This window comes from Nycticebus coucang, chromosome 1 (assembly GCF_027406575.1).
Source record: "Nycticebus coucang isolate mNycCou1 chromosome 1, mNycCou1.pri, whole genome shotgun sequence".
Classification (NCBI taxonomy): domain Eukaryota; kingdom Metazoa; phylum Chordata; class Mammalia; order Primates; family Lorisidae; genus Nycticebus; species Nycticebus coucang.
In genome coordinates, this window is record NC_069780.1 from 172,760,157 (window position 1) to 172,832,245 (window position 72,089).

The following is a 72,089-nucleotide window of genomic DNA, read 5'->3' on the forward strand; positions in this document are numbered from 1 at the left end:
CAGTGAGCTTTTGCAATGTTTATCTTAACCATGCACACTAGTTATCACAGTTTCAATTAGTAAATAAGAATATAGAGAACAAAAGATTGTGTTTTGGCCAAAATTATAGGTCAAGAGAAATTAAATCCTGTATTCTATGACATTCCTATGGTTATTTTGAAGTAAAGGCTCATTTTGTAAATTTCTCTCCTTTTTTTTCATTTCCATGCAGTCCCCTCCTGCTGACTTCAGCATGCATACCTTTATCTCTTCATGTTGGGGACCTTCACCCAATTTGGTATCAAAATTCTGAAAGGCAAACATAAAATTTCATCAAATACGTTTGCTATCAGAATTTGTCACAATAATCAGCCCAGTGCTGAAGCAAGTGTTGATTAAGTAAACATTCCAACTATGAAAAAAATAAAGTCCAGACTCAATTTTTTCAAAGTATTAAATTTGGTTAGAATATATGTTTCATATGGACCCATTTACTTGTACATGTTACTTTCACGCACATCCACGTAAATCCATTTGAGATCATGCCCATTAGGTTATTCCTAAATAGCATGTACTTTACTTTCCTAATATTTTTTTATTATATAATGTCTCCACAGAGCTTGGAAACTCGGCTAATGTTAAAATTCTTACTGACCTATTGATTTTAATATGGAGTTCTTCTGGATGCAATTTGAATGATCAATAAGTATAGCAAGGCTTTTATTTTTCACTCAGTTCCATAGGTCTATTAAAGGTGAAAAAATGTAATGTGTATAATATATTTATACAGCTTTTTTGAATATAGAAAGTATAAAAGATAAATAACCAGGGCCTATGGTTTTGAGAGAGTATCTGCTGCTCTTAGGCGTCTTTATGAACAATCCAAGTAGAACCGCATTGCAAAATTAATGAGCCAACACAATGAGCCTTGGTTAGTTTTCCACTCCTTGACTTCTAGTATTACATTTGTTCCTACAGTTAACATTAAAAGCACTACATTAAATTTGTATGAAATATAGCTTTGCCTTTTGATCTATTTTAAGCCAGCTAATGATAATCTTACCTGCCTCCATGTACTTACTTATAGGAAAAAACAAAACAAACAAACAAAAAAAACAAGTTTTAAAAATAAATAATTCTGGAAACTACAAGTCACCAAAATGACACTGGAAATGAATGAGAGTAAAATCTTAACTTTTAAAATCAAGAAATCTATAATTTACAATGTTAATTCAGTACCTATATTATACCTTTTTTTTTTTTTTTTTGTCACCCTTGGTAGAGTGCCATGGCCTCATAGCTCACAGCAACCTCAAACTCTTGGGCTGGAGTGATTCTCTTGCCTCAGACTCCCAAGTAGCTGGGACTACAGAAGCCCACCACAACGCCTGGTTATTTTTTGAGACAGGGTCTCACTCTTGATCAGGCTGGTCGCCATCCCACGAGCTCACACAATACACGCACCTCAGTCCCCCGGAGTGCTAAGGATTACAGGCATGAGCCACAGCTCCTGGCCCTGTTATAGCTATTTTTGTAACTACAAATATGATATACAGTTCCTAACAGTAGTAGAAGTAAAATGTATAAAGATATTCTGGGTATTTTACGAGAATATTTATCTTGGAATTGACACTTAGATGCTTTGACCTGTTGGATATTCTGAACTGAAATAGACCCTACGGAAGCTTGCACTACACACCTCTGTCACTGCGTCTTTAATATTGGTGGAACACTAGCGAAACCAGGAGGAGGGGAAACCACTGACGGGGACAGCACAGATAAACCAGTATTGATGAAAACTGCCACTTGCCAGAGGAGAGAAGCTCTAAGACATTGGTTGTGAACACAGACTCCAATTTCTGTTCACAAAGAAGGGAAATATGAAGTTTTAAACAAATGTTTTGGAATTTATTGAAAAAGAATCGTAAAAATATGCATGCTTACGTGCATATATAAACACATATATGTCAGAATGTCTGCATGTAACCTACAGAAAAAGTACTGAAACCATATTTGTTTTTAATATTGAGAAATAAAATGAAACCACTTCAGCTAACTCATATCTGAATTATTCCCTAATTTGGGACAGTATATGCATCAGAGAAACTGGGGCAATAGACTTTAAAAAATGATATTAGCCTTGTCTAGAATCTTTCTTTTTATCCTCAGAAAACATATGGTCATTCTTACTACAGTCCATTTGCTCAGGATTCTCCTAGGCTAGGAACAAAAAAATAATAATAAATTATATTGGGAAAAGTTTTACTTCCTAAAATTACTGTAAACTATCATACTCCCCAGACAATATTTTAATAATAGGAATTACCATTACCTCATGTTAATAAGTTAAATTGGAGCTTTTAGTTAGCATTGGAAGGCTGCAAAGGACTGTATTTTCAAGTTAAGGGAATAAGTTTGCCCCTCTCAACCTCTATAAATACTTAAGCTCTGTGTGGGCACTCACACGACTCTCTTATTATTGAATATCCCAAATCACTCTCTAATTATCCAGCCTTGATATTCTTTAATGAATGAGGCTTCCCCTGATCATTTCACTAATTAATACTTAATAGCTAATAACTGAAGATATGATACTATAAACCATGCTTGATCAGAGATATTTTTAAGTGAATTCTTCACATTTGGTAACATTTATTCAGAAATAAATATTTGAATAATGTGGAATAGTGACTAAAAACATATTTTTTCATTTGAGGAAGACCTGTGTTTAAGGAAAGTTGTAAAAAATGAAGCTGATAACCTCCTTCCACATTACTTGAAACAAGTCACAGACACAGCCTAATTACTGGTATTCAGCAGATAGTTAATAATATGTTAATAATAAATGAGAAGAATAGCATAATGCTGATAGCATTTATTTTGAAATTCCAACCTTTCTCAGTTGAATATTGGCAGATAATAGGAAACTATTTCAGGCAATTCATCTCTGAATTATGCACTTCTTTCGGAGATATGGGGGAAGGGGAACTAACTCAGTTTTATCCTATTACTGCCTCGATTTTCCAAGGTGTATGTGAGATAGTTTGGGTAAAGTTTAGCTTTTAAACTTGTAAAAGGCTCCAACGAGTATCTTCGCTATTAGGAACACTGGGGAAAATTTAAATGAGATTTCCTTACTGGGTCTGGCATAATCATGTGTTTCAATTTTTATTCATCAATGTTACCTTCTTTTTATAAATCTCAGAACATATCTGATGCATTGGTTGAGATAATAAGACAAAGGAACAATGTTTTAATCAAATTAGAAGTGTAATTCCCTTATATTCACAGACTGAATATCAGCAGCCTGTGATTGACATCTCAAAGTCAGGTCCAGGGCTCTGTCTGTGTGATTGCATGTCAAATTGTGAGTTGGTTCTTGTGTTTGAAATTATCCTGAAGACGCCCACTCGGTGCACCTTCTATTCAGCATGACCTGGAAAGTGCACACATCACTTCTGCTCATCTTCCATTTGCAAGACCACACCCATCTATGGCGGAGCCTGGGGAAATTCTGTTTTGACGAGGTGGTCACATAGCCAATTAAAGTGTCCACTGCTATAGAAGAACCGGCTGGGTGTGGGAGAGACAACCAGCTGATTTGCCTCAGTAATTTTCTCTTCCGATTTTCCAGGTAAAGGTACAAATAGGTTTGTCTTCAGTTGTGTAATGATGCAGTCTGAAGACCTCATGAAAATGACTACTTATATTTCTAGTACGAAAGCTATAAGGTTCAACCAATGTGATTCTAACGACAAGTTGACTGATTCTACCCGAGAGCCTACACCAAACATCCTGAATTCCTGCCAGCCTGCACAGCCCTGAAAGTACTGGACTATCATTACTCTGCATTCAAGGATGTGATGCATATAAAAATACTTAATTTTATGACAATGCCTTAATTTCAATGAAACTTAAACCACTCCTTACACAGCCCGTGTCATCCCCAAGGGCATCCACTTCCTTCCATGTTGGTCATTTTTCACAATCTGAAAACATCTGAAACTAAAGAGCACATACAAATTTCTCTATTCTCTTTCTATCACTTGCTATGAATCTCAAAAACAAGCCACGTTTCCATGGTAGGCATTTATGTCTGAGTCCCTGTCCCCCAACTTTGACATCTTTGTCTCTGCTTTCAGTAACAGTAGTGTCAAAATAATATCTCAAACTGTCTTGAAGTTACACTTACATACTCAAATGGCTTCCCATCACCTATACAATGAAAATAAAAATCTCTAGCTTCTCAGTATGTCACAGAAGGGAGTCCTGTTTTTAATTTACCTGTCACTCCTGTCGTCTTCATCTCTCACTACCTGCAGTTTCCTCATCAGGCTGTGTTCTTTCCTGTCTCTGCTCCTTTGCATATGTCCCCTGGCAAAGTCCTGACAAAGTATCTGATACAGCAAGGTGATTCCTCTACAGAAGTCTGTTGGATACGTGCCCATACCTAAATCCTGCCCTGTTCAGCTATCTTCAAGCACAGCATCTGGTCTGTTCCTTTGAACACTGCAGAACTTAATCACATTTCATTGTAATGTTCCCCTCCAAACTCCCTTTCTTAGGGGAAAAAGTGATGTTATCTTACTGTTTGCAACAACCCTGTCTTGTCTCTGACACACAGTCTGTACTCAATATATTTGTTAGATAGTTTTATTCTGAATTGATTGTGATAAAAAATTGTTTTCATTGTCTTCTCCCATCTATAAAACATTTCCACCTACATCTTAAATGTATATTTAATCTATATTCTAAATATCTAAATGTATATTTAATCTATATTCTAAATATCACCTCAATGGTGACAATACTTTTAGTGCCAGTACTTTTAAATAGAGGGTTTATGATACAACTTTATCTTCTTGCTTTTATGAGCCATAGGAATACAGGAATTAAAACATAATTATAATTTTGGTTGGTTTAAAAATACACATTTTGAAGCATTGAATCTTGATAATTTGAAATTCAAGGTGATTCTAAAAGTTATTGAATTGTTCTTAGTGAGACTTTGTGCTTTTCGTGCGACTCTGGGGGCATTTACTCCTAAGTATTACTTTGCTTTCCATCAAGGAAATCTGAAGAATCTCACGGGTAGCAGGGACAGACTATGTTTCTCTAAACCAGGAAAATGAACAAATCAATTTGCATTTTGAAATCCACAGAGAGTGAAGACTGCTAGTTAGATTGTTATGAATTCCTGTAGGAGCAGCGGGTTGAAGTATTCCTTGCAATATCGCCTAGTGACATTTTTATTATCAGGAACTACTTTTGCATGTACAAATAAAAATGTGTTCTATGCTATTGCTTCTCATTGTGAACATACACTTAGAAGACTGATGCGTAGTGTTATCCTTGAATTTTTATTGCTTGCCACAGGCTGCTTGTCATGGGTGGGTTCTAAGTGCTGTTGCAACTTTTTTGCTACTTGTATACTACTACGATTACATCAGTGTATAAGGCCAATTAAGACAGTCTTTTATTTCATCACTTTTGGTTACTTTCATGGAAAAGTTTTCTTGGAGTTGGCAAGAGCACTATAGGTTAAACCTATACATCTATAGGTGTAATTTAAATTAAACATCTCAATTGAGAATTATTTTAATGTGATATAGTATGCTAACTATCAGTAAATTGGGCAAGTAACAATGAAAAAGCACTAAGCATTCTATGCAGATTTAACCTATTAACAACACATGCACCTTATTTCTTGTTTCCAAAGTCCTTTTTCAGAGAAATAATAACATCCACCATCTCTATAACATTTTCAGCTGATGAAACACCTTTATCCTCCCTATGGTATCACACCTAGTGCTATGTAGATGTGGCCTGTGTGTTTATCACCCACTTTTTTGCAGATGAAGAAGTAATCTCAAAACATTAAATGATTTGGCAAAGCGTACAAAGCTAAAATGATTTCTAAAAAGGCACAACTCTGGGAATATTGTTGCTAATCTAGTTTATTTGGGTTCTGCTTTTCTTTCCAATATCAACTGCCTACATTTAGTAATTACCACGTTAGCATGAGATCACATATTTCCCTTCCTATCCCTTTCTGTTATGTCTTCAGTTTTTCATTGTCCACATGTTTCTTTCCCTGGCAGTCATGATCAGCCATGCCTGCAGTGAAACTCTTTCCTCCACAGTGATTTTTAAAGTCAAATAATGACCTCAAAATTGCTACCAAATTTACAAAAGATAGAAAAAAAAAAATCACCAACACCTGCGGTGGTTCACTCCCCATTTCATTTCATAACCTGCTACTTTTTTTCTTCCTGCCAAACCAAACATCCTCAGGCCTCTCTGCATCAAGTTGAAGACTGGTCACTTTTACTCTCTGATAAATCTTTAAAAATTTCATCTGCAGGCTCAGCACCTGTAGCTCAAGTGGCTAAGGCACCAGCCACATACACCTGAACTGGAGGGTTCGAATCCAGACTGGGACTACCAAAAAACAATGATGGCTGCAACCAAAAAACAGCTGGGCATTCTGGCAGGCGCCTGTAATCCCACCTACTTGGGAGGCGGAGGCAGGAGAATCACTTAAGCCCAGGAGTTGGAGGTTGCTGTGAGCTGTAATGCCACAGCACTCTATCCAGGGTGACAGCTTGAGGCTCTGTCTCAAAAAAACAAACAAACATTTTTTTTTCATCTGCTTTGGTTTCTGTGACACTGAAAAACATCACAGACAATTTGAATCTTCTGTGATTTGACTTTTCTCTCAACCTGGACGTTATTTGTACTTTTTGTCACATATTTAAATGTGATTTCCAAGAGTCTATTCTTTTTTTTTCCCCAAGGGTCTATTCTAATATGTCTTCTATTCCCTTGCTCTGTCTATATGCACTCGAAAAGCTCACCATCATTTCAATGGCAGTAAATCTTACAAGGGTACACGTGAAACTTAGTAAATGTAGAATGTAAATGTCTTAACACAGTAACTAAGAAAATGCCAGGAAGGCTATGTTAACCAGTGTGATGAAAATGTGTCAAACAGTCTATAAAACCAGTGTATGGTGCCCCATGATCTCATTAATGTACACAGCTACCATTTAATAAAATAAATAAATAAATGACTAAATAACAAATGGCAGTAAATCCTAAACTGATATCATTTGTGGACAGATATAAGTTTATAATCACCTAATTGTATGTAGCATTGCAGAATAATGTGTGCTGTCATCTCCATACATTTCTTTAAATAAAATCATAATTAAGGGGTACATTGAAGTAATTGGAGTAACTCCTCCTGTACCTTCATTCCTGTCCCCTCCGTTGCACTTCTTCAGTAGCACGACAGCTACCCAGTCACTCACAAATCAGTCCTGCTAATTCCTGCAACTTCTTACTCTCTGTCTTCTACTATTTGGTCAGCTTACCCATTTTTACCTCTCACATTTGACCCAGTCTTACTATTGACAACCACACTGAATTGTTTATCATCACCAGAATCTACCTTATGACTTGAATTTCTGTTATTAGATGATGCGTGAGTGACCTTAGTTGACCTTAAATCTCCTAATAGTGTTTATAGATATTTGTAGTACAAATCTACGTCTATATGCACTTTATATTTATGAATGAAATATTTTTGTAGTACATTTTGCTGCCATGTACTTTATTTTTTTGTCACTGATAAATTCAAGTCCATTGCATTAAAGCTTTTACCTTTTTAATTTAACAAACATAAAGTGTTTTTTGCCACAGCAAATTCGATAGCAGTTACTGAATAGTTGATGTGATACCACTTCTTACTGGTAACTTGTTTTCTTTTTGAAATGTTGGGATTTAGGTAACATAGTCTCCTATTCTGAACCCATTTTGCTTAACATACTTGCATTAGTTTGGCTTTTAAAACATTCAAACTGAGATTAAATCTAATTTCCATTTTCTAGTATTTCATTCACTTCACCTCTTGACATGTGAGAAATCTGCTTATCTCTTTAGTGAGAAAAGCTGATCATGTGTGTGTGTGTGTGTGTGTGTGTGTGTGTGTGTGTGTGCACATAAAACAAACAATTATCCAGAACGCAATCAAGGCCAGGAACTTTAATAATGAATGAATTATTAAATTCAAAAATTAATAGGCCAAATATTCAAGGCCAAATACTGATAAGCCAAAAAATAAAAAGCCAAAAATTAATCAGCTCTTTTTATTATTACTATTACTTTTTTGAGACAGTCTTAGTATGTCACCTTCGGAAGAGTGCCATGGCATCAGCTCACAGCAACCTCCAACTCTGGGGTTTAAGTGATTCTCTTGCCTCAGCCTCCCAAGTAGCTGGGACTACAGGCACCCCCACAATGCCTGGCTATTTTTTTGTTGCAGTTGTCATTGTTGTTTTAGCTGTCTTGGGCCTGGTTCAAACCTGTGAGCCTCGGTGTAAGTGGCTGGTGCTGTAACCACTGTGCTATGGACACTAAGCCTAAGCAGCTCTTTTTCAAGGAATTCTTAAAGGTGGAGAAAATTTTTCTTTTGTACAGAGTCATATATGACAAATATGAACTAATAAAACAGTGTTAAGCAAACGACTGTGACTTTTCAATTAACCAGTTGAAATGCCTCTGTGAAGTGGCATATGTCCTGTCTGGATAGTGAGGGTGCAAACTATTCACAGTACTACACAAAAGGTATAATAATTATTGGCTGAATTTCTGCTTTTGTAATTACTTTCTAATATGTGATCAGTTTTATCCTTTGAAAAATTGTATTAGGTATACACATTATTTTCTTTATTATTCAGATGATAAAAATATGCTGAAATATTTTATGAAGTTATCACGTATAAAAACATTTGCCAATGAACAAACCAGGACCAGGCTAGACTAGATGAGGACGACAGTCAGATTTCTAGGCTCGGAATCTAGGACACTTTCATTGGAATCAGGAGTAGAAAAAAAGATTTCTCTGTCTCCCAGGAACACGATTTCCCTTTTTTGACTACTTAACTCCAGAGTCTCTCCTTTCACACTCCACTATAATGGGTTTTTCCGATATTATTTTAGCATCTAAAATTATTAGGACCTTTTTTTTCTGTCTCCATTACATAGTCTGATAGAAGTTAATCTGGTACAAAAGCTCCAGCTTCATCCTCATGGGAAAAGAAAGGCAGGGGCATTAGGTGGATGTAACAAAAAGTCAATCTTATTTTGAAGAACAATGACTAAAGTCATTTTATTTAGAGCAATCAAAACATGAATGCAAATAAACTAAATTAAAAATAGCATTATGTCTGGCTAAAACTTTTCTCATATGTGTTCCTCTAACTCTCATACGCACTATAATGAAACAAACTGAGATTTCTTTTATGTTTATCAAGTAACAGCTACAGCTAATTATAAATTAGCTTTATTTTCATGTGGAATAATTAGATGATTAAAGTAAGTTTTTCAAGTTAAAAAATGAAGACATTTCAAAGATGAGCAACAGATCCTTTCCTAGGATCTCCCATGAAGTAAAGAACCAAAACAGAGTAAATTGCATTTAATTTAAAAGTTTTTATTGGCAATTACTCACAGTCAAGGCAGCACCTTTCCACCAAGTTGAAAAACACATTCAGTACAATTTCTATTCCAATGAAGACATCATTTCTTAAATTTGAAATATATTTACTGAAACACTCTATTTCATGAAAAGGAAAAATTTTAAAAGTAGAACAAGAAATGTAATTTTTTCTCACTGGATTAAAGATTTAAACTTCAGACATGAAACTATAAAAATACTAGACGAAAGTGCAGGGAAAACTCTTGAAGAAATCGGCCTGGGTGAATATTTCATGAGGAGGACCCCCGGGGCAATTGAAGCATCAAAAATATACTACTGGGACCTGATCAAACTAAAAAGCTTCTGCACAGCCAAGAACACAGTAAGTAAAGCAAGCAGACAGCCCTCAGAATGGGAGAAGATATTTGCAGGTTATGTCTCCAACAAAGGTTTAACAACCAGAATCCACAGAGAACTCAAACATATTAGCAAGAAAAGAACAAGTGGTCCCATCTCAGGGTGGGCAAGAGACTTCAAGAGAAACTTCTCTGAAGAAGACAGGCACACGGACTACAGACATTTGAAAAAATGCTCATTATCCTTAATCATCAGAGAAATGCAAATCAAAACTACTTTGAGATATCATCTAACTCCAGTAAGATTAGCTCATATCACAAAATCCCAAGACCAGAGATGTTGGCGTGGATGTGGAGAAAAGGGAACACTTCTACACTGCTGGTGGAACTGCAAACTAAAACGTTCCTTTTGGAAAGATGTTTGGAGAGCACTTAGAGATCTAAAATAGACCTGCCATTCGATCCTACAATTGCTCTTGTAGGTATATACCCAGAAGACCAAAAATCACATTATAACAAAGATATTTGTACCAGAATCTTTATTGCAGCTCAATTCGTAATTGCTAAGTCATGGAAAAAGCCCAAGTGCCCATTGATCCATTAATGGGTTAATGAATTGTGGTATATGTACACCATGGAATATTATGCAGCCTTAAAGAAAGATGAAGACTTTACCTCTTTCATGTTTACATGGATGGAGAGGGAACATATTCTTCTTAGTAAAGTATCTCAAGAATGGAATAAAAAGTATCCAATGTACTCAGCCCTACTATGAAACTAATTTATGGCTTTCACATGAAAGCTATAACCCAGTTATAACCTAAGAATAGGGGAAAGGGGAAAGGGAGGGGAGGGAGGGTGGAGGGTGGGTGGATGGAAGGCGATTGGTGGGATTACACCCGCGGTGCATCTTACAAGGGTACATGTGAAACTTACTAAATGTAGAATGTAAATGTCTCAACATAACTAAGAAAAGGTCAGGAAGGCTATGTTAACCAGTGTGATGTGAATATGTCAAACGGTCTATAAAACCAGTGTATGGTTCCCCATGATTGCATTAATGTACACAGCTATGCTTTAATAATAAATAAATAAATAGAAATAATAAATAAATAAATAAATAAAATAAAATAACCTCATATCTTGAATAGAGAGAACGGCTGGGTTTTGGTGGCACAATTATGAAGACTGTAAGATAGGGATTTTAGGAGATCATGTAGGGTGGTACCTGTGCCTCAGTGAGTAGGGTGCAGGCCCCATATTCTGAGGGTGGCGTGTTCGAACCCAGCTCCGGCCAAACTGCACCAAAAAAATAGCCGGTCATTGTGGCAGGCGTCTGTAGTCCCAGCTACTCAGGAGGCTGAGGCATGAGAATCACCTAAGCCCAAGAGCTGGAGGTTGCTGTGAGCTATGATCCCACAGCACTCTACCGAGGGTGACAAAGTGAAACTCTGTCTCTTAAAAAAAAAAAGAGAGAAAGATCATGTAAATAAAAATCATATATATAAAGTTATGGTTTGGGAAATACAAATAAGGGAGTATTTTTCTTCTCTTCCAAATAATAGCATAGGTTGTTCATGATTTCTGTACCAACTATTAAGTTATCATGAAGACAGAGATGGTAAGAAGTATCAATGTTCGAAAGCGTGTAAAGTGTATAATGCATGTCACATGGTATTGAATAAATGCTCTTTGTAAAACTGTTCATGTCCTTTGCTCATGTTTTCATCAGTTTTTATGCTATTGAGTTGTATAATTTTTTGATTTCTTTAGGTTGAGGATACAAAGAATTAAGTTACAATGTTTGCATTTGTTAGGTAGAGTCCCTCTTATAATTGTGTCCCGCCCCCAAGTGGTGTGCAATACACTGTGACATTACGTGCATTAAGTGGGGCACAGTCTTCCCCCCCTTCCCCTTCCCCTCTTCCTAATTCCCCCACCCCAGTACTTAAATTAATTTGAGTTTTTTTCTTATGTGGGTGCACATCAGATCATCTATTGGCTTCATATTAGAATTGGGTACACTGAATTCTTGCTTCTCCATTCTTGTGATGGTTTATTAAGAAGAATATGTTCCAACTGCATCCAGGGTAATACAAAAGCTGTAAATTCTCCATCTTTTTAATGGCTGAACAGTATTCCATGGTAGACATATACCACAGTTTGTTAATCCATCCCAGTGTTGGTGGGCATTTAGATTGTTTCCACATTTTGGCAATTGTAAATTGAGCTGAACTAAATAGTCTACTGCAAATGTATTTATGATAAAATTGACTTTTTTTCTTCTGGGTAGATTCCTAGTAATGGGATTGCAGGATCAAATGGGAGGTGTGATTTGAGCTCCTTGAGAATTCTCCATACTTCCTTCTAAAAAGGTTATATTAGTTTGCAATCCCACCAGCAGGGTAAAGGCGTTCCCTTCTCTCCACAATCCCTAATATATTTTAGATATCAGCCCCTTGTTAGATATATGGTTTGCAAATATTTTCTTCCATTCTGTATATCATCTTTTAATTTTATTATTTTGTTGTGCAGAAGCTTTTCAGTTTGTGCACTCCTACTAATTTATTTTTGCCTTCGTTTCTTGTGTTTTCAGTGTTATAGCCAAAAAAAAAAAAAAATTGTTAAAACCAAAGCAGAGGAGCATTTTCCTGATTTTTTATTTTACCAATTTTTTAGTTTCAGGCCTTCAATTTAAATCTTTAATCTCTTTTGTGGTGGGTGTGTATGTATACACACATACACACAAAGATGAGTTATGTACGCAAACTTGCATACGCACAGTATATTTTTATTTAGTCTTTAAGAGGAAAGGAAATCTTACCATTTGTGAGAATATGGATGAACCTGAAGGACATTATGCTAAGTGAAATAAGCCATAAGAGAAAACAAAAACTGCAAGTTTCAATTAGACTTAGAATTAAAAAAAAAAAATTGAACTAATAATAGCAGAGAGTAGAAAGCCAGGTGCTGAGGGGTCGATTGGGAGATGGTGGGCAAAGGTATAAACTTTCAATTGTAAGATTAATGATTCTGGGGAGCTAATGTACATTACGGTGATGATAGTTAATAACACTGTATCGTTTGCTTGAAATTACTCAGGGAGGAGATCTTCTGTATGCTCATAACATATACACAGTCAAAGCAACTTTGGGGTGATATGTTAATGATCTTGATTGTGGTAATCATTTCACACTGTATCTATATATTTAATCATCAGGTTGTGCACCTATTTACATAATTTTCAGTTGTCACCTATACCACAATAGAGCTGAAAAATTATAAAACTCCAAAAACACCATCCAAATCCCTAAATCAGACTTCTACAGAGATGTTTAAATGTCAATGTATATGATCTAAATATGCATAAAATAGATTATAAGATCCAACGTAAATCTATCATTTTGTAATCATATTGGCATAACTTTTATTCTTAAGTTAGTTTCTTGTCAGTAAAGTAATACCTGTTGTAAAGAAATCACATTAAAATATTTACAGATATACACATAAATGCAGGTATTTATAATCTTTTTCATAAAGTTTTGTAGTTTAGCAATAAACATGGCATAAAATTGTCACATTCTCTTAAAATACTGACATTAGGGTCATGACTTAAGGATTACTGGAATGTGGGCAATTAACACCATTCTCAGTTTTTATATTTTGTGGGAACTTGCTACTTTGCAAATACCTTAGGAAGCCTTGGTGTTAAATGACTTCTGATAGCGTCAGGCAAAATTCACACATGTTTTACTCACTGAGAAAGACTGAAAAAATATTATGTCTAAGAAAATTAAAATATTAATTCAAACCTTAAAAAGCAATATTCATTAAACATGTCACTAAAGAGGATATAACATAAATTTTCAGCCACTACTCAGAAATATACATGATAAAAACTAAAGGTTTTTAGAGAAACTCCAGGTAAAATACAGGTTACCTTTTCCCATAAAGCCAATTCTTATAAACACACAAAAATGTATATATTTTAGCTTGAAATATAAAGTGAATATAAAGTGTATTTCAGAATAAAAGATGAATACAATTCTATAAACTTAAATATATATGGAAAAAAATACATTTTAGAAGAACAGCAGTAACTAATAAGGATTTTCTTTGGATGGTATGTTTATATATAATTGATTTAAGATTTTTTCTTTATTTCTTCATGCTATTTTAGTAATTCTTTTGTTTTTTAAATAGAACAATGTTACAATACAAAATTTTACTTCGTTGAAGCAGAGAGTTTAGCTCTCAGTAATAATATTTATGAAATTTATGTAACTTATTTTGTATTTTAAAATGTGGCATGTTTAATATAATCACCAGTTGTGGAAAGACATCGCAAAGAATCTTCTAATTATGAAAAATTAACACAAAACCCCTTCACAAACTGTTACTCTGGAATGCGTTGTCAAGAGTTGACAATATGAGAAGTGGCTCCATTACAAGTCAGTACATGGATTCAGCACATCTACTTTTATAGAATTTAAATTGTAGCCTGTATGTCAAACTTTTCTTCAAATGCTCTATTTTGAAGAACATTTTAGGATTTGTGGAGTGTCATTTCTGTTGTTCTGATGCAGGACAAGGCAGCACCACGACCTGCTGCCTTAGCCCTGGAGGTGTTGATGGCTCCTGCGGATGGAGGAACCAGCTTGCTGGAAGGCCAGACACCTGCCGGAGATATGCTGGCGCCTTGCTGTCTCCTCCACATGGACTTCTGACTGGTCAGTTTACTGTGTGGGGCCTTGCTGTCTCCTCCACTTGCACTTCTGACTGGTGGATTTCCTGTCAGTTTCCAAGGCCTCAGAGTTCATTGGACAGCTGGCTGTAACTGACAGGACTCACTCCCTAGCAGAACAACCCCCCTGCCACTGTATAACCCCCTGAGCAGAGAGCCCAAGATCAGACCTTGAAGAGGGAGCAGGAGAGCTTGTTCCCCTCCTGGGTTCTCTCTGCCAGGAGGTTTGGTTTTTGTAGTGGTTGTAATTTTTGTTTCTGTAAATAAATCCTGACTTACCACTGATCCTGTGGTCCCTCGATTTATTCTTCAAATCGCCGAGACCAAGAACCTGAAATTCCTGTATCAGTTCTTTCGATCGTATTTTTTGGCTATCACATCAGTAGTCTCTGGACTATAATATCCTATGTCTTGGCAGTATTCCCCAGGATCCTGGGAATTCTATTTATTTATTATTTGTTATAAATACAAAATAATTGTACGTATTTATGGATCTATGTATATTTTGGTTATATGTATATAATCTGTAATGATAAAATCAGGATAATTGGGATATTCATTATTTCAAACATTTAATATCATTTTCTGTGTTGGGAACATTGTAAATCTTCTCTTCTACCTGTTTTGAAATATAAAAAAATTAGAGTCTTGGATAGCACAGTGGGGTGACTAAAAATTCTAATTTGTATATGTAATACTGTGACTGTTCTAGGTTAGGTTATCTCAATCTCTCTTTCCATTTTCAGCAAAAGTTGATCCCTTCATGTTGCAAAACACAGAAATATTAAATACAACAGAGTGACTCAAATTTGATTTACAAGAATAAGATGAACATTATAAAATCATTAAGATCACTTCTCTTGTTTTGATACAGATTTTCTAATATCTCACAATCAAACTCCCTGGACAATTCTCCCCCTTACCTACCCCCTTACCTGAACGGGGTAGAGATGGTGTGAGCAGCAGACCATCTCAGGAGACAGGCCCCTCAATAATTCATAATATAACTTTAGACAGGTTACTTATTTCTGTAAGCCTGTTTTATCTGTACACAAGGATAATCATGATAATTACTACATAAGAATGTAGGTAAAATAGAATGACTGAAATTTTAGAGAGCACTTCACTTAGAACTTAGTGTGCTATGCGCACTAAATCAATATTAATTAGCTATTTGTAGTAGTAATTTTAAAGTTCATATAATTGGGTTTCTTTTTCATGTTTCTAAGTGCTTAAAATTTTATCTTCTTCTGTAAGCACTTAAAGTCACATGAATCATAAAATCCATGTAATAAAATAGATACTAAAAATCAGTAAATATATCACTTACACAACCCACTGAAGGGAATAGCAGAGTCACACATATGCCTTCATGAGAATCTGAAATTGTTACAATATAAAACCTTGACTCAGTCTATATAAATGTGTATCAATGTTACATAATTACCTTTAAAGGTATTTTGGTAAATTAACTTGTGAACAGATGTCAGTTGATGTTACCTTAACCTTTGAAATTCTCATAAATTCAGTATAGTTACTAAGTTCTCTATTTCTAAAAGCATCCCTTGAATTTCTTGACCTATCTGACAGTATTTACCAACCCTCTTTCTTGGTGCTCCACTGAACCCTTGTCTCTTCACGTCTCATTCTCCATGGCTGCTCTCAGTTCAATTGTCCTCTGCAGCACAGTACTTAACGTTTTTATCCTTTTGGTTTTGTATTCAGTATACAGCCAGTCCCCAAATTACAAACGTCCAATTTATGTGCAACCCACACTTACAAACTGCGACTATTATGCTATGTCCCCAAGTTAAAAACATCGAACTGACATATGACTCACACTTACGATCAGAGGTTATGACAGGTAACAGGTAAATATACCTGTTCCAAGGTACATTCAAATTCAACTTAAGAACAAAACTACGGAACCTTTCTCTTTTGCATTAACATAATTCAGCAAGTGGCTTAAAAGGAAGGTTTTCTCTCGTTCACCAATTTATCCACAGGACTTGGAATAGTATTTGGTACACTGTCGGCAACCAGACAAAATGGGTTGAGTGCAAGGAGAAGAGGGATGTTCTCACGGTTTCTCCGGTTGTTTTACTTCATACTCATCCTGTTTCATGACCACAAAACTCTTCTGAAGCTGTATTCTAGTTAAAAGAAAAAAAAAATTGTCACACGTACTACCTCAAACTAACTCTCTCACTCTAAAATCTGAATGGATTTAACAATTGTTGCAAAAATAGAGGAGAAAGATCAAGAGTTTAATAGGTAAATGCATCACATTGTTACAAATATATTTATATAAGGATGGCAGGTCCCCTGTTTATTATGTTCTTTGGTATGTGAACTGATTCTTCTTCTTCTTCTTTTTTTTTTTTTTTTGTTGTTGAGAGAGAGAGAGAGAGTTTCACTATGTTGCCCTGGGTAGAGTGCTGTGGTTTCACAGCCCACAGCAACCTCCAACTCTTGGGCTTAAGCAATTCTCTTCCCTCAGCCTTGCAAGTAGCTGGGACTACAGACACCCGCCACAACACCTGGCTATTTTTCATTGCAGTTGTCATTGTTGTTTAGCTGGCCCAGGCCAGGCTCAACCCACCACCCTTGGTGCATTTGGCTGGCACTGTAACCACTGTGCTATGGGCGCCAAGCCTAAACTGATTATTCTAAGATGAAGAGTGAGATGGTGTTACTGAATTTAGATCATTTTTGCTTTCCCAGAATAACAGATACATGGAGTATTGCCCTTTTTGTTATCTACAGGTAGTGATATACTTAAAAAAAGTAAGTTTTGTCATCCAAACACTCATTAGAAAAAAAATGTTTTCTGGGGCTTTTTGTGTATTCATCTTAAATGTTCTTATTTCTATTCAAGTAATTTATATTTTTCCATCTGGCATGGAGCCCAGAGTTGTCATTCAGACTATCATCTGGATTGTTTATATGAATCCACAGTAGGAGATTGCCATCACTTGATCACACACACTTTTGTTAACACAAATAAATTTTCACAGGTAACTAAGTCATCCAGGTGAAAATTAAGCTGTCTTTCCAGGATAGAAATTGCAGAATAAGAAAACTACATGAAAATAAGGAAACAATAATATCTGGGAATAAAGAGAAAATGAGTCAATCAGAGAGTATCAGGAGTATGCCAAGGATGGAATATAAGTACAATGAATGTCTGAAGCATCATGAGCTACATTTATCTATTTTCTGTATCATAAATTCTCCATCTTTGGAGTGCTACAGGAAAATTTACCAGATATTTGGAACCAAAAGTAAAGGTCATCCTCTGGAACACATTAAATTATAAGTAACACTCTTTTTTAAGTTTCTTCTAAAGGGACGAGAAGTTATCACACCTGTGATGAGCTAAAATAAATATAAAACAAAATAAATATTAGTAAATGTTCTTAATCCTTCCAAATGACATGTATATCAACCTGTTTTCTTATAAGAGATATGTATCTATCACTTATTCAATTATATGATTAAAAATACACTGCATCAATTCAAATCAATAATGTGAAACTTTAGTTTTCACATAAGAGAATTCCCAAGGTTTGCCATCCAGGGCAGGCATCCTGGCTCTTCAAAGCCACCAAGAATCGTTGTTTTATCTAAGCTTCTTTACTACCTACCTCAGCAAAGGGCTGTTAGTTTCAAAGTTGTCCCTATAGGTATAGGTAACTATTGGAATTTGTATTATTACCTCGGCAGTTAAAGAAGCAGGGAAGAAGATGGTGGAAAAAGTAGGAGTAAGAGGCTTCTTTACTTATTAGGCTACTTATAAAAACCCCATTGCTGTGGTTTGAACGTGTCCCTTCTAAATGTTAGGTATTGCCAACGTAATGGCATTAAGAGGTGAGGCTGGGCGGTGCCTGTGGGAGTAGGGCTCTCAGAGGAGTAGGGCTCTGGCCCCATTTATCAGAGGTGGCAGGTTCAAACCTGGCCCCGGCCCCAAAAACTGCAAAAAAAAAAAAAAAAAAAAAGGGTGGCGCCTGTGGCTCAGTCGGTAAGGCGCCGGCCCCATATACCGAGGGTTGCGGGTTCAAACCTGGCCCCGGCCAAACTGCAACCAAAAAATAGCTGGGCATTGTGGCGGGCACCTGTAGTCCCAGCTACTCGGGAGGCTGAGGCAAGAGAATCGCTTAAGCCCAAGAGTTGGAGGTTGCTGTGAGCTGTGCGAGGCCACAGCACTCTACCGAGGGCCATAAAGTGAGACTCTGTCTCTACAAAAAAAAAAAAAAGAAAGAAAAGAAAAGAGGTGAGGCCTCTAAGAGGTCAGTAGGTCATGAGAACTTCTAATGTCCTTATGAAAATGGCTTCAAATAGCTATTGGGCAGCTTGCTAGATTACTCGTCTCCTTTTTTGTCATGGGAGGGAGGACCCAGAGTTCCCCTCTAAAGGGTACAGCAAGAAGATCTTAAACTTCTCAGCTTCAGTGCTGTGACCAATACATTTCTGTTCTTTAAAAATTAATCATTCTCAGGTATCTTTCTGTAGCAGTGCACACAGACTACGACACCCACTGGATAACTTCTGTGTTTGTCTCATTAGCCAAAGTCAGAATCAGTCAGAATGTCACATCTAATGAGGCGACTGAGAAGGGCAGTCTATTACTGGAACATTGTTACACCCTCTAGTCTAACGCTTATTGTTACTACAGTGGAAGGGAAAGGGGAGGGAACGAAGGTCTCTGCCAAGATGTTTAGTGATACATTTATATTTTCTAAGTATTTTTTTTCATATTTCTGTTGTCTGTTTTTTTGTTGCTGTTGTTCTTTCTTCATTTCTTAGCCAGCATTTCACCTACCCTAGGATTATTTTTCAAAACAATTATGCTTTGCCTCTTAATACATCATCCAATTTAAAAGAATCATCTGAGTTCCTATCTCTGCTGTGTCATAAATTCTTTATACAGTCTTGGAAGATTAAATCATAGCACTGAATTTAAAGTTCTTTATTCTGAAACATACAGAATTTTTCATTTCAATTAACTATAACATTTTTTCACCTTCTATTATATATTCATCTCCTTAAGACACACGTAAATAATTCTATGTTAATAAATGTGTTTCTGAAGCATAACATGGAATTCACTTAGACATTAATATTCAATATCAAATTAAACCCAATATTAAACTCTAAATTTAATTGTAATTTATCCTAAACAGATAATATTTTTTCTAATTTTTATTTTCATTGCCATGCTTTTATTCTGAAATCCAAAGAGAATCTCATTATTTTTCTGAATAAGTAATAAAATAAATCCATTCCGTATTTTATTTTATAAACAATTATTTAGCTCAGATGAGTGCTATCATTGAGTGTTTGTATTACATAGCAAGAAATTAGTAGATAGAACCATATTCGTTAGTAGATTAATGTCAAATAGGTAAACAATGGAAAGACATAAAAGACAAGGGACATAATTGTATGACAGCATAAAATTAAGAGAATATGCTCAGTAATCTAAGGGAGAGCTTCCTGAGGATTGAATGGTCTATAAGGAACCCACAATGTGGAAGGACCTTCAGATGCTGGAATCTGGAGTTCACAGGAGAGAGAGAAAGAACTTTGCAAATCATCTGCTTATTAATAACATTACAGGCCATGTAACTGGACAAAGTCACCTACGGATTTTCATACAGATTTTTTAAAATTCAGATTCATATGAAGGTACAAATGACTAAGTTACATTGTGTTTCTTAGGTAAAGTTCAAGTTGTAGTTGAGGCGGGGTGTGCTGTACACCTTTGAATGTGTCCATCAGATTTTTAGAAAAGAGTTCAAACCATCACAACGTTAACAATCACTCCAAAAGGAGAATTCAGTCCAAGACACTGAAAAGAAATGATGCAAAAGTTGGGAGAAAAACAAAGCAAGCTCCTGCCGTGGGAGCCAAGTGAGGGGAGATTTTCCAGCAGCAGGATGTGTGATCATCTCCATCAAACGCTGTTGCTGAGGAGTGAGATGAAGCCTGGGAAGGGCCACTGGGTTCAGCAATTATGGAAGCACGTGGGGCGTTGAGAGAGCAGTTGCAGGGAAATGGCAGGACAAAGCCTCTCCACTGAAATGGGTTCAAGAAGCATAAGAGGAAAGGAAGCCAGTTCTCCACAGTCAGCCCTCTCAAGGAATTTCACTATGAAGGATTGATGTGAGGCTCAGCACTAGGAATAATATCAAGGTTTGTTTTCTTGCTTAAAGTAGAAATATAAGATTACCTTCCATGCTGTTAATGATTGAAAGGAAAAAAAAAAAAGAAGAACTGAACCTAGCAAGAAAGGGGACCAATGCCAAATGCTGGATCAGTTGCCAAGTGCAGGCTAGAAGGAATTAGGCTTATGGTGTAAGGGGAAGAAATGGCTTTTGTTTGAATACATTTGTTATGACATAGATACTGGGATTAAGGGACTGGTGTCAAGAATGGCACATCACTGACTATGTAATAGGATTAAACTGTATCCTTTATCAGGATGTGAAACATGATCTAATTTTATTACCAATTCATTAAGTTCAATCTGCCTTTCAGAAATGGAAGTGGTGATCTCTAACAACTTTCATCAGACAACTTGATATTTAAATTTATTTTACGTTTAGTGTTATTACATTAACTTATGTAACTAAATGATCTTCCCAGAATGACATTGTACAGTTTTCTAACAAAAAATATTTCCTCAAAATCTTATGTGAGTAAATATCTCTGTATTTCTGTAATTTCTACCACGTCTGAAATAAATTATTTAAATTAACTCATTACAAAAATAAAGTATGTTGATGTGTTTACAATCCCCAATTCACTCTACAGATTTTTCTTTTCTGGTATCTTTATTCAGGGTCTCTTTATATTGTAAACAATATGTTTTATCAAACATGCACTTCCATTTTCCCCAAGGAATGTAATTATTTTAGTTTTGGCCACTCTTTCCTGCCTCAAATAGTCATATTATAGCTATGCTACATCACTTCAGTTATTGCTGCTGAAAAGCTTTGCCTTTTTATGTTAGTTTTGCAAGGTGGAATTTTTCAATACAGAGGTGAATACTGCCTTAATTTAGAGAACAAAACATTACCTAAATAGAGGAGAAAATGTTTTTGTAATAACATATCTTTTAATATTCTCCCATGTGTAATTTCCCCAAATTTCGCTGCCTTTGAAAACTTATAAAATAATTTTACTGAATAAAATAAAGCATGGAAGAATTTCCAAAAGATTTGTCCTTTGGCTGTAATATATAGTAATGCATTAGACCTTAGCAATAAGTCTTTTAAGAACATATTAGTTTGAAATTCTATTCCCTCTTTGAGAAATGCAATATATTAAAAATGTGTATCCTGAAATTGTTCTTTGATACAAGGCTTTTTATCCAGAGGAAATAATATTTGCAAGAACTTTCTACCTCATGTTGATATATACTGAATAAAAGTATTTTTGAAAAATGGTACTACGGGGTTCATCCCCTGTAGCTAAACAACTGGGCACCAGCCACATACACGGGAGCTGGTGGGTTTGAATCCAGCCCGGGCCTGCCAAACAACGACAACTACCATTAAAAAATAGCCAGGTGTTGTGGCAGGTGCCTTTGGCCCCAGCTTTTTGGGAGGCTGAGGCAAGAGAATCGCTTAAGCCCACGAGTTTGAGGTTGCTATGAGCTGTGACGCTATGGCACTCTACCCAGGGCAACATAGCGACTCTGTGCCAAAATAAATACATAAATAAAAATAAAAAGAAAGAAAAAGATAAATGGTACGAGGGAATTGGGGAGAACTCCAGACATACTGCTAACCAAGGATATGTTCAGATCTGGAATGTGCACTGAACGATGTGGGCTAATGCATGTATCTCAATATAGTATACATAGGTTAATATAAATTAAAATTTTAGAAATATCAAAAATACACTTTTTAGTAATATATTTGTTCATATGAGGCATGTTAATTATAGTAAGCATTACTTTTAACAAATACGTATTTTTTAAGTCATAAATATATCTGTGTATGTATGTACATATAGAGACAGAAGAGGAAGTGGAAAATAGCAAGAATATGCAAGCAAAATTGCTCACGCTTAAGTATCTCAGTGTAGCAACCTATGTAATAAAATATGTAGCAACCTGTGTAATGGGATATGTAGCAGCTTATGTAACAGGATATGTAGCAACCAGTGTAATAAGATGTGTAGCAAACTATGTAACAACCTATGTAGTGATCTATGTAACAACCTATGTAGCAACCTGTGCAGCACCATGTGTAGGAACCAGAACAGCAGGCTTGCGGAGACAAAGTGGCAGTTTTTTGAAACACACAAGCAGTCACTAGACCTTAAGGAACAGCCGTTGGCAGTTGGAAATTGATCAGCTGTGGAATTCGTGGTGGGGGGGGAGTCAGGTTGGGGGAGGGGAGCTTGTTCTCAATAAATAGCTCCTGCGGAGGTTGCTTGGGGCATTTAACCGGGGATCCTGGGGAGGCCTATCTCCTGAAATCTTCCAGCTTACAATCCATTGTCCAGCTGCTTCCTTGGACATCGACATCTCAGCATAATTTTCATAACTATCTTTAAGAGACAGGATAATGGTGAAAGATTTAGACACTAGAGTAATCAGTATCCTAGTTTAATATTTTAGTGGCTCTTTTCCTAAAAGTTGTGATAGTACATAATATGTCAAAATCTTAGTTCAGTTTGTATAAATTCTTATGGAGAAATATTAACCTCAAAGCTGTTTTTCAAAAAAACAGAGAGAAAAGATCAGTTTTATGAAATGGGTCATTTAAATAATTTTTTATTGCTGCATAAGACTCATAGGTTTGGACTATATCCCTTGAGGGAGAAAAATGTTACAATATTAAAATTAAGTGTGTGAGGGCAAAGGATCACTGCAATGCCAGAAAAATTGCTGATGTAGTCAAGGACCTTAAGAAAATTGTAATAAGCTATCTTCTCTTGCCCTTGGAAGCAGAGACAGAAAAAGTAGCAGTCAGTGGATCGTAGTCCCTACATCTTTATTTTTCTCTACAACATAATTGGACAGCTATTTTTATATGACTGCAGCATTTTGGTTAGAGAGAATTGGGCTGGCCAGGGCATTTGCTTTCATTAAAGGAATGTTGTTGTACATTTCTACCTGGAGGCTTTAAAACATATGGCAGACTGGGCATGATGACTCACACCTATAATCCTGGCTCCACAGGAGGCTGAGGCAGGAGTATTCCCTTGAGCTTACAAGTTCAAGACCCAATTGAGCAAAACCTACAAAAAATAAGTGAAGCTATAGTCCCAGATACTTGGGAGGCCAAGACAGAAGCATCCCTTATACCCCAGAGACTGAGGTTGCTGTGAGCTAGGCTGATGCCATGGCATTCTGGCTTGGGCAATAGATTGCGACTGTCTCAAAAACAATTAACTAATTAATTAAAATATATGGCAACTTTTTCCCTAGATATCTTGAGCTACCATAAGGTAGCTTGAAAACCACACTCTTTGAACTTTATCATGAATAAGAAACTGCACCATGGGGACATTTTCATTCAATCTGAGGGATGACATAAAGATGTGGAGCGAAATGGGACCCAGTCAGCCCGGAGTCCAGCCAGGCACAGCTGAAGCCCACCATGATCAGCTGAACTAGAGATACCTGGACTCATGAGACCAAATACAATATAAGCATAGTTTTAAGCTGCTAGGAATTTGGGAGTGTTTATCAAACAGAACTATTCAGGACACACACACACAAATGAATACTTTATCAGACTAAACTTTAGGCTTCAATGGGTGCAGTGGCTCAGACCTGTACTCCTAACATTTTGGGAGACCAAGGAAAGAGGATTTTTGAGACCAGGATCTTGAAAGCAGGAGTTCAAGACTAGCCTGGGCAACATAGAAAGACCTTGTATATAATGAATCCATGGTGAAATTGACAATTTATTTCTATGGAAATTATAAGCAAATATATACAATGAATATGATATTCTGATACAATAAAAGTATTATGCATGTTTTTAAATATCTTTCACTTAAGGAACAGTGAGATTTTTGCTCTGAGTATTATTGTTCTTTTCTTTTTAACTATCCAAAGATTTGTTTTTTATGAGTAACACTTTTTTTTTTCTGTACTTACAGAAAAAAAGACAAATGAGGTAGACACAACTCAATTCAGCTAACTCTTCCAGCACAAGCTGCTGAAAGTAGGGAAGGCAGTACTGAGGGCGGTGAAGAAATAGTGATTGATATCCTTTCTGAAAAGATAGATGAGATCAGTCTGACAGTTTCTGTCTAAAATTGAATTTCCTGCAGCTCAAGCAACTTAATTTTATTTATTTTATTTTTTTTTAACACAGAGGCATTACAGAAAATATTTCAAGGGGTAATTTTATCTTCGTAAGTTTGTAATTAAAGTATGGATGTTCCAAGATATTTTCCCTTTCTTAATTTTATGTTTTCTTTGGGCTTCCACTTGGAAGGAGGTATGCTTTAATACTCTTTGCTTGGTGTCAATATATCCAGTATATACATAGTATTGAAAACACAGCAAACGTGTATCTGTCTGTGGAGGAGTCATCTGTCTTTCTTGCCTGTATTTTCGCGACAAGTGTCTCCTGAAAGACTAAGTGACATAATAGCAGATCAGCAGGCAAGCTAAGCTTGATATTTTACGTGTTAATGGATCAAACACCCCAATGTTAAGATGAAGGATGACTTCCTGGTATGAGGATTAGAATTGTTTTCAAAAAGAAAGCATCCTTGTGTGAATTATGTTTCTTGCTTAGTGACCAAATGCAAAAATTAAATTGTATTGCTAATGTACTTTCCACAGGGATATAAAAAATATGCTTTCCATTTCATAATATATCATTGATAAATTCTTCTTTGTTTACTTTTTCCAGTCCTGTGAGATTCCGTAACTTAAAAATTACACCCTGATTATTGAAGGAAGCTAAATTAAAATTAAACAATGCTTTCAGAATCTACATAATTAAATAATCACATCCAATAATTAAAGATTAGTGGATACATTTGTACTATTGTATTTAACGATACAAAACCTAGTACAAAGAAGGTAAAGGTAAAACACATTTCTGCAGCTATTCACTTTAGATTGTTCACATAAATAGATGTTTTAATTGAGTGGCAACATGTTTAACTCTGATTATAGTGAGATATACAAATAGGAAAAATCATTAACTTCAAAAATCTCAAATAATATGAGACAGCAGAGTCGTATAGACTGTAAAACCTCAACAAAACATGAGCACAATCAAAGAAGGTTTAGCTGATAGAATGAGTATTAGGATTGAGGGGGAAAATACGACTTTTAGGTGTTTGCCTTGTGTATCTGCCAAAAGAGTATGTAATTTACTGAGATTAGGAAGACTTGAACAGAAAGCAAATTCAAAGGGTAGAAATAAAAATTCTCCTTTGGTTAGCCGGGCGTTGTGGCGGGCGCCTGTAGTCCCAGCTGCTCGGGAGGCTGAGGCAAGAGAATCGCGGAAGCCCAAGAGTTGGAGGTTGCTGTGAGCCGTGTGACACCAGGGCATTCTACCAAGGGCAGTAAAGTGAGACTGTCTGTACAAAAAAAAAAAAAAATTCTCCTTTGGGCACGTGAGTCTGCTAGACATCAAAGGTGAACCCCTGACCAAAAGGAGATTGGCATGGTCAGCCATGTAACCTTTCAAGGAAACACTTCCTACACTAGCCGGTTTATCAAAAATGGAAACTTTAAACTAATAGGATTTATTTCCTCAGGATAAATGCACTCATTCCCCAGCTGTCATGAATTTTACTGGTCTGCGTTTCACAGTCTCACATTTGTTCTCTTCTTTGGAAAATTACCCTTGTAAGCCTCCTTGGGAGGTTAGGACGCCAGGCTGCAAAGGTTCAAGGAGAGTAACTGTCAAAGGAGTGTGGGACAAGAGTCTGATTTCTATTTTATGCTGTAAATGGTACTCCACAGTAACATGTGGGACCAGGCTAACGCTTCTTTTCACCACAGGTCACATCCTTACCCGCTCTTCCTGCCCTTTCCTGCTTTCTTCAATCTCCTAAGAACATATTTTAAAATTTTTATTTTTTATTTATTTTTAGTTTACACATTAATTGTCATAGTAAGGGGTAGAGTGTGATGTTTTACTACATTTAAGCATCGTGTGATAATCCAACCAGGGTATTTGGCATATCCATCAGCTCTGATATTTATCATTTCTTTGTGGTAAGACCATTCAAAATCCTCTCTTCAAGCTAACTAGAAATACACAGTATAATATGTTAACCACAATTACCCTGCCATGCAATAAAACACCAGAACTTATTCCTCCAAACTGTAACTTTTACTGTTGACCAATCTCTCTACCCCCACTCCCTTGCCAGGAATGCAACTAGGAACTATAGAGTCTTCAATAAAAGGTGCTGGGATTAATGGAATCCACATGCAGATGAAAGCACTTATTTAAAATCTTCACAGAAAGCATCAGCTCAAGCATTTCTAAGAAAACTTAAGATACTAGTGTAACACTCAACTCCTGTTGTACAAACAACAAAATAATGTGCTGTAAGGATTGAGATATAACTTGAAATATAATTTAATTGACAAATAATGCTCTAGTTTCCAGGTGACCTGCTTAAGGAGCCAACTGTGTTCTCCTAAGACTTGGCTATATTTATACCATTGCTCTCTGTTTTAATTTCTTGCATTTTTGTTGGGAGCCGACCTCCTGGGAGGCAAGGACCCCCAGTTTTGAGGAACTGCATCTGAGTCAAGGACCAAATGCAACCTAGCCCCAGCCGTTTCCTGTTATGGCTGGTTCCTGAACCAAATTAGAATGGAGACATGCCCTTTTTGGTCATCTCAGATGGCTGAGAATGCTATTCTGCTCTTAGGTGTTTTTAATCAAATTATGCAATTATGACAATCATTACTTCAAGCTACTGTATATAAAAGCTGTGCAATAAAGCTGAGGTTGCCTTTTCCTATTGAGGAAAGGTCCTCCTGATCCCGCTATTTTCTGTGTCTCTTTTTTTCTATCCCGCACCAGTCTACTCCCGGGTTTTCCTAATAATATGACTAGGCTGGTTCCTGGCAGGTGGTGCCCCAAACAGGGACCCGAGGAGTACTGACCCCACAGGACACCCCAAAAGAATTGTTTTGCAGTGCTGTGGTTGACTCATAGGTTGAGTCCTTAACGTGAAGTAGGTCATATACTTCTGTAAATTTAGGTAATGGAGCATATATTGTCCATTGGGAGTAAAGCATGGGACAGTCTGGGTCAAAGGACAGTGATTTGTATGTGCGAGTGTTAGTCTGTGCTCACAACCTGCAGAGCCTGGGTGCGGACTCATCAATTGGTGTGTTTTTTGCAGTTTTTGCAGGAGGTATGCCCTTGATTCCCAGAGGAGGGAACTGTGAATCAATATTTGATTGGGTTAAAGTTGGCCCCTGGTTGAGAGCTTATTGCACTGGTTGAGGGCCTGATGGAATTTCCATCGAAACTTTTACCATCTATAATTTGGTCAAGAACTGCCTTCACCCAAAACCTGAGATTGAGTGCGTAAGTCCCCTCCAGCGCCCTCCCTCTGTGCCAGCTCTTGATGACCCAGATGCCTCTGATTTTTTACCTAAAGATCCGCTGTCTCCAGAGGAAACGCAACAGCTGGAGGAAGAGGCCGCTTCATATTAAGAGGAGGAACAAAAAGCCCCCTGGGGACAAAAATTATAATGATGATTTTGAGGGAGTGCCTATCAAGGATTTGATTAAACCTTTTTGCAGCCTTACAGACTATCTTTAAGAAAAAGGAGTGGGATGGTTCCATGTTCCCTCCCTCTACAGCTCCCGTTGTTCTGTCTGCTCCCTGGCTCCAGCACCTGCTGCCCCAGCTTCTGCAGCACCTGTTCCCTGGCTTCTGCAGGTTTTGCTCCCTCTGCTCCAGCTCCTTCCCCTCAAGCAACTCCCCCTGTGCCATGTACTGGGGACTCCCCATTGTCTTGGTGTCTTCCTGTCTGTTACTTCTTTGCAGCAAGCTTTGTGATTGGCTTGGGAAGCCAGACAAGACAGGATTGCAAGCCTTTCCTATTAACGTGGATCCAGCTTCTAATCAGCAATACCATGATCCCATTTCCTTTAAGACTTTGAAAGATACAAAGGCAGGGGTCTCTCAATACCAGCTACAGCCTCTTTTACCATGGCTATGATAGATACCCTGGGGGATGACACCTTGCCACCTAATGAGTGGAAAAGTATTGCCAAGGCGTGTCTTTATTATAGAAGGCTGAATATTTGGACAAAGCTGATGAAATGGTTCGACACAACTGCCAAACTAACAATGGACTGTCTTATGATATGCTAATAGGAATGGGAAATTATTCTGATACTGCAACCCAAGTTAATTAGCCTAAGTTTGTATACCATCAGGTTGCCACTATGGAACTCCCACCCTGGAGGAAACTACCCTCATAGCTCTGAACAGAGGAGCTGAGTAAAAATTGCCAGGGCCCTGATGAAAATTATCAAGATTTTGTTGCCCACTTCTTTGTGCACCAATTGTCAGCGAGGCTTTCATTGGGCTAATAAATGCCAATCCAAAACTGATTCTCAGGGCAGGCTCCTTAAGCCAACTTCAGGAAACTGGGTCTGGGCCTCACCCCAGGCCCACCAATCGGGGAGTTACCCACAACTAAGGGGAAACAGTCCTGTCTCAATAGTCCCCACTCCCTGAAAAGGCATAGAATCCCTTTTTAGAGCAAGTCCCGGCTCCACAGGACTGGACCTCAGTTCCACTGCTCACTGCATATTAACTCCAGAGCAAGGACCTCAGAGAATTCCCATAGGCATTTTTGGTCCCTTCCCTGAGCAAAGCAAGGCTGAGCTGGGACTCACCGAAACCCTAGTCCAGAGGCACAGCAACTTAAAGAGCAAGAGGAAGTGAAAGGAGAATTAAGGCAAGGAAACAGATAAAAGAAATCACTCATGAGGAAGAATCAGCAGAAAATTCCTGGTAACATGAAAAACCAGTCCAGAGCAACCCCCTAAAGGGACCATGAGGTAGCTACTGTAGAGGATTCCACCTATAAAGAAATATAAGAAATTACAGAAAGGGAATTTAAAATACAGATGATGAAAAAAATGAAGGAAATGATGGAAACAATGAAGGAAACTGCTGATAAATTGGAAAATAATCAAAAGGAAACCCAAAAACAGAATCAAATAAGAGATGAATGATATGAAGAATATAGAAAGGATATAGCAGAGCTGAAGGAACTGAAACAGTCAATTAGGGAACTTAAAGATGCAATAGAAAGTATCAACAGATTAGACCACGCAGAAGAAAGAATCTCAGAGGTAGAGGACAATGCTCTTGAGATAACTCAGATAGTTAAAGAGGCAGAAAATAAGAGAGAGAAAGCAGAATGTTCACTGTCAGAACTATGGGACTTTATGAAGTGTTCCAACATAAGAGTATAGGAATCCCAGAAGGGGAAGAAGAATGCCCCGGGGGAATGGAAGCCATACTAGAGAATGTTATAAATGAAAATTTCCCAAATATCCCAAAGATTCTGACACACTCCTTTCAGAGGGATATCAGACCCCAGGTCGCCTCAGCTCTAACCGAGCTTCTCCAAGACACATTGTGATGAACTTGTCCAAAGTCAAGACAAAAGAAAAGATTCTTCAAGCTGCCAGGAGCAAGCACCAGTTGACCTACGGGGCAAATCTATCAGAGTGACTGCAGACTTCTCTAATGAAACTTTCCAAGCAAGAAGACAATGGTCATCTACCTTTAATCTACTTAAACAAAACAATTTCCAGCCCAGAATTCTATATCATGCTAAGTTAAGCTTTAAAATTGACAGAGAAATCAAATCATTTATGGATATACAAACATTGAGGAAATTTGCCACAACAAGACCAGCTCTACAGGAAAAACTTCAACCTGTTCTACACAGTGACCATCACAGTGGATCAGCAGCAAACTAAGAACTCAGAAATTAAAGGACAGAACCTAACTCCCACATTGATGCAAGAGATAAACTAAGCAATGGACTCTCACAAAATAAGATGAATAGAATACTACCACCCTTATCAATTATCTCAAAAATGTTAATGGCTTGAATCCCCCACTGAAGACACATAGATTGGCTGACTGGATTATAAAACACAAGCCATCCATTTGCTGTCTGCAGGAAACACACCTGGCTTCAAAAGACAAATTAAAACTCTGAGTCAAGGGTTGGAAGACAATTTTTCAGGCAAATGGAATTCAGAAGAAAAGAGGAGTTGCACTCTTATTTTCAGATACATGCGGACTTAAAGCAAATAAAGTCAAAAAAGACAAAGATGGTCTCCTTATATTGGTCAAGGGAAAAATACAACAAGATGTTTCAATTCTAAATATTTATGCACCCAATTTAAATGCTCCCAGATTCTTGAAACGGACCTTACTCAGTCTGAGCAATATGATATCTGATATCTGACAGAGGACTTTAACACTCCTCTTACAGAGCTGGACGGATCCTCTAAACAGAAATTAAACAAAAATATAAGAGATTTAAATGAGACCCTAGAACAACTGTGCTTGATAGATGTATATAGAACACTCCATCCCAAAGATAAAGAATATACATTCTTCTCATTCTGTAAAACCGGCAAAAGCAAGTTGCCAGGCAGTATTAAACTGCCATAATTGACTCACTTGTGATGCAGTGTAAGGAACTATAATAAAATGAAGGTCAATCTCACACAGTTGTTGCACACATGTGCAGGCAGCTGTGATGAGTTCAGCTACTAATTCAAAATAAGGACACTTGTACTAGATTGTTTACTGCAGCTCAATTTACAATCGCCAAAATGTGGAAACAGCCTAAATGCCCACCAACCCAGGAATGGATTAACAAGCTCTGGTATATGTACACCCTGGAATACTATTCAGCCATTAAAAAAAAAAATGGAGACTTTACATCCTTTGTACTAACCTGGATGGAAGTGGAAGACATTATTCTTAGTAAAGCATCACAAGAACGGAGAAGATGGCAAATGCACCCATTCAATAGGAGCTTTCTGCCAAAAGCCACCAGTGGAAAACGAAAAAGTGTCCAAAACCATAAACGTTAAAGGAGAAGCATAATCCATTCAAGTAACAGGAGTCTGTTTTAGAGCCCACTCCACCAACGTTAGGACAGCACGCACTGCCTGGCAATTTGCTTTTGCCAGTTTTACAGGTCAGATTACTTATCATTACCCTGAATCTAAATTACTTTCATTTTTACGCCAGCACCCTTTGATTTTTCCTCACCTTCGTTCTGCTATCCCACTTCCACATGCAGATCTTGCCTTTACTGATGGTTTTTCTTTTGGCTATGCTGCGTTAGTTTTAAATGGTCAAACTTTTAAATGTCACACTTCTCTTTCTTCTGCCCAAAGAGTCAAACTATTTGCAGTGCACTTCGCCTTTCAAAAATCTTTCTGTCCTTTATACTGAAAGCAATTGTGTTTTTCACTCTTTGAAGGTTTTGGAGGAAGCCACCATTGGCCCTTCAGTGGATTCAGCTCCTCAAGCACTTTTGTTACAGGTTCAGCAGACTTTACGTGCCTGTCTGTCCCCTGTTCTGTGGTCACCTTCATGGTCATGCTGCTTTGCCTGGGTCTTTAGCTGAAGGCAATGCCTTAGCTGATTCTGTCGTGTGGGCTTGATTATGTTGTCTACGACTGATAAGGCCCAAGCTTCTCATGCCATTCATCATCAAAATGCACATACCCCAGATCTGCAGTTTGGTATTTCGTGAGAAGCAGCCCTATAGTTTGTGAAGCAATGTTCTTAATGCTTACCTCATATTCCAGCACCCAGTTATGGGGTTAATCCTCGATGCTCTTTGACTGGGCAGTTATGGCAAATGCATTTCACACATTTTTCTCCTTTTGGTAAACTTGCTTATGTGCATGGCTGTGTGGATACTTATTCTGGGTTTCTTGTGGCTTCCACCTGTTCAGGGGAAGCTATCAAGAATGTTAAACACACATTTTGCACTGTTTTTCTGTTCTTGGAGTTCCCAAAGTTATCAAAACAGACAACACCCCTGCCTATACATCAAAAGCCCTTGCTTCTTTTATGGCACAGTTTTCTACCCACAATTCTTTTGGCGTTCCTTACAATCCTCAGAGTCAAGGCATTGTGGAATGGGCTCATGCACACCTAAAGCTCCAATTGGAGAAAATAAAGCAGGGGGAGTTATTTCCTCTGACACCGCAGAATTCTCTCTCTCATGCCCTTTCTGTTCTTAATTTTCTTTCATTAGATCAGGAAGGCCAGTTGGTTGGAGATTGCTTTTGGCATCCCTGTCCTGGATCCTTCCCCTTGGTTAGGTGGAAGGACCCCCTCACAGGACAGTGGTTTGGCCCTGACCCAGTGCTCATTTGGGGACAAGGGCAGGTTTGTGAGACCTCAGATGGACCCCACTGGCTTCTGGACAGGCTCAGCAAGGCAGCAGATGTTCCCTTTCAGTGACCCCAGTCACCTGATTCCCTCTCTCAAGAAAATGAAGTTGGAGGATCCCACTGCCCCTCCCCCAGACCATGCAGCAAAGAGACCCTCCAGACTGTCTCAGAGAACCCGGTCATCCCTGCTACGGACCTGGGGACCAGTGAAGTCGCTGACTTCTCAGGCGGAGGACCTACTCTGGAGGCAGGGAACAGTGCCCACGCCTGATCACCGTTTTGTGGCTATGTTAGCACTGCTAATGTTGTAGTTTAGCTTGGTGGGAGGGGAACCCTACTGGGCTTATTTCCCTGATCCCCCTCTTCTTTACCTGGTTGCCTGGGGTGATCCTAACGTGCCAGTCTTTGTCAATAACAAGCCTTTGTTTGCACCCCCTGACAGGGAGCCCATTGTTACACAATGGACCCTCTGTAATTATACTGGATCCTCTGAGTGAATTCCTATGTGCATGACTCCTCAGGTGAATCACGCAGGCTGTTTACAGCTAGCCATGGAACTATGCGAGAGTTTAGGCCACCCCAACGGGCTCACTCCCTCCGGCTCCAATCCGATACTTCCTTTTTCTGAATGGAGCACAACTTTTTACGGGTTTCCCCAGCTGCAAGCCATCACAGTGGGGTATCCCCCCAGCCTCTTTACTTCTCTGCCCATTATTAGGGCATGAACATTCTTTTGATGACTTTCCCCCATGGAGAGCTTGTTCTTATACCCCTGGTATAGGCAGAAAGCCTATAAATAAGCCTTTAAATGGTTCAATTATGTGAAGGCAAGTTTGAAGTCTTTTGTGGGTTAGAAAGGAAAAAACCTGGGTAGAACTGCATATGTGGCTGAAGGCCTGGTCACATAGAAGTGGTTAAAGGCCTGGCTTCATGGGGGCAGGCTTGCAGGCAGGTACCTGTATATCTCAGGAATTTCCAGACTACTCCTTAAAGATGAATGACTGCCTCCAGAATGCAGAATGTCTGTTAAAGGTCAAACATTCAAACAGCTTATTCCCCCAGAACCTTGTTTTGTGGTTTTGTTTTTGATTACTTAGCATAAGAATAACTTTAGGTAATGCTAGTGAAGTGGTTATAGGTTAATCCATAGACCCACAGGTGCCAGGCAGTGAGAGACCTGGGGCTAAGGTTTAAGTCATATATTTATTGATTGTGTGTGCGTGTAGTATTGCCTATATAAGCTTTGGTGAGAGAAATAAAGTTGCTGCATGCCATGAGAGAACTACAGCCTTCCTTATTTGCCATACAATTTCACTGCAGGTCTTAATCTCTGCAGCACTGCACCATGCAACTTTCGCACAACACCCTGGAGCTATCCACAAAATTTTTGGCACTTCTTTTTCTGTGTACAATTGGTCCCATTGGTCCTGTCCCTTTTTGGCTGTTGTGAATAAAGCCAGGTTCCTTTCTTTGTTGTTCTCAGTGGTGGGGCAACTCTTCCAATCAGGAGGGGCCACTGGGGACTGGACTATGACAATTTTGTCTACCCTTGGAGGTCAGTTGCAAACAGGCCTTTGGCGAGCTGCTGTTGCCACTGGTCCAATAACCTTCACACATCCTACTATGGAGAAAAAGGCTAATAAGCAAACCTTGTATCTCCAGGCATGTGTAAAATACCTCTATTTTTTTTAACAGGTCCTTTAAACATTACCATGAAACCTCACATTTTTTCCAGAGAAAGGCTCTGTGGCTACAGAGTATGTTGTTACTTGCACTAATTATAACTGTCTTTCTAGCACCCAGCAGTACCAATATATTGTTTTAATGCAGCAACCCCCTTTTGTTATGATCCCAGTACATGTGAATGGCACTTGGTAAGCTGATCCTGGGTATCAAGTTTTGCAGTTATTAGTTGAGCAGCTTAGATGCCCTAAGTGTTTTTTGGGCATATTAGTTGCTGGAATTATTGCCCTTGTAACTTCTGTAGCTGCAGTTGCTACTGCTTCAGTAGCCCTTACTCAATCCATACAGACTGCTCATTATGTACATGCTCTTTCTAAAAATATTTCAACTTTGGGCATTCAAGGAAAGATCAACCATAAAACTGAAGAAAAACTTAATGCCCTTGAAGAGGTGGTGCTGCTTTTAGGACAACAAGTTGAAGCCCTTAAGGCCCGTCTTCCTCTACGCTGTCATGCAGAGTTTGAAGGGATTTGTGTGACTGCTTATAAGTATAACGCTACTGAGTGGAGTTGGGATCATGTCCAGCGCCACTTGCAGGGCATTAGGACTTCTAATGACTTTTCAGTAGATATTGCTGCTCTGCATTCACATATCCAGTCTGCTCAAAATGCCCATTTGCAGAAGTTGTCACCACAAGAGGTGGCCACAGCTATAAAGCAGTTTCTTACTAACTTTATACCATCAACATCTTTCACTTATGTGATATATGCCCTTATTGGATTGGAGATAATGGTTTTGATTTTGTTGTATTTCCTGTACCCCTCCAGAGAGCCTTCGGAGCAGTCCGAGAATTAAAGGCCAATCTTCACTGCATGTGCTTAGAAAGAAAAACAAGGGGAGCTGTTGGGAGCCGACCTCCTGGGAGGCGAGGACCCCCAGTTTGGAGGAACTGCATCTGAGTCAAGGACCAAATGCAACCTGGCCCCAGCCGTTCCTGTTATGGCTGGTTCCTGAACCAGATTAGAATGGAGACATGCCCTTTTGGCCATCTCAGACGGCTGAGAATGCTATTCTGCTCTTAGGCTGTTTTTAATCAAGTTATGCAATTATGACAAAATCATGCCTTCAAGTTACTATATATAAAAGCTGTGCAATAAAGCTGAGGTTGCCTTTTCTTACTGAGGAAAGGTCCTTCTGACCCCACTATTTTCTGTGTCTCTTTTTACCATCCCATGCCAGTCTACTCCCGAGTTTTCCTAATAACTTGGCTAGGCTGTTTCCTGGTACATTTTGAAAATGTATTATTATTATATAAAATACTCTTAATATATCAATGTCATTTGCACCATAACAGAAAGTGAGGAATGGAATATATGACTCAAAAAGACATCTTTGTAGTGGGTCCACACCTACGGTGCATCGTAGAAGGATATAGGTGAAATTTACTAAATGTAAATATAAAAGTCTGAACACAATAATTAAGAAAATGCCATGAAGGCTATGATAACCAATTCAATAAAAATATTTCAAACTGTATATAAAACCAGCACATTGTACCTCATGATTGCATTATTGTACACAGTATGATTTAATAATAAAAAAAGACATCTTCAGAAATGGTATCATTTCTTGTTCATGTAAATGCATTATAATTAAATAGGTAAAACTGTAATTTTTAGAATTTTATACTATAATTCAATGGAATATTTCTTCTTTAGTTTGTACTTGGAGAGGTGAACCAGAAAACTCAAGGTAGAAAAATCTTATGCATGCTCAGAATTGAATTTTAGACATTTCCTGGACCTTTGTTTACTATCTTAGTAGGTCCTCATAATTGTTAATATTTATTACAGAAAAAAATTGAGATTTTCCTTATTCCCTATTTTAGCTTGGATAACATCCTATGAAGTCACTGAGGAAAGGGTATGGAGTATGACTACATCTTTACACTGGAAGACTGTGCTTTTTAAAACTTTACTTTAAAGAAAAAAAAACAACAACAAAAAACCTTTCTCAATTAAAATGAGAACTTACCAAGCAGCAAAATGATGCAGCTAATCCCTTGGGAAAAATTATATGCATATAAAGTAAAATATATGGCCTCTTTCATGAACAGTGTGTGAGCTATTTGAAAATTTTATACCATTAGCACTTTCAATATGTCATTAACCTAGAAAATAAGAGGGAGTAATGAAAGTCGTTAAGAACAGTTGAGTGTCCTCCTGAAGCCTAGCCAATAACAGCATAAAGAATAATAAACAGACATTCAACTACAGTACAAGATGCCAGGGCTGGGTCTTAGAACAGACATGTGTGCGTATTGTGCCTCCAAACTATGCTTCTTATTTATATAACAGGTATCTATCTTGCTGCACACACACGATACTGCACATGTATATAAGACAAAAGGGGGTATTAAGTTAGTGACAGGATTACCAAGTGCTAATCATAAAAGTATCAACTAATATAAGATCATTGTTCTTACTTTCTGAGGCACTGAGAACATCACACACTGAACGTCCTCTGAAAATCTGGTCCTGGCATAACCTCCTAGACTGTTTTGCTTAGGCAAAGTTTGGTGCTATGAAACATAGCTTACTGTGTTAGGAATCACAGACAATTTATTTAGTTTTTTAAATATCAGCCACCACTGCTAAAATTCTTCTTCCTGCAGGCTGTATATAGATACACCTCATCCATGAACAGCCCAGGAAACTCTCTGAAATGGCTGATTTTAAACTGACTTTGACTTAAAAAGTCAGGATTTTCTGCAATGCTGAAGTATGTATCATCTTTATTACTCATCTTAGACTGAAAGGAGAGTGAAGATTCCCACCAAGTCACTATGCAGCCCTGGATAAATTCATGGAAGTTACTATTCTCTAAGGCAATGCACATGGCTGAATATACCTTCACCCCATCCAAAATAAATTACCCTATATTTTACAATTAGACAAGAAGAAGTTGTGTGTCAAATGATTCTTCTGAATAATAGGATAAGAAAATCTTTGGACATAATCAATTCACATGTGAGGCAGTATAATACAGATATATCAATACTAAAAAAATTAAGCATTGAAAAAATGATATTCTTGAGGAACTGCTTCAAAATGCAGAGAAATAAAGAATTCAATTTAATTTGCCATGTACTTCATAAAGATCAAATATATAGATAGAAATACAGATATAAATATTATGTAACAGAATTATAGATTCATTAATAAATATTTTTGGTGTATGAAATATACTATATAATAGGACAATAATTCTATACCTGACATGCAACTTAGGATTGGAGATAGTAGAAACTTTTCACCATGAAATAAAAAAAAAAAAATGATGATAATTGACATTTTTGTGGTATATCTATTTTACAAAATTCCCTAAACACATAGGTAAAAACAATAAAATACTTAGAGCAGATGAATGTAAACATAAACTTAAAAATACCCAAAGTACATTTTAACAAAATTGATTCTGCTGATCCATAAACATAACATGTTTTTCCATCTGTTTACATCATCTGCAGTTTTTTCCCTCAGTGGTTCATAGTTGTCTCTATAGAAATCTTTCAAATCCTTCCTTAAGTCTATTCCCTGGTCTTTCTTTTGTTGTCATTGTTGCCACTGTGAAAGGCAATGTGTCTTTGATTTAATTCTCAGGTTGTAGGCATATATGAAAGCCATTGATTTGTGTACATCTATTTTGTAACCTCAGACTTTGCTGAATTTATTTATCAGTTCCAGGAGTCTCTTGGTTGAATATTTGGGGTTTTTCTAGATATAAGATTATGTTGTTAAAGAGCAATAATTTGATTTCTTCTTTTCTCATTTGGATCACCTTGGTTTCTTTTTCTTGCCTGATCACTCTGGTGAGGACTTCTAGCATTCTGCTGATTAAAAGTCATGGAAGTGTGGAATCTTTTTGGTTCCAGTTCTCAGTGAAAATCTTTCCATTTTTCCCCATTCAACATGATGCTGGCTATAGGCGTATCATGTATAGCTGTTATAATTTTGAGGTATGTTCCATGTACACTGATTTCTGTTTATTGTTCTTATCATGAAAGAGTGGTGAATTTTGAAAAATTCTTTATTTGTTTTGATTGAATGGTCTTTGTTTTTGTACCTATCTATGTGGTGAATTACATTTATAAATTTACATATGTAGAACCACTCTTGCATCTCTCCAGGAAGCTTACTTGAGTGATTTACAGATTCATGGAACTACCTATTAAAATGCTGATGTCGGGCGGTGCCTGTGGCTCAGTCGATAAGGCACTGGCCCCATATACCGAGGGTGGCTGGTTCAAACCCAGCCCCAGCTGAACTGCAACCAAAAAAATATCTGGGCGTTGTGGCGGGTGCCTGTAGTCCCAGCTACTCGGGAGGCTGAGGAAAGAGAATCGCTTAAGCCCAGGAGTTGGAGGTTGCTGTGAGCTGTGAGATGCCATGGCACTCTACCGAGGGCCATAAAGTGAGACTCTGTCTCTACAAAAAATAAATAAATAAATAAAATGCTGATGTCATGTTTCACTGATCTTGAAAGGACAGTTCTGTGCTTTTCTAGTTTCTGTGTCTGAAGCTAGAAAAGACCCTGACATTGCAACCTTATTTAACAAGAAAAAATTGGGAGGCTTCATGTTACCAGATGTCAAGTTATACTACAAGCTATAGTAATCAAAACAGCATGGTATTGGCTTGAAAATAGAAAAATAAACATATGAATCAGAACAGAGAGCACAGAGATAAAATCATCCTCATAAATCCATCTGATCTTTGATAAAGCAGACAAAAATACAAAAATATATGCTTGGGGAAAGAATCCCTATTCATTAAATGGTGTTAGGAAAAATGGATGACCATATCTAAAAGAATATGGATCCTCACCCCTCACCACTCACAAAAGTTAATTCATGATTGATAAAAGACTTAAAACTAATAAATTATATAAGAATTGTAGGAGAAAGTGTTGGAAAAACTCTTACATATATTTGCCTAGGGTAAGAATTTATTAAGAAAATCCCAATGATAATCACAGCAACAAAAATAAACAAGTGGGACCTAATTAAATTGAAAAGTTTCTGCACATCCTAGGACACAACCAAGAGAGTAAAAAGACAATCTACTGAATGGGAACATATATTTCGATACTATATATCGAATAAAGGCTAATAACCAGAACCTACAAAGAACTCAAGGAAATCAGCAAGAAAAAAAATAAAACAACCACATTAAAAAGTGGGTGAAAGACATGATGGAAACTTTTAAAATGATGGTAGTCTAATGACAAAAAAAGAAAAAAAAACACATGAAGTAATGCCCAATATTTCAATATTTCTAATCACCTGGGAAATGCAAATCAAACCCACAATTAGATGTCACCTAATACCCGTGAGATGGCTTCTATCAAAAATTCCAGAACAGAGCGGTGCTGTGGCTCAGTGAGTAGGGCACGAGCCCCATATGCCGAGGGTGGCAGGTTCAAACCCAGCCCTGGTGAAACTGCAACAAAAAAATAGCCGGGTGTTGTGGTGGGCGCCTGTAGTCCCAGCTGCTGGGGAGGCTGAGGCAAGAGAATCACGTAAGCCCAACAGTTAGAGGTTGCTGTGAGCCGTGTGACGTCATGGCACTCTACCCGAGGGCGGTACAATGAGACTCTGTCTCTACAAAAAAAAAAAATAATAAATAAATAAATAAAAATAAAATAAAAAATTCCAGAACAACAGATTTTGGCAAGGATACAAAGAGAAAGGAATACTTATCCACTGTTAGTAGGACTGTAAACTAGTACAACCTCTATGGAAAGTAGTATGAAGATGCCTCAAAGACCTACCTTTTGATCCTGCAATGCCAGTACTAGGTATTTACCCAAAGGTGGGGGAGACATTTTATAAAAAAGGCATTCACACTCCAATTTTTATAGCAGCACAATTCACAATGGCAAAATTGTGGAAAGAACCCAAGTTCCCCCAAATGATTTATTTTTCAATTCATTTTAAAAACAGAAGCCAATATATAAGAAAATAAATCTATAGATCAATATCCCATTATAAACATAGATATAAAAATTCTTATTGATTAAAGTTAAAAGCTTCTTCACAGCCAAGAAAACAATCAATAGCGTGAATAGAAAACCTACAGAAATGTAGAAAATATTTCCATGCTATGTATTTGTAAAGGGCTAATAACCAGAATCTGTAAAGAACTAAAGGAAATCAGCAATTAAAAAAAAAAAAAAGCCTTTAAAAAGGAAGACTAATGGCCAAAAACACATGAAGAAATAAATGCTCAACATATCTAATCAGGGAAATGCAAATCAAATCCATAATGAAGTAACACCTAACTCCCGTTAGGTGTTATCCAGTGATAATGGCTTTTATCAAGAGTTTCCAAAATAATAGATGTTGTCATAGATGCAAAAAGAAAGGAAACCTTACCCACTGTTGGTAGGACTGCAGACTAGTATAACCTCAATGGGAAGTAGTATAGAAATTCCTCATAGAACTGAAGGTAGACCTACCATTTAATCCAGAAACCCCACTACTGGCTATTTACTCAATGGAAAAAAATAAAAACATTTTATTAAAAAGATACTTGTTGCTCCGATGTTTATTACACTGCAATTCACAATATTCACAATCACCAAAGTGTGAAATCCACCCAAGTGCCCATTGGTTCATTAGTGGATTAATAAAATGTGCTATCAGTACATCAAGGGTAATACAACAGCTCTGATGGCCATTCCAGAGAAAAGGAGTTCCAAAATTGCTTCTTGGGTGGACTAGGTGCTGGCGTCAGTGCATAGCTTCTGAAGGGGAGTACTTCTAAGACGACCTTAGCAATATTCAGCAATAAGCTAGGTAAAGCTTTTTCTAGGAAGAGTTGGTGAACTTAATCATCAGACCTCCTATGTAGGGTATAGGAAATCGAATTCTTTCTGGTCTGTAAGGTAAATCTCAAATATTTTGAATAGGTTATCATTTAGATTATGGTCTCTGATGACATTGCTAAATTACATATTAATTACAAGTTAGGTTTTTCCCTTACATTTTCAAATGTAAGAAATATAATTTAAACGAATAGACTATACTTAGCAATTATAGTGGTAATTACAAAAACAATGGCACCACATGTTAAAAGAATGTGTTTTGCCTAGATTGGAAAAATGGCTGAACTTAAATAACTTTTATGAAATAAGAAGAAGACTATCAAAAGGTCCACCAAAAGTAGAGTCAAGATAATCATGAAATAAAAACATCTTTTGAATATATATCATGTATTGAAGTAATATTTTTAAAATTGAGTTCATTTATACTTTAAAAATAAAATATTGGGACTGAAATGAAGAAAATTGTGGATGTATTTAAAAATGATTTTTAAATGAATAATTTTATGATAAAAGAAAGATAATATGACTCTATATCTAGATATAATTTCCCAAAAACCTATACAAAAGTAGTTCAAGACGAAATTGAAAAACCAAATTTTTGTTATTACATAAGAATTTGAATAAATTAAGAATCTTTCTTAAAAAGAGATTTATTTATATTTTACAAATACTTATCAAATACTCATGAAGATTTTATTCTAATTTTATACAAACTTATTAACATTAAGAGTGTATTACAAAAGAAACCTGTTCTTAGAGTTTATGTTAATGTAGTATTACATTGGTTGAGTCCTTTATAAAGCAGATGACAAAATAATACCTGTTAAAAAATAAAAAAACAAAGTTCATATGTGTAGATAATATGAACCAGATTTCTAAAAACAGAAAATCTCTAAATTATAAATGATTTTATAGAAAATAGAATGATAGAAAACTTTCCATAGCATTTTTCATTATGGCAACATAATCATCATATTTAAATTACATATAAAAGAATATAACCTTCTAGAAAAATTTTCCTATACCTGTGGATAAAAAAATACACCATTTTTGGTGGCACCTGTGGCTCAAGAAGTAGGGCGCTGGCCCCATATACCAGAGGTGGTAGGTTCAAACCCAGCCCTGGCCAAAAACTGCAAAAATAAAGAAAAGAAAAAGAAAAAATACACCATTTAAAATATTTAATCCACATGTGCATCTTACAAGGGTATATGTAAAACTTAGTAAATGTGGAATGTAAATGACTTAGCACAATAACTAAGAAAATGCCAGGAAGGCTATGTTAACCAGTGTGACGGAAATGTGTCAAATGGTCTATGAAACCAGGGTATGGTGTCCCATGATCACATTAATGTACACAGCTATGATTTAATAAAATAAATAAATAAATAAAAATATAAAATATTTAAAATTTATTAAACTGTTTTCTGAATTCCCTATACTTTTCATCAAAATTTAAGGAGAATTTTTAAAGAACTGAACAAATACATTATAAAATTTATACAAATGTGTACTGATAAATCTGGGAAAGCTGAGGAAAGGAATAAGGTGCTCCCTAAGAGACACTGCGTATTTCACAGCTGAAGTTATTTTAAATTTGTAACGATGACAGAGACATCGACAAAGAAAGAGACAAATACCATAAAAAAAGCATTGAAGACTCATGTATATATGGAAACCTGGTATAAAACAGAGCATTCTTGACTACTTAGGGGAATAAAATAAGGCATTTAATAAATGATGTGACATGTGGCTAATTTTATGGGAGAAAAAAATTAATTTTGTAGTTCATAGTATCATATGAAAACAAGATATATCAAAAATATCTTAGTAAAGTATCTCAAGAATGCGGGAAGAGTATCTAATGTACTCAATACTAATATGAAACCAACATAGAAACAACTACATGCCCACATCAAAGAAAAAGCACATGTAGAGTCTAGCAAGGGAGAGGGTACAGGAGGAGGGTGATTGGCAGGATCTCACCTGATGTGCAAATGTGAGGGAACAACCTAGGGGAAGAGCTCAACTACAGTTGGAACATTACTGCTAAACTGAAAATGCAACCTAAACATTTGTACCCTCATATTAATCTGAACAAAAAAATTAAGAACATAAAATAAATTAAAATGAAATGAGAAAATATTGCATAAGTAAGGCACAATAGTGAAAATTATAATAGATCTCATTAGATTAATGAATAAGTGGAGTGTTGATCTAAATGAGGTGGAGTTACTGCATAGTTTTGAGCACAGAGGGACATGACATGATTTGGGCCTCAAAAGGACCATGGCATATGTACTGTTGAGGGTAGGTTCTGGTGAGCCTGGCAGAAGAAAGCAGACCAATAATGAGGGTGCCATAGCAATTCAAGGGTAAGGTGGTAGCAAATAAATTTAGGTGATGTGGTGGTTTATGGAACATTTTGAAATTACAGCCACTATTTCTTGAAATGTCTTAACATGGATTGTAGAAAGAAAACAAGAAAAGATAAATCACCAGTTTTGGCTAAAGAGACAGTAAAGAGGCCAAAGGTAAGAACACTGCCATGTGGAACAGATTTGATAAGAAGATCAGAAGTTCAGTTTGGGTTGTGTTGATTTCAAAATGTCTTTGTAAGTGGAGATATTTGAGTTTGAAGTAAAAAAACAAATCAAGATAAAGACCATGTTTAAAGACCTGGGTGAAACTAGGGAGATGAACATTGCTAACAATGAAGATGGAGAAGAGAGACAGAACAAGTGCTAGACCTTTACATAAAATTTGATTTGGGATTTTTTTTATATCTTAAATATTTTATGGCAGCCCCTACGGCCTGGTCTCCATCGCAGCAGGAAGGAAGCAGGCGTGCTGCGGATTAGAAGTGCAAGCTTGTAGGAGGTGGGCTAACCTTGATTGCGGGGTAGCCCTGAGAACCTCTGCAGTAGCCTTTTATTGAGAGGGCACAAGACAGGTGAGGGGAGTGTTAGACAATGACTGCTGTACCTAAGGATAACCATGGGCTTGTCCTCTTTCTCGGCAAGGAGCACCTGCAGACGAATCGCCAGCCGGTCTGTCCCCCAGCCCCAAATCATCTTCTTCAGAGGTCATCTGGCTCTTGGCGTCCCCTACAATTTTATTCTTCATTTTACATAGTATCAAGCATAATGTCTGTGCCTTAAACTCCATAAATATATTATTAAATGAATAAAAATATTTTATTTCAATGGAATAAATTGACAAAGAGCATCAAAATAAGTATGGCCAGGAACCACAAAAAGAAAGCCACAGAAATTGACTTAAGACATGTCCCACAAATAGAGTTGAAAAGAGCTCAACAATCATCTCTCACAATTTTTAAGATCTAGAAAAGAAAAGTTCACATGCCAGGAGTAAAAAAACTCAGGTAATTAGTGAAATATTGGAACATTTACTCAGTTCTCCTAAAGTTCTAACATATGAATATGTTTTAATGTATTTTCTTTAACAGTTTTCTTTAAGGAAAATACTTCTGAAACACTAATAGTTTTTTTTTTGAAGTTTTTTAATACCTAAAAATGAAGCTTTGTACATTGACTCTATTCTATATTGTCCATAAATTCACCTCATTAAATTTTTCTATTTGAAATTTCATATTAACTTAATTTCTAAATTTTGTTTCTCAATTTCACTTTCATGTTCTACAGAACTATAAAAATTATCATCTTGAAAACTATTACTTCAGTATGAATATGAATGAAAATAAATGGAATTTTAATATGAAAGTTAACACACTAAGTACTATATATGGAAAATAAAGTCTATAGACCCTAAGAATAAATGAAATATATTGGCATTTTAGCTAAAAAATGAGATGAAGTGACAATATCACATGTAAATCATTGCCCACACATTTAAACATTCCAGATTTCCACCACTGAATATATAATTAATGATCACATGAGTGGCCACCTCAAACTTTTTCATTTCAACATCTGTACAATGTAAAGAATTATTTGGATTTGAACTTTTTGAAGGTATATGTAGACATACTGAAATTAATATGACGTAAAATATCATGTTCCATTTCCTTGGTTTTTAACTCTATTTACAGTTGTGGATTAGTTCTTCTGGAATAAAGACACAAGAAAACAATCCTCTACTCTATGAAATTTAATATATATTATGAAAATATGTACACACACACACTTACAGTCACATAGGCACACACACACTGTTTTGTTTTCTTGTCCTGGATTCCTCTTTTATTGGCTTCCTATGAAAAAATATAACTAAGAAAATGCCATGACTAAGAAAATGCCATGAAGGCTATGTTGAACAGTATGATGAGAATATTTCAGATTGTATATGAAACCAGCACATTGTACCCCTTGATTGCACTAATGTACCCAGCTATGATTCAACAATAAAAAAAGAAAAAATATAGAATTGGCTAAATAGGAGCAAAAAATTTAAAGAATATTGACATTTAAATACGTTGGTCTTTGAACACTTTGAATACTTACCTAGTATACATATCTTTGAACACCTATCTAGTATACATATTCACTTCACTAAAAAATATGCTACTAACCGAAGGCAATGCACAGAGATTTCCTTTTACAGACGTTATTTGATCAGTATATTTTAAATATATAAAAATCTACTTAGGAAACCATATTTAATTCTTATAGTCAATACTTAGTGAATTGTCCATAATGAAGATATAAACTATATTATCTTGTATGGTAACATTTTTCTATAAAATATTCTCTCTGTCTCTGTTTTTTTTTTTTTTTTTTTTGGCCAGGGCTGGGTTTGAACCCACCACCCTCAGCATATGGGGCCAGTGCCCTACTCCTTGAGCTACAGGTGCCACCCTGTGAAATATTCTCTTTATGGCCAATTCTTATCTAGTATTTTCTTTTCAGAGCCTCTTTCCCTTTTTACGATTATTTTCCTTTTGCCTATAATTGTGCTGAGATTCGAAAACAGCCACTATGGAAAAACTGCAAACCACCTGCTTTAGCAAACTATGTAGGTACTATGTTTATAAAAAATCATGGTCAATTTTCAAGTACTAATATTCAGTCCATTGACATACTGCTATATTTTTTTTTTTGAAGTTTTTGGCCAGGGCTGGGTTTGAACCCACCACCTCTGGCATATGGACCCAGCACCCTACTCCTTTGAGCCACAGGCGCCACCCAATATACTGCTATATCTTTATTTCTTGCATGCTCTACCTAGGAAAGAAAAATCAAATAAAATAAAACCTGTCATTAAAATTTGGTCCCTATCTCATTATTTAAAGAATACAGCTAAATATAATAAATGTTTCAGCTAGGAAGGAGGAACTATAACAATAACTTTGCAAGTGAAATTTTTCATGTTTTAGAAAATACTGGAATTGCTGCACTCTAAATGGCAACTCTCCACATTTACACATATTTATATATTCTGTTTTATTATACAAAATACTTTTATTGCTATATGATGTACTGTGCATCAGTGTTAGATTTTTAGACATACTGTTGACCCTCAGAAGGTGTTGAAGGTATTTGACATTTTCAATCCTACTTTGCTTTGAGAGAGCATTTCCATAATTTCTTGCAGAAATCGTATTTAAGATGCTTGTTTATTCAGTGTGACTGCAACATAAATATCTTCCTGGACACATCAATATAAAATATAAACAATAAAATAGTAGCACTTTAGAACTCTAAACATTAGATCAGCAGTATTCCTATTGCTGACTGTCATTTAAAATTTGCAGATAAACCAAAGAAGGGTCATTTTAGTGAGTTTGGATTGTACGATTTAGAAGTAGAAAATTGAAGAATACAAAGCAAATGTTAATCTGGATTATGAGTTTTAGAAGTTACCCAAAACTGTTTACTTAAAATGAATTGTAGCAGCCAACTGAAATTGTTGCATTTAATTTAAACTAGCTTCCACTAATGATATGTTAAAATTTATTTCAAAAGTACATACAATGTTATTATGTCAAAATTACTGAACTTAAGTGATGTAAGCCCTGAAAACTCTCAAATGTCCCTGTTGTTGACAATAATTTTAATTGTAAAGAAGAAACGTCAAATATGTTGATAGTCTGTAAATCCTTTTCATAGACGAGCTTTGCGATATTTAGAGAACATCATATGCCTAACTTTTTACTGTGCCTTAGGTCTAATTTCATGGACTATATTTTAATTCACAAGTTTTAAAAACTCCCATATTATCTCCAGCTTTAGTTCCCTAACAACACTATGTCGTTTAAATTTAATCCAAACATATTCCTCACGTACTGTCCTGGAAAGATGATAAACATTGCTTATTTTGTGGGATTCTTAGTGGCTTCTCCCATAGATATGAGTCGCCTTGTCCTCAGCAAACAGCTGCGTTTGGAGGGCTGCGTATCTTCCCATCCAAGAATTTTTGCACAGTGCTGAATCCCCATCTGGGCAGTATAAGTCATCCTAATTTCATGTTATACACTCGTTACCACAATTGAGTTAACATATAAATTCGTTGAGTTCAAGTATCACTTTGACAGTTCGCCTTCCTTCGCCCAAAAATGTAGCACAGTCTTACAGTGAATTTTTCTAAACTTGTCTCTATAATTGAACAATTGCCACTTGATACCAAGGTTCATTTATGATACTTTTCTATCATTTTTGGTTTTCTTCTATTATGTATAACGTCAAATCACTCTATAATGTTGATTTTCCTGATACAAGCCACCCACTTCTTGATCTTTTCCTGGGTATTCATGCCCTGTGGCACTTTCATAACCACCTGACGCCTCTTACTCCTTTCTCATGCATACCTTGTGTGGAATGTCCTAGCTTTTAGCCCTTGTGTGTGTAGTCCTTCTTCAAGAAATATCTTGCTCAATAGATATTTCTTTTTTCTAAGTAATATCTTCCTATTTTGACATATTGCACTAAGTAATCACTGAATAATCATATTGTTTGTGAATCATCGTAATTTGTAACTTGACTGAGGAAGAATACTCACTAGAAGAATTGGTTATATTTAAAAAGTCAACAAGTCAATCATCAGAATTGAGGAGAATAATAACCAAACACTAGAATGTATAACTATGCGAGTATGCAACTTTCTGTATGGTTAGGACCCCAACAGCTTACCTCATTCCTTATTTCGCTCTTCCACATGTGAAATAATGATAAAATATTTTGAAAATTTCAAAAGAAAATTATTTTATGATTAGTTCTATGCACATATATGTTTATGTGTCTAATATGATTTCACTCAGTTATTTCTCTGTGCAATATTTTTAATACACTTCATTACTAGGGGGTTAAACTTTTGTTCTAGAAATTATTCTTATGTAATCTGAAACATATTTGATATCTTACTTTTCAATATCAAATCATCACTAGGAAAAATATGACCTTATAATTTTGCGCTTATGTCATTCTAAAATATCAAAAAAATTAAATTTAATGTGAAACTGTGTATGTGTTATTTGTTTTTTTATTCAAGTACTTACAAGGAAGAAGATGATCAACAGAATTAATATTTGGTAAGGTTTCCAGCTTAACTTCTAGGGTGTTTGTTAAAACTCTTTATTTCAGTGACCAGCTTGAGGTTTCCATGTGGAACTCAGCCTGCTTTTTAAAAATTTTCCAGAATAGAGAGCCGTTATTTGAGATTTGCTAATGTCCTCACAGTGTCAATCCAAAAAAAAATGCTGTGTTTGTGATTTTCAAATCAGAAAGCTGCTGGCACTGAAAAATGAAGAACAAATCCTTGCATCCTGGCAAGCTCCTAACAGCACTGAACTATTAACACTAAATCATTCCTTGCCAAACTTACTTTCCTAAGATTTGATCTCTCTCTGAGATGATGTGGGTTGTCAGAAAATATGCAGGTGCATTTTGAAAGAGTGACAGTAGATACAAGATTTTTTTTTTTTCTAAATGACTAACTACTTTTAGATGAATCAGTACCTAAAAGTAGCAAATGGTTTTGCTTAATAGACTTTCACTGCTGTAACCTTTTGAATTCTGCACTGAAATTCTGATGCTAACAAAATTAGTTTCCATTATTTGTTTCCATCTAGGGTGTTCTATTACATGTGCTATATACGCTTAAAGAGAAAACAACATAAAGGTGACTATGTGGGATAAGCAGATATAACCTAATTTATCAGAAATAAGAGCTTTCCAAAAAATCTAAAGAAATTTCATTTTGTGTTTGTGTGTGTCTGTGTGTGTAAAACTTCCTTTAAACTCTATTTAAAACTCTCTGATACCATTTTAAGTGCTCTATATTCTGACTCGTCACAGAGCAGTAGCCAAGTGGAAATGGCACTGACTGACAATTACAGAATAAATGGCTTCCAGAGTGCACGGAGACCTGTGGACCTCAATCAGCTGAACTACAAATCCATTAAATGACTTAATTTTGTGTATCCAACTGTGAGATATATTTACCATTACACTGACAAGAACTATAGATAATAAATGCAGCCTATAATATAACTCACCACGTCGTAAGTGTGTTCCCTGTGCTCAATTATCTCTTTGGTTTCAAATACTGTTCATGGGCAAAAGTGATAAAGTATCATAGAGCTTAAAAAGAAAAAAAAAAACACAAAAACGATAGCTACCTAAATGGCTAAGATCCTGGCTTGCTTGGAAAAAAGCAAACTTCAAGTAAAAAAATATTAACCATCAAACTCAAATACTTCAATCAGTCTACTACTAGAAAGAAGAGATGTGTTGAATCTTTTCAAATTAATTTCTTCTTTAAAGTTAGCAAGATTGGGTGGTGCCTGTGGCTCAAAGGAGTAGGGCACCAGCCCCAGATACTGGAGGTGGTGGGTTCAAACCTGGCCTCCGGCAAAAAAAAAAAAAAAAAAATAGAACTGCAAAAAAAAAAAAAAAAAATTGGGTTAGATCATAAATACTTAGTTATCATCATTAACTTTAAAGTAGGTTTCTCCAAATTCCATGTGCCTTGGGATTTGGATATGTTAAAACTGGTGCATTTGGCAAAGGGTACTTCACCAAAGAGGTGATAGCATATATTGTAATTTGAACTAAAACAATCTGATTGATCATTTTCTTTTCTTTTTCTATTTTTTTAATTAAATCATAGATTTGTATATTGATATATTCATGGGGCATCATTCACTAGCTTACAGACGGTTTACCAAGTTTCACATATACACTTGCAAGATGCACCACTGGTGTAATCCCACCAATCCCCTTCCCTCTACCCACCTCCGCCCTCCCTCCCCTCCCTTTCCTCCTTCCCCCTATTCTTAGGTTGTAACTGGGTTATAGCTTTCATGTGAAAAACCTAAATTAGTTTCATAGTAGGGCTGAGTACATTGGGTACTTTTTCTTCTATTCTTGAGATACTTTACTAAGAAGAATATGTGCCAGCTCCATCCATGTAAACATGAAAGAGGTAAAGCCTCCATCTTTCTTTAAGGCTGCATAATATTCCATGGTGTACATATAACACAATTTATTAATCCATTCGTGGCTCGATGGGCACTTGGGCTTCTTCCATGATTTAACAATTATAAATTGGGCTGCAATAAACATTCTGGTACAAATATCTTTGTTATTATGTGATTTTTGGTCTTCTGGGTATATGCCCAGTAGAGGGATTGCAGGATTGAATGGCAGATCTATTTTTAGATCTCTAAGTGTTCTCCATATCTCTTTCCAAAAGGAATGTATTAATTTGCATTCCCACCAGCAGTGCAAAAGTGTTCCCTTTTCTCCACATCCGCGTCAACATCTCTGGTCTTGGGATTTTGTGATATAAGCTAGTCTCACTGGAGATTGTATTTCAAAGTAGTTTTGATTTGCATTTCTCTGATGATTAAAGATGATAAGCATTTTTTCATATTTCTGAAGGCCGCGCGCCTGTCTTCTTCAGAGAACTTTCTCTTCAAATCCCTTGCCCAGCCTGGGGAGGTAAAGTCTCTCTTAAAGTTTTTCTTCAAATCCCTTGCCTTGTTCTATTCTTGCTAATGCATTTGAGTTCTCTGTGGATTCTGGTTATTAAATCTTTGTCGGAGACATAACCTGCAAATATCTTCTCCCATTCTGAGGGCTGTTTGCTTGCTTTACTGACTGTGTTCTTGGCTGTGCAGAAGCTTTTTAGTTTGATCAAGTCCCAGTAGTGTATTTTTGAAGCTGCTTCAATTGCCTGGGGGGGTCCACTTCATAAAATACTCACCCAGACCGATTTCTTCAAGGGTTTTCCCTGCACTCTCCTCTAGTATCTTTATAGTTTCATGTCTTAAGTTTAAATCTTTGATCCAGTGAGAGTCTATCTTAGTTAATGGTGAAAGGTGTGGGTCCAGTTTCAGTCTTCTACAGGTTGCCAGCCAGTTCACCCAGCACCATTTGTTAAATAGGGAATCTTTTCCCCACTGAATGTTTTTAATTGGCTTGTCAAAGATTAAATAACAGTAAGTAGCTGGGTTCATCTCTTGGTTCTCTTTTCTATTCCAGACATCTACTTCTCTTTTTTTGTGCCAATACCATGCTGTTTTGATCACTATCAATTTGTAGTATAGTCTGAGGTCTGGTAGCATAATTCCTCCTGCTTTGTTTTTATTTCTGGGTAATGTCTAAAAAAGAGTTAAATCTCTAATCTCATCAATCAGAAACAACAAAGATGAAATAACAACAGACTCCTCAGAAATTCACAAAATCCTTAATGAATATTACAAGAAACTGTATTCTCAGAAATATGAAAATCTGAAGGAAATTGACCAATACTTGGAAGCACTTCACCTTCCAAGACTCAGCCAGAATCAAGTGGAAATGTTGAACAGGCCCATATCAAGTTCGGAAATAGCAGCAACCATACAAAACCTCCCTAAAAAGAAAAGCCCGGGACCAGATGGTTTCACATCAGAATTCTACAAAACTTTTAAAGAGGAATTAGTACCTATATTATTCAACCTGTTCCAAAAGGTAGAAAAAGAAGGAAGACTACCTAACACGTTCCACGAAGCAAACATTACCCTGATCCCCAAACCAGGAAAAGACCCAACAAGAAAAGAAAATTATAGACCAATATCACTAATGAATATAGATGCAAAAATATTCAACAAGATCCTAACAAACAGAATCCAGCAACACATCAAACAAATTATACATCATGACCAAGTTGGTTTTATCCCAGGGTCTCAAGGCTGGTTCAATATATGTAAATCTATAAATGTAATCCAGCACATAAACAAATTAAAAAACAAAGACCATATGATTCTCTCAATCGATGCAGAAAAAGCTTTTGATAATATCCAGCATCCCTTCATGATCAGAACACTTAAGAAAATCGCTATAGAAGGGACATTTCTTAAACTGATAGAGACCATCTACAGCAAACCCACAGCCAATATCATATTGAATGGAGTTAAATTGGAATCGTTTCCACTCAGATCAGGAACCAGACAAGGCTGCCCATTGTCTCCATTGCTTTTTAACATTGTAATGGAAGTTTTAGCCACCACAATTAGGGAAGAAAAGACGATCAAGGGTATCCATACAGGGTCAGAAGAGATCAAACTTTCGCACTTCGCAGATGATATGATTGTATATCTGGAAAACACTAGGGACTCTACTATAAAACTCTTAGAAGTGATCAAGGAATACAGCAGCGTCTCAGGTTACAAAATCAACATTCATAAATCGGTAGCCTTTATATATACCAACAATAGTCAAGTTGAAAAAACAGTTAAGGACTCTATCCCATTCACAGTAGTGCCAAAGAAGATGAAATATTTGGGAATTTATCTAACAAAGGACGTGAAAGATCTCTATAAAGAGAACTATGAAACTCTAAGAAAAGAAATAGCTGAAAATATTAACAAATGGAAAAACATACCATGCTCATGGCTGGGAAGAATCAACATTGTTAAAATGTCCATACTACCCAAAGCAATATATAATTTCAATGCAATCCCTATTAAAGCTCCACTGATATACTTTAAAGATCTTGAAAAAACAATACTTCGTTTTATATGGAATCAGAAAAAACCTCGAATAGCCAAGACATTACTCAGAAATAAAAACATTTTATTTTCTTTTAAAAAACATTATATATGAAATGAATTTGCTGACCATTCAAAGATAATATTAGAAAGAAAATCATACATTCACTGGTCCATTTATTCAATAAAATATTTATAAGGACATTACTATCTTGTGATTTTAACAAAGTATTATTTAAAATGTCAGTGAAAGCTCATTCTGTCAATAGAATAAAAAGTTATGCAAAAGAAATTTAAACTCTGATTATCCTTTTTTCCACAGGTACATTCATGTGGAAATAAATATTGATGAATGAAAATTTTGCTGCATTTTCATAAGTAATTCTTCATCAATTATTTTCTGTGATAAATGGATCTTATTCTTAGGTTAATTTATTCAACTATTTTCCAATATGCATGCTCTAGAATTTCAGCAATGATCATCAATTTTTACCTCAAAACCTATAAAAGTGTAATTTACTTTAATATACTTTGGCATTGTAATTGCTGGGTGGGAAGCAAAGTAAACAGATTGCAGCTAATGCATGCATATTCTGTACAGGAAAGAGGCACGTGCTGATGATTATAAAAACCTTATAATAATAAAATTAGCTGTAACTACAGAAATGAGGCCAAGTTGATCAGCATAAAGATTAGGGAATATCTAAAATAAGCACTCTTTGTAATCCCTTTATTTCTTAAAGGACAATGGGAAGACGTGAATGTTGTCGCTTACATATCTAATTAATTACATAAATTTAAGGTTCACAGAAGTAAATACTAAATAAATGTATTTGGTACATACTTTTAGATAATTTGTTAGTCAACTTGGTATTATACATTTATAAAAATATACGCATAATGTATACAGATATAAGTAGTATTTGTTTGTGCTCAATAACTTATATTATGGTACTTTCATCAATGTTCATTTTGTTAATGTATTTTTCCTACATGTCTTTCTAGAGAATGATTGAGAAAAGTAAATGAATGTTTATATAATTATATTATATTACATTATGATTCATTATACATATTTATATAATATTCCTTAAACAATCTGCTGGGGAAATATCAGTGCATATTTTGTACCTTTGTAGGAGAGAATAAGAATAGGCTAAAAAGTACTAAGACATTTGTATAAAATCGTGTTCAGTCTATAATTAAATTTTAAATCAAAACCGGCATGCAAGTATTGCTTTACAAAAAAGTACAAAAGGAATTGTAAAAACAGAAGCACCTAAGTGTATTAATACCGGTTTTTAGGTGCTACATAGATAATTTAAAAAATATATTTTTAGAATGGAAAATATTATTATTTTTCAAATGTAAAAAGAATAAATTGATTCTTGGAGAAGTTAAATGACTTTTTGTGTTTTACGTAGTGAGTGACTAATACAAAAAGTAAAATCCAGTCCAGCAAATTAATACTTGTGTCTTTAGCAGAATTGTTGTCCTGATTCTATGACCTTGATCAAAGTTCTGTCTTTTTCTCCACTTCATTTCTCCTGTCTCCTTAAATACATCAGGAAACAGAAAAATTGAGAAACAAATGTACACAATTGTGTAGAAGCATGAGCTCTGTCAGCATCCGTGTCTGACAGCACTGGAAGTATTAAGCTTATTAATATCAGCAATACAACTACAGGGCTTTTTCCTATGTCTTACAATGGAAATACGCAAATGAAGGACGGAACCTAATTAAGCTTTAGAGTATGCTTGAAGTAAAAAATAACCTGGTATACTGTATTAATCAATAGTTCCATTAAATTAATATGCATAGATATGCCTTTATAATGAATGAGTTTCACATGCGTAGATGAAAAACGAACTATATAACAGAAGTCTCTACAATAAAAGGGAAATTTTATTTTACCTGAGGTTTACCATCTCTGCCATAGTGCATTCCTTTCTCAGTATTATGTTGGGATATAAATGGTTAATAAAAGCATAGCTTTCTGAAAGATGTCAGGAAGGTACTTTACCCAGAATTGTATAACATGAAGAATAATCCCAGATGCCCATTACACCTTGACATTCATATGCACCAGCATGCCACCCGTCTAATTTGACATTGCTGAATAAATTATGAAGATTAAGACTTTCAGTGAATGGTCCATACATTGTCTAGGCCATGAGAAGCATCTTTATGTATATTATTGAATCAATATATAACTTTCATTCATTAGACTTTCATATTGTGCTGCAATTCTGTATTATATTGCTAGTTTATATTTCAGATTACTGCTTTGCCATAATCCATAATGATACAGGTGCATCTCATCAAATTTTGGCACTCACCAGGCCAAAAGCATCAGTGAGTTTTAGTTCTTTAGCAAGAACTTGTTCAGACTAAAACAAATCAGCTTCCTACTAAAACTTGTCTCTAGTATATGACTTAGTTCAGGAACTATTTTCAAGTATTTAAAATCTGCGGTAATTTATGTGTTACTAATTTGTCTCAACATTTAAAGCTTTTATATAGGACATTTTAAAGTTATGTTTGTAATTTTTCTCAGTTTATGTGGCATTCATGGGAGAGCAGATCATCCTATGAATAGAATATTTTAAAACGCGTGATTCATAGTTTTTATTTTTATACCTTAGAGAGACATAAGGGTAATGTAGGATAAACTTTTTAGAAAGTACTGAGTATATTTTACTTTTATACTTACAAAATATTAAAGATCACTTTTTCTTGCCAACAATGACTGAGAAGAATAAGTATTGATTTCCACAGATTATTAAATTGTTTCTAGTTAGGAATAAGCCTTTGAGTTGAAGTGAATATGTTCTACGAGTCTGCGAATTGGTCTTAATGGAAAATAAATTGATATTGCACTCAGCTTTTCTTTTGCTGTAGTAACTTTGGCACAGGGTCAAGCAGAAATCCTCACCTTCTACTCAAATGGAGAAGGCATTTGCCTTTAGGAAAAGCACAAATCTCCTTGGTGCCTCATCTCTCTGCGGTTTCTCCTAATCGGATGTTAGTCCTTATTGCTTCTATAGATCGTGAATGGATGGGATTAAAAATTAGGTTAGACACAAAAATGGGTTTAGTACAAACTATAGCAAAGAAGCCAAAATGATGAAAAGTATGTAAACAGTAAATGTTGTGGAGAAAAGTAAAAAGTTGTACTACACATAATTTAAGTTGAAGGTGAAGATGAGAGATAAAATAAGGTAGAGGAAATATTTTGATAGACAATACCTGATTTAAAAAAAAAAATCAACACAAGGATTTAAGAAATTCAGGAAGCACCACAAAAGACAAATATATAACAAATTACTTCTGGAGACATCATAGTGAAACAAGTTGAAAACCAAATCAGAGAGAAATACACACAGACACACACTCACACACACACACACACACAAATAATGAGAGAAAAAAGTAAACACATTATTGTGTTTACCTTCACAGGACCCATGCTAAGTCAGTGCGAATGTTGGCTTCTGAGCAGATACTACAAAAAGGACATTTTTAAAAGGTTGAAAACAATGTCAACAAGAAATTTTACACTTATTACCCTCCCATAAAAATCTTTCAAATATAAAACATTTTTAGATGAATAAAAAATGAACAGTATTTATCTTTGTATGCAAGGTAATGTTTAGTATTATCTAGGAAGAAAAAACATATGAAAGAAGAAATAGAAAATTACAGTATAAAATCAAAGCACCATAGTCTATAGATATATAAATAAATGAATTTTAACTATACAATGTAAATGGCACAGAATTAAATACATGAGGACAACAATACCAAAAGAAATAATAATGAGATAAATAAAATTCAAATAAGACTTTAGCATTGTGCAAAATATAATAAATTATTGAAATTTATCAAGTTCTTTATGTGTAATATCTAGACCTCTAAAAATTACACAAAAATCTAGTATTAAGTTAATGAAAATAAAATAATAATGGATTGGTAAATATAAAGAAACAAAGCCCAAATAAAATATCCATTATAAAATGACTGGTCAGTTATGAAGCAAATAGCATCATAATAGATAAAATGTAAATACATAACTAATACAAAAAATATAAATGTTCAAAGAAAAGGCCAAAATGATGAAATACCACCAAACCCTTGTGTTTTATGAACCCAAGAAAGTCAGGAAAAGAAAGCTGGAAATCAATAGATGGAAAAAGTTGTATCATTAAACTCTAAGCAAAAAGGTCTAATGTGGACATGCTAATCTTTGACATAGTGGACATTAATGCTACAAACATCACACCACATGGATAGAGGCAGTGGGCAACTTAATTCAGCAGAAACATTTCAAAACTTTAAATATTAAAATTGCACATGAACTTTATGGACATCTGGTATGTAGACACAAAATAACATGTCTTCAGAAGTTTTCAGTTGACAGAGCTAAATTGATATAAAGATAACCATAAATATTCAGAATTATTCTTCAAAGAAGCACAGAGGCTAAAGAATAAATCACAGCAACACCTAGAAAATGTATTCACATGAATGAAAGCAAAGGTGTATCAATACTTGTCAAATGCACTTAAGGCTGTATTTACAAGAAATATATCAATTGAAAGTTAAGTATTTGTACCATTCTGCCCAGGCTGTCATCACAAAATCCCATAGACTGGGTTTCTAAACAATGGGAATTTATTTCATGCAGTTCTGGACGATGAGAAGCCCAAGGTCATGGTACTGAAGGACTTGGTTCCTCTTAAGGGCTTGCTTTCTGTCTTTCAGACAGCCCTGTAGTCAACCAAGTCTTGACTTGGAAGTCTTGACTGAGGAAGACAAAGAAAGCAAGTTCTCTGATGTCCTTTGTATAAGGGCACTATTCCTGCAGGAAGACGTCATCTAAACCATGTAACCTCCTGAAATCTTCATCTCCAAATCCACTGGGTTAGAACTTTAATGTGTAAATTTGGGGAGGAGGAGTGGCACAATTCAGTCCATGGTAATACTGGAAAGACTAAATGTTAAAAATTAACGATAGAATCTTCTATTTCATAAAGATAGAAAAAGCATAACAAATCAAAATGAAATTCAGAAGGAAGGGGATTGTTTATGTTCGGCTAAGAACAAAATTAATGAAACAGGAAGACTTGCAAAGGAGAATATTTTTAAAATGAAAAAATTAGTTTATTTTAAAAGATAAAGTAATACCGGACAGACTAGACAAGAAGAAAAAACAATTAGAATGCCTTGCATAAATATGCAGAAGGGGGCATTCCACATAACAACAGTGGTAACAAGATTATAGGAGATTATTATACAACTTAATGTTTTATTTCTTGTTCTGTGTGATTCTTTTTATCAATGTACTTTTTGTATGTTATACCCCATCACTAATCTTTAAAAACGAATAATAATAGTAAAAAAAAAAAAAAATAGGCCAGGCACAGTGGTTTTCGCCTGTAATCCTAGCACTCTGGGAGACCGAAGCAGGTAGATGGCTTGAGCTCAGCAGCTCAGACCAGCCTGAGCAAGAGCGAGACCTCCTCTCTAAAACTAGCTGGCTATGTTGCGGCCACCTGTAGTCCCAGCTACTTGCGAGGCTGAGGCAATAGGATCACTTGAGGCCAAGAGTCTGAGGTTTCTGTGAGCTACGATGCCATAGCACTCTACCGGGGTAAGAAAGTGAGACTCTGTCTCAACAAAATTAAAACAAAATGAAATGAGAAGAGAGGAAATCAGAGGGGAGGGAAGAGGAGGGGATGGGAGAGGAGAGGAGAAGAAGAAGAGATGAGATAAAACATGGTAAGATAAAATAAAAAAATAAAATATTATTCAAGAAAGATAATTTCTAATAACTCGAGATAAGTAAATTCCATGAGATGACATTATCAATTTAAATATGATAAACGAGGATTAATTGAAATACGTATGTAAAACTAATGTAACCCTTACCAAAGAAGAAATAACAACTCTGGACATCTTGGATTTACCTTAAAGTTTGTTTCAAAATCAAAACACATCCATTTCATTTCTGATTATTTTATATAGAGAAAACTTATTAAAAAGTGTGAAACACTAAGTATGCTGCTATTACAGGTGTGTGTATCTATTTATGTATGTGTGTGTGTCTATAAATATGTGTATATGCTCTCTTTGTGTGTATGAGATAAAGACACATGTGTATGTGTATAGTTAGTGAGTTCGTGTTTCCTGCTTCCAGCCAAATCTGTGTCTTTTTTTTTCTAAAAAGATTGTGTATGATCAATGAATACTAAGTGCATAATAATTACCAGACTGCCACAGTAAAGTAGTTCTCTTAAGTTAATCCCAGGGTTTGAAAGTATATATATTCCCCTTTTTTCCTGAGAATTGCAGAAATTATTAAACTGAGTGAGCTACTATGTGAGTCTTGACCATTGTTATCTTCTATGATTTTCTTCATTTATCACTCTTTCAAAATTTGATTTTGTATGAATGGGTATAAACATAGACTTACATATACATATTTGAAATAGGAGAAGGGGGAATTTTAACAGCTTCAGTAAACCACTGAGACTGCATTTAAATAACCACTGAAGGATTCAGTCTTCAATATGTGGTCAGTCACCCTTGCAAATAAGATTTTTCAATTTGATTCAATAAGGCAGTATTTCCCATAAAAACCTACCTCTCAAAACTTCAGGTGAATTTGATAGATCACAGGGAATTTTATTATATGAATTGAGTTAGTAAATGGATACTGTATTTATTATTTTATATAAGGTTATTTTAAATATGTGTGTCTATTACACACATATATTAATAATTGTATTAGAAATAGTTTCATTTAACATCCTAATGTCTTATGAATGGTTAAAAGTAAAACGTGACTATATATTATTTTTGAAAAGGCACAAATAATTTCCTAGTAGTTACTTAAATCAAAAATGACAAAATACATTTTCTTCAAAACTCTTGAGTTATTTCATTCTAGGTTAAGAACAAAAATGATGAAGTTTAGTCCCAAAGGTATTTTGTGGAAAAGCTATAAGCGATGGAAAATGGAGCTTAAATTCAAAGTGCCATCTCAGAAGGCATAATAAAAATAGATTTTAAGTCTGCCCCCAAACACAGATAGTAATGCCATAAAATATGAAATATCGTGGGTATGGTATTGCCATCTTTAATTTTTGTAGTGGAGTTTTTCCCGGATCAAACTCTATGCTAGAAAATAACATATATTCCATGGAAGTCACTCATATATTTTATCAGACCTAGAAACTAAGATGAAATCTCAAAACCTGTGAATGAAAATGTGAGATTTTGAAGATTAAGAAACATTGCAAATTGTATTACTATATAAAAAATGGCATGAATAATTGGAAATCATCACTTGCAGTGGCACTTTAATGGAAAAATTAGATTTGAATATGATCAGCTAGGATAGAATTGGAAGGACCCAGGTTTATAGCCTTTAGTATGGCTTTAAGAATCCACCGTTTACCATAGGATTATGCCCAGTTAAAAAGTGTTCTTATTGGTGGGTTCTAACGATTCAGTCCTGCATCCTATTGCTCTATTATTTGCTTCCAGTGATTAATCTGAATGAAGAGTCAAGGTCAGCTAAACGAATGGGACTTCCTATGTGTAGTAAGTATATCTAGAAACATACTGAACTAATATAACACTCACTAGGGGAGTGTTCCTGGCCAGAGACTATTACCATACCTGCAAAATCCTAGACCTTTGTTAGGTCCTTTGTCAATGTGCTTGTGTGAACGTGTGTGTGTGTGTGTGTGTATCTGTATGTTTAGCTGTTTAGCTCATTCTTTTAGGACATGATCCCATTATTCCTTTTTTTGCTACTATAAATTTTGTACATTTATCTCAGGCCATATTCTCCTATACGAAACCAAATTAAATTGTCTATTACTCAGTTCATTATAAGAGGCACTCACCTTCTCTTATTGTTTTCTTGATATCTATTTTCATAACATATGCCACAATACTGTATCATTTTTACATAAATAAACATTGACAACCATATATATTGCTGTGCTCAAATAAAATAACATTGAGTTTCCAAGTCATATAGTGTATTTTATTTAGATGTTACTTCTAGAAATGTCTTCTAACCTTTTTTTTCTATTTAGATCATGTTTGAGGGTGTCGTTCTATTTAATATGTTCTTATATATTGTGTGAACTATTAATTATTGTTTTCAATTTGCCAAAGAAAATATTCTGCTTTTTCATTGTTGAAAAGGATATCTTTTCCTCACTGTATTGCCATGAAAGTGTGGGTCTTTTTCTGGGGTCACAATTGTTTCCATAAATTTATATTTTTATATTTACACCAACAAAAACCATACTATTTCTGAATACTGTAGTTTTTTTTAGTAAGTCTTGAAATAGGTTGTAGAAATTCCTTGACTTTGTTCTCATTTATAATAATTACTTTCTGACCAACTATATTTTCTTTGAATTAGAAATTTATAACAAAAGAGAAGTTCATATGTATAACACATTACTAGAAAAATTTTTAAATCCTTAAGAAGTCAAAGATAAATAATAAATGAAAACTAAATTACAGATTAAAATTTATCAATGCCCTCAAAGACTTACTTAGAAAGATGGTCTCAGTTAACATACGTATATCTGAAAAGAAGAGTAACTGACAACTGACAGACCAAGGACTCATTTTTATGTACCTCAGTGTGCAAAATGGAATCTTTGTTCTTATTCTTCAACACTGTGTTGGTTGTTTAGGATCTTTTGTTCTCCATATAAACTGTAGAATGATAGTTCAATGGATAATTTTTTAAATAATTAGAAAATAGTTTACCTTTATCATTTTCTTATTTTCTGCCTGTGAATAACACAGAAAATAAGAAAAAGATCCTGTAATACTTCTGGGAGGAGAATTGCCAATGAATTATATGGTGATCTATTCATTCTATTTTAAATTGACAAAATTGTATGCAATGATTATGTATAACATGATGTTTTGAAATATATGTACATTTTGGCATGGCTAAATATAGCTAATTAACATATGCATTACTTCAGAGAGTTATCAATTTGTGGGGAAGATTTAAAATCTACTCTTTAACATTTTGTTATAACTATAGTCACCATGTCGTACAACAGATCTCTTGAACTTATTCCTCCTCATAACTAACTGAATTCTTTAAGATTTGAAAACATTCTATATCATTTTGTGAGAAAAACTCTTAGCAATTTACATAAAGAAGGAATATGCTTCATTTTTTTGTTTCTCAATTCCTCTCGAAAGAATTATGGCCCCTCAAAAATGTCCATGTTAACAAGCTGTGGTATATGTATACCATGGAATACTATTCAGCCATTAAAAAAAATGGAGACTTTACATCCTTCGTATTAACCTGGATGAAAGTGGAAGACATTATTCTTAGTAAAGCATCACAAGAATGGAGAAGCATGAATCCTATGTACTCAATTTTGATATGAGGACAATTAATGACAATTAAGGTTATGGGGGGGAAGCAGAAAGAGGGACAGAGGGAGGGGGGTGGGGCCTTGGTGTGTGTCACATTTTATGGGGGCAAGACATGATTGCAAGAGGGACTTTACCTAACAATTGCAATCAGTGTACCCTGGCTTATTGTACCCTCAATGAATCCCCAACAATAAAAAAAAAAAAAGTCCATGTTCCAATTCCTGAGGTACATATGTTGCCTTACATGCCAAAAGGACTTTGTAGATAAGTGAAGTATCTTAACATAGGAAGAATATCTTGAAATATCAAGGTATGCTTCAAATTCAATGCCGTTTATAATTAAGGGTAATTATAATGCATAAGATAAAAAATAATTCAAAGCAATATTAAGCAGCAAGTGTAACACTTAAGTGACTTTCTTCTTTTCAAATATCAATCAGTATAGCTAAGTTTAAGGTAAGAAAATATGAATTAACTCCAATTCAGTAAAAGAAGGAAAAGGTTTTGTTGTTTTTGTTACTATTGTTACAACTGAAAATTTGCAATCATTCTCACATTTCACGTGGTGCAAAATCAAGACTATCAAAAATCCTACGATTCTCTTGGGAGTTCGTCACTAATTTTCTGGCTCCATCTTCCAAGTGACTGAAGCAACACCATTTATCATATTAGTACACCAAACTATTAAGAACAAGGAAGACAATTTGTGCCCCTGAATTATTAGATAATATATGTATTTCCACACTTATTCTTTACTTTTGGATCAAAGTTTATAATGTAGGCACTGCATTAGCATTATATCCCATTGATTGGTTTGGGAAGATGTATAATGGACCAATCACCATGACAAGATGGAAAGGATTAGCTTGAATAGTTTATTCCAGTGATTTTCAATGCTGGCTGCATATTAGGATTATGAAAAAGTTGACTGATGCTAATAATCTTTCAGACTTACTCTATCAATTGGTGAAGACATAATATTATTAGGTTGGATATTTGGATTAACAGTATAAATCTGAAGATACAAAAAATCAAAACAACTTTTCTATTTAGTATAAAATATTGTCTGAGCAGACAGCCACAGTTTTAGTCTCCTTAGGAAACAAACCTAAAGATATGAGGTTTAATTCCATCCCAACTTAACAAAAAAGATTTTTTAGTGAGAAAGTAGAACATACGTAGAAAGGAAAAAGCAAACACCTACTAGAATTTATAATTTGAAATATCCTGTTCCCAAAGGGGGCAATATAATTTAAGTTCTCATTTTCTTGCACTCTCTTGTATGTAATATAAAGTGGACAGCTTCACTTAATTTTGGAAACCTTGTTGAACCTGTTCAAGAAATAATATTTAGATACTTTCCACAATTATACTGTTAAAACTTTATAAAAATTAGTAGGTTTGTTTGCACGTAAGTTTGGGTGAATTTAATAAAAAAATAACTAATTGATACAGCTTACAGTAATAATTTCCACCAAAGCAGGTTTAATTATGACAAATAATAAATTAATTACAACAGAAGAAAATTACATTCGCTTAGAATTATATGTTCATTATATAATTATTATAAGGTTGCTATAATATTTTAAGAGTATTGACATGGAAAAAATTTTCTCCCTCAATTTAAAGAGGGAGGGTAGAAGAATTTATGCATGATGCTAGCTTGAGAAAGGAAAAGTGCTAGATCAGTATAAAGTGTTGATAAGCAAACGAAATCTCCTATCACATCAAAAAGTAGGTTTTGCTTTGTTTGCTTTTTTATGGTCTCTTGCTGGTGATACTGTTGTAAAACTCCCCAAGATCTAAAAAAAGGCCTTGAATTTTCTTTGCTTCAGTTGCAAGTCTATTAATAGGATGGGCAGAGAATTGTAATGGTTCATTACTTTCAGCTGATAGAGGGGAATACAAGGACCTCTTATTTTCAAAGTGGCATTGAAGCAAAATTACCCCAACCAGACATTTAGAAAAATAGTGAAGTACAAAGAGGCTTTTATGCTTCCCTCAAGGATTGGGGAAGATGCTCATCTCTTTCAAAAATGAAAATATTTTAGCAATTTAAAATTTTTGAAACAATTTCACTCACTATAATTAAAATGCTGTGTAGCTAGCATTTGTAATCAAGAATGAACTACAATTTATATATACATGTGATGTTGCAACATCATGATCCAATAATATTCAGGAAAAAAATATAAATTACATAGACAACAACTTTTCTTCTTTCCTGCAAAAAGTTCACAACAACATTCAAAAACAATCATTTCAACTAAAACGAAGCAGCAAATACTATCTCTTGTATAAGTTTGTAAATACCAATTAACACATTGTGTAATATTTTTGTTTAAAAATTATATGGAGAGCTATACATCAAAACAATGCCAAAAGATAGTGCCAGGCCTGCTTTTATGTAAAAATATAAGGTGTAAATTTATAGTTAATTTACTTTTAAACACAAATGCAATAAGTCATTAATTTATTTTTAAGCATGAGATACTTGGTGTTTTCCTATTTGTTTATTTTATTTATTTATTTATTTATTTATTTGTTTATTTATTTTGAGACAGAGTCTCATTTGGTCACCCCTGGTAGAGTGCTGTGACATCTCAGCTCACAGAACCTCAAACACTTGAGTTCAAGTGATCCTCTTGCCTCAGCCTCCCGCATAGTTGGGACTACAGGCGTCCGCCACAGTGCATGGCTATTTTTTAGAGACCGGGTCTCACTTGTGATCAGGTTGGTCTTGAACTCATGAGCTCAGGCAATCCATCTGCCCTGGCCTCCCAAGTTGCTGGTATTACAGGCAAGAGCCACTGTGCCCACCCTGGTGTCTTCTTACTTTAAAACTTTAATCAGTATATATTAGGCTCAGAACAGAAAATAGTATCTGCTTGAAAAAAAACAAGAAAATATATTAAAAATATTATCTCCTTAATTTGTATTCAGAATAAGATACAAAAGTGAATTGTTCCATAACCTTGACCTTCACATCCTATATGTTAGTGAATTTGTAGATTCTACCTCTTTATTCCATAATCTTCATTGAGTCTCCTATTATTAATACTTTAAATTTAGGCAGCACTAAGTTTCTCACTCCCCTTCTTCATTGGACCTTACAACTTATCAAGTATAATTTAGTGGTCAATGGTTCAAGTAATGTAGGGGTAAATAATGAAAGTACAGAAAAATAGATGAGTGAATTATGTACTGCAACATATGTTACGAGTTTATAAAAAATATTATGAAATAGAAATTAAAAATTTTATGTCAGAGAAAAAGAAATTCAGTTAAGGACTTAACCTAAGCTTTAAAGATTATAAAGATAGAAAACATATACAGATATAGAGGCAATGGAATTCCAAGTAGATGGAAAAGCACACTGAAAGTCTTTAAGTCTTGAAAGGTCAGGTAGGCTCAGAAATTACTGTATCAAGAAATTAACGTTTTAAAAAAATGTTAGTGGGCTTTGATTTATTTAAACAAGTAAATGATGACAGAATACTCAGAATTTCATGAGGCGTTGTAAGATTTCATTTTTTTTTCTAAGAGCAATGAAAGCCTAGCTATACTATCTTGATCTGTATGAACAGATCATTCTCCAATCACAACCCATTCTTGAAAATATATTTGCATTTCTATTGATTTCTTTGATGGAAAATATACATTTTTATTATTTTATTTTATTGTTTTACTTTTTGTATTTCAATTTTTACTAAATTCTTGGAAATCTTTAGTCAGTTACCTTGATACCAAAGCTAGGAAAGGACACGTACACAAAAAGGAAACTACAGGGCCAGGTGCAGTGGCTCTACCCGTAATTGCAGCACTCTGGGAGGATGAGGCAGGTGAATTGCCTGAGCTCACAGGTTTGAAACCAGCCTGAGCAAGAGTGAGACTGTGTCGCTAAAAATAGCCCAGCGTTGTGGTGGGGCCTCTACTCCCAGCTGCTTTGGAGGCTAAGGCAAGAGAATCCCTGGAGCCCAAGTGTTTGAGGTTGCTGTGAACAATAACATCATGGCACTCCCAAGAGCGACAAACTGAGACTGTCTCAAACAAACCAGCGAACAAAAAAACACATAGGAAAAAAAGTTACTACCATTGATATAAAAATCCTCAACAAGATACTAGGAAAATGAATTCAGCAGCACATCAAAAGGGTAATTGACCATGATCAAGTGAGTTTCATCCTAGTGACAAAAGGGTGGTTCAGTATATACAATTAAATAAATATAATACATAACCAGAAGCAATAACAAGGACTATGATATCATCTCAATATATTCAAAGAAAGCATTCAGTAAATGCAACAGCACCCTTTGATGATGGAAATCCTTGACCAACTCGGCATAGAAGGAATATACCTTAAAATTATAGAAGCCATATGCAGCAAACCCACAGTCAATATCATCCTGAATGGAGAAAGGTGGAGCTTTCCTCCCAATAACAGGAAGAAGACAACGGGGCTCACTGGCATCTCTTCTATTCAATATCATACTGGAAATCCTAGCCAGAGGAATCAGGCAAGAGAAAGAAACAAAGGTGTCGAAATCAGGAAAAAGAGGTCAAACTCTCTCTGCTTGCCAATGATATCATCCTGTATTTATGAAACCCTAAAGGCAATCCCAATATTCTAGGATGTATTTTTCCTAGATTTGATAAACATAACTTCAGCAAAGTCTCTGGCTACAAAATAATGTACACAAATCAGTAGCATTTACATATACCAGTGACAGTCAGGGTGAGAGTAAAATCAAGAATTCACTGCCATTTATAATAGCTATGAGGAAAATGAAATACTTAGGAATATATTTAACCAGGGAGGTAAAACATCTTTACAGGAAGAACTAGAACACCAATGAAAGAAATCATATATAACATAAACAAATGAAAAAACATATGCTCATGAGCTGGTAGAATCAACATTGTGAAAATGTCCATTCTGCCCCCCCAATTTTTCATTCAAATTGCCTTTCAATTCATCTAAAACAAGACACATATATCAACCAGAATTTACTATGATCACTTAATGCTTTTTTTCTCTTCTTAGTTACGAAGATACACACATACATACACATTACAGAAGAAAGTTAAAATTTTTAATGTTTATCTATTATACCCTCACAGATCATCACGCCAAAACTGAATTAGTTCTAATATATTTTATGCATATGCGAGTTGTCATTTAATCTGTCATTTCTTTACATAATATTTTCTATAATAAAGTATTACAACCACAGGAAATAAATTCTTGTGAAATTAGCCATGGCTATTTCAAGACTCATGAAAATAAACTGCCTTGTTTGTAAGGATTATAATAGAAGATAAAATGTCCACCAGAGCTATAACTCCCAAGGTACCACAGTGGTACAGATTATCCATAAATTCTATGAACCATGGCTATTCCTATCAAAAGAGTAACAAGCTCTCTATAACATATCAGGAGGTTATAAAGGAGCTGGCCAGTCTTATGAACCGTATCAATTTGTTTTATGGGAAACGTATACCTGTACTTGCTTTGTGGGATTTATGATCATGTCAATAGAAAGACATTATACAAATGAAAAATAATTTCAATAGAGTAATAGCTTTAATTGTATATTTACAAAAATATACACTTTTCACTCTTACATATGTCAGCTGAAAATATTTCTTTATGCATGTTACAAATATCCACACAGTATTCTATAATATATATCCTCAAAATCTATGCATGCAATTATTTATTGTAAATTCTGCAATTAATAGTTTCAAATGTATTGCTCTACAGCTACTATTAAAAGTTATATCTCCTAAGAAGTTATTCTTTGTTTGAAATTTTACATGTAACATTCCAATGTAAGAATCAACACACATTTACAATTATTGATGTTTACTAAACATGTTGTTTTAATCTAATTTAATTTTGTTTTATTTAAATTTTATAATTGGTAAATTTAATTCACATTATTGTTTTGAAAAATGACTTTGATCTATTGACATCCTTTTTTCATAGGTAAAATGACAAAATTGAAAAAATTATTGAATTCACTTTATGACTAAAATACATTTAGAAATAAGTAAGAATGACTAACAGTCCATGTATGGCCTTGTATTCAGTCTTCCATGTCTAATAATTAAATATTTAATTTTCAAAAGTAGAAACATTCCTTTGGTCAAAATCTACTTTGAAAAACATTTACTGTTGCTAATTCAAAGTAGAAAGATTGCAAAATTATTTACTCCACTAGAACATATATTATTTTCATAAAAAATACATTTAACTTTGTTTTTCAAAAAAAGCCTTAGAAAGTAGGCAATATTTTAAAAAATGTCAATGTCTGCCAAGATTTACACCTAATATCTAAATGATGAATCAATTACTAAGTGTGGACAATGGGAAGAAGAACATTCCAAGTACAATAGCATGTGAAATGCCTCTGTGGCAGTTGTTCCATTCAAATAATGGAAATAAATATTATACTAAACCCCCCAAACAAGGGAATATCTACTGAAGGGGTCGGTGGTCACTGAAATCCATGCTAAAGGATAGCCTTATTAATGAATATGGCTTCTTATATTTTCAAAGGTTGTATGTTTACCTATGTGGAAAATTGCACTAAATGGTAAATATTCACTTAGAAAAATAATTTATATAGTTTCTATGAATCAAACAAAGAAATAAGATTTATAAAAATTACATTACTGATGTGAAATTTAGCTCAATTCATGAGCACAGTTGTGAGACTCTGATATGCCAAGGTTATGAAACCTTTCTGAGTTGTGTGTATCTCTAGTGCTGCCAACACAAGCCCGTGGTGGCAAGTTCACAAACTTAATTGTCACTTTTTGTATGTCAATACCTCTAATAATCATTCCAGAAAAAGAGTTCCAAAATTGCTTTAAAGGGTGGACTAAGTGCGGTGTCAGTGCATAGCTTTCCAATAGAAGTACTTTGAAGGAGACCATAGCACTTTTTAGCAATGATATATAGCACTTTTTAAAGGATGAATTCTCAAACTTAATTGTCTGAACTTCATATTTAGAATGTAACAGGCATAATAAGACGTATATCTGAAACAAAATATAATATTCTATATTTGGCTACTGATTTGTGTACATTGATTTTGTAATTTGAGACATGTCTGAATTTATTTATCAATTACAGTAGTTCTTTGGTGGAGTCTTTGGGGATTTATAGATATAAGATCATATCATCAGCAAAATGTTATAGTTGTCCTCCTCCTTCCTGATTTGGATACCCTTTATTTCTTTCTGTTGCCTGTTTTTCCTACATAGGACTTCCAGGACTATACTGAATAGAACCTATTAGCAGTTACAGCAACAACAAAAATTAGTAAGTGGCACTAGATTAAACACCTTCTGTGTAGCTAAGGAAATAACTAACAGAGCGAACAGACAATCATCATGATGGGAGAAAATATTCATAAACTCTACATTTGATCTAGGTTTAATAATCATAATCTACAAATAACTAAAGTAAATCAGCAAGAAAAAAACTCATTAAAATGTGGGCAAAAGTCATGAACAGAGAATTATTTTTAAAAAGTAGAAAAAAGGTCAATAAGTGTGAAAACAATGCTCAATATAACTAATTATCAGGGAAATGCAAATTATAACTACAGTGAGATATCCTCTATCCTGGTTAGAATGGCTTTTATTAAAAAGTCTAAAAACAATAGATGCTGAAGAAGATACAGAGAAAAAGAAACGATACACAATTGGCATGACTACAAATTAGTACAACGTCTGTGGAAAACAGTATGGAGATTGCTCAAAGAACTATGATTCTACCTCAGATTTCATCAAGCAATCCAACTACTGGGTATTTATCCAAAGAAAATTAAGTTATTTTGTCAAATATTCACCTGCACTGAAATGTTTTTGCAACATAATTCACGACTGTAGAGATGTGGAAACAACCCACGTGTTCATCAATTTACGAATGGATTAATAAACGTGGTATATGTATGCCATGGAATACATGTACTATCTAGGCAACAATTTGAAAGGAAATGGAGCCCATTATCCTAAGTGAAGTATTTAAAGTATAGAAAAAAACCCCACTATATATGTTTGCTATTAAATCGAAACTAAACTATAAGCACACACATGCACAGAGGGGAGTAAAACTCTGAAAATCAAGAACAGCAGTGGAGAGCAGGGAGAGGATGGAGGAAGGTTAGGGTGAAAACCTACCTAAAACATACAGTTAATACTGTCTGGGTGATGGTCACGCTTACAGCCTTGACTCAAGCATTCCAAATGTGATCAATGTAGCCAAAGCGTTTGTACCCCCATAATATTTTTAAATTTAAAAAAAAGTAATCCCTGGGATATTGAATTAACCGTGCTAAAGATACTTAGAGACTGTGTCTTCCTTCTTATTCCGAAGTACTTGCCATAATTTCATAACATGGTCAAAATTTATTGGTATTCATTACTATGAGCCTGTGGCTCAGTGAGTAGGGCGCCGGCCCCATATGCCGAGGGTGGCAGGTTCAAACCCCGCCCCGGCCAAACTGCAACAAAAAAATAGCTGGGCGTTGTGGCGGGCGCCTGTAGTCCCAGCTGCTCTGGAGGCTGAGGCAAGAGAATCACGTAGGCCCAAGAGTTGGAGGTTGCTGTGAGCCGTGTGACGCCACGGCACTCTACTGGAGGGCAGTAAAGTGAGACTCTGTCTCTACAAAAAAAAAAAAAGAATTAACACAAACTTTGGTCCTACCCTGTTTATTGTCACGTAAAAGAGCATTATTTTTTTCATGAATAGTTTTGTCTCTTTTTTCTTTTACCGATTTAAGTAATGCGTTTCCCCCGTAAATAAGGTGCTGTACTTCACCCTACTTACAGCATCCCATGGGGGAAGCGAGTGTTTGGGAATTCTATAGTACGTAACCAAGAGCCAGATTTCACCTCATCCTGAATTCTTTACTCTTCATGCTTGTATATTGAAGAGGAAGGGCCTGGATAATGCCTGATAGCCACAGCATCAAGGATACTCTAAGTAAAATGAATTGTCATAGGATCTGACTCCTAGAGATCTCTGCTATTGTGATCTTATATAGGTTATTATTCCAGAATACTAGCTATCCTACAGAGTTGAGTTTGGGGGGTGAGTACTAATTAGTGAAAGGTCGAGTACTAATTATTTAC